The following is a 72,089-nucleotide window of genomic DNA, read 5'->3' as shown; positions in this document are numbered from 1 at the left end:
ATACACACACACTAGTTTTCTGTCCTCTACAACATTCACTTATAGCTATGTCTTCATTGTTGAATCTTTTGAACTAAGTGAATATGATCGGACCCTAATCTTTCTATGCTTTCTATCTCAAACTCTATCTGTCCAAATCATATGCATTCTATTGAAACTGTCAAATGTCTTCTCTGCATCCTTGTCAGCAGAAGACACAGAGACAAACATCAATTCCTTTTAAATGATTCATCTTTATTGTTGAAATCCAGAGAAGCCGGAACGACCATCCGATAAACTTGGCGGGCGTGGGAACGTGGGACAACCCTGAGTATGTTGCATGCTTGCCATGTGTCCCTCAGATGTGAACAGACAGGGGAACCTGCGTAATTGCGCTGTGTTGCACACCTTCTTATAAATACGTGCCCCCTGCGGTCAAGAAAACCTTCTTCCACCTCTCCACCTCGTCAAAACCCTAGCACCACCGCTAGCTCTCGATGACGCCGGCTATGAAGCGCTTAGCTGCCGCGACTTCTCCGACGCCGTCCTCACGCCGGCCGCGGGCATCGTCCTCTCCGCCGCCACCGTAGGTGTCCTCCGTCGCCAAGTTAGGGCACCGTGGATTGAACTGCTCGGTCTCCTATTCATCCCATCTAGCAGTTCTTCATGTGAATTCTTACAGCAACACATTGAATCTCCCGAAGCCAGTTCCTGTCTGACCAGCAAGAGAAAGCCTTTGAAGCCTTTGAACATATTGAAACCGTTCAGTTTGAAGTTCATGGCTACGGAGAAATCTGTAAGGAAGGGTGTCAGACAGCGTCGAGGGGGAACATCAAAGGATTTGCCTGATGATCTTGCAGAAATCTACAAAACAGATCCTGAAGAGGATTATAATCAGCGCAAGACATGAAACCAATGGATTCGATGCTATTGGGCTGAACAATGGTTCAAGTACAAATTCGTGACCCAGGAGTACACTGAGAAAAATGCTATCAAGAGTCCTTGGGGTGATATTCTCTATTGAGGCCTTCCCCCCAAGAACAAAGCTGAAGCCATTGCGCAAGAATTCTATCCTTGCATGGTCCATGGACCACAGCCTCAGAATGTGCACCCTTCATCATTGCTATGGTGTCGTGATGATAATCTCTTCAAGCGCAACTTCCAATATGCAAAGGCTTCGGCAAAGGAAAACAAGAAGTCATGGGGATTAGACTTCAATCCTGGTCCCTCTGCTCCCCGTGCTGATGGCACATGTGAAGCTGAAGAAAATAGAATTGGCCCCTTTGCAAACCTTGATGGCCTCATCTCATACATCTTGGTGCAAGGTGCCAAAGTGGATCATTCTGACGATGATGCTGATTCTGATGAAGCCCCAGCTCCTCCTCCAAGGCCGCAGAAGCCAAAGAAGATTCATCATCAGTTGCACCTCCAAAAGCTTCTCGTGTGAAGCCACTGGCCACTGCACCTCCTAAAGATAGTGTGCAGTCTGAAGATCTTTCACGCATCTCCAAGAAACGGAGAAGAAAAAGAAAATCATCAAGAGTACTAATCAGACTTTGACTCCTGCTGCTATTCTGCGTGAAGAGCACATTGATCTGTCCAGCGATGATGATATTGCAGATGATGCTCTTGAGCAACTGATCAAGAGCAAGGAAGAAGCAGAGATCTTCAACAACTTGCCTCTTTTTGATGTGGCAATCATCCATAACTTCATTGATGAGTGGTTTGACACACCAAATCTCAGCTTTGATGATTTGCAACTTCCAATTGGCCTCAGCGTCGCCTTCAACGGTGCCATTGCTTCTGAGCTAGCTATTGCTCAGCGCATCATCGAACTGAAGCACAAGATTGACTATGAAAAGGCTCAGTTCAAGAAGCATGTGGCCACGCTCAACGTGCAAGATGTCAAGAACTTCAAGATCATGCTGCACGAGCTCAAAGAAGCCTTTCAAAAGAAGCGTGAAGAAGCTCGAGGCTCCAGAGAGCGCATGAAAAATTTGACTGACAAGTGTGTGCTTGCCTACAATGAGGCTGAGAAGCGCAAGGCTCTTGGTCGTCCTGGCATCGACCCCAGGATGGCTGCAAAGAAGAAGAAATCGACTGTCCAATCTGCACCTTCAAGGCAAGATGAACCTCGCATTGTCTTCTCAAGCAGCATGACTGGCTCGAAGCCAAAGGTCAGGTCAACCGCTTCAGAACAGAAGAAGACAAGGGCTGCAGAGGCTGAAGCCAGAAAAAGGAAAACCTCAGAAGCCTCTGATCCTGCTCCCTCCAAGAAGAAGCGCAAGACCAAGAAAAGTCGGGCTGCTCCCATAGAGCCCCTTGTTATTGAACCCATCTTAGTGGTTTGTCCTGCATCCGCTACCCAAGAACTACGAATGACTGTTCATGAGTCTGCTTCCACAAAGGCTCCTAAAGCTGAAGAGATTCCAACAGTTGATCCCATCACTGCTGAAGACATTGGTCACCATGACAATGTTGAAGATGATGAAGTTCTTCCTCAAATTGAATACAATGTGGTATCATCGCCTGTTTTCACGAACAACGAAATCATCAGCATTGGTCGTCCTTTGACGCCAATTGCTCAGGATGCTTCATGGGCTGATCGCCCGCAACAACCAGACTCCCCCAGTACTCCCTAACAACAAGTCACACCATCCGTGCAAGTTGAAGAGGATGAGGACCTGCCTACTCCATCTCCAAAGGCGTCGCCTGTATTACAAAGGCTTCGCAAAGGACCAAGGCCTCAAGTCCCTCTTCCGAGCGTTTCAGAAGGAGAAGTGCACCATCAACCTGTTGCACGTCAAGTGTTTTCAGAAGCCACTCCAACTGTGAATGTCTCCGTGTCTGAAGCCCCAGCTGCTGAAGACAATCCGGCTGCATGAGCCGTTGACGAACTTCGAGAAGAACGTGTCCCTACTCCCCCCATTCCTGAAGAAGCTGTTCATGATGTGAACGTGTCTGTGCCTGACCCTCCAGCTCATCAAGTGGAGGTTGAAAACCTTGAGGCTGCCACCACCAACACCAATGAAGCCAATGACATAGTCATGGCTGAAGCTAATGTGGAGCCTGTTCCAAGCACTATACGAGAAGTCAATGCTGACAATGCTCCTGAAGCTTCTGTTGTGCAGCCCGAAGCCACCGTTGCTACCGCTGCTCCTGTTCCACCACCAAGGCCCTATACAATCGAGCAAGCATACAACCATGGCGAGCTAATCACAGTACGATGGCCCGTTCTGGTCCCTCCGCCTACTGTCTCTGGTCCTCAGTTTGACTATCACATTGAGCATAGGCCTCAGGTCCAGAAGCCAAAGCCAAGACTGCCAAGGTTTCCAAGTACTGCCACATCTGTCGGGTCCTTCAATGCAAATGGTTTCAAAAGCCACAACACATTCTTTGACAGTTCAAAGAACCCCTACACAAAGCCAAGAATATCATCAGATCGTTTCTGGAGTCATCAGCAGCGAAGCTATTACTCCTTTGTTCTGTATGATCAAGGGCGCATTTTCCCTCATATGCGCCTCGACACTGAAGCCATTGCTGGACTGCCCTGCTTAGAAGAAGCACTTGACTATTTTCGTGATGCTGGTCTGCTCAGCTTTGTCACAAACAACGAACATTGGAATGAAGAGCTATTGCTTCAATTCTATGCTACGCTCCACATTCGCGGTTATAACAGAGATACGAAGACATGGGTTCTCGAGTGGATGACAGGAAATGTTCAACATGAAGCCAAAGCTCTTGACATCATTGAGCTCACAGGCCTATCCACTCCCGGAGAGCTATATGAACCTGGTTGTCAAAACCACCGCAATGCACTGGAGAGCATCTTCCATAAGCCTGAACCCAATATGAGCCAGATGTTGAGCATGATGAAGCCATTGCCTCATGACGCTGAATACCCAAAGGAGTTCTTTGTTGATGACCTTGAGTATCTGCCGCGCACCATATATCACATCATCAGGCGGACTCTATGGCCTATCAAAGGACATTCATCAGCTGCAAAACTTGAAGGAGCCATGAAGACATTGGTCTTTTACATCCTCAATGGCATCAGCTTCAGTGCGCAAGATTTCTTCATCAGGCAACTGGCTGCATCTGGATCTGACCTTTTTGGCCTGAAATTCTATGCTCCATGGGTCATGTGCCTCATTAAGCAACATTCTGCTGTCAACTATCAACCCTCTGCTCGCAATCATGTGATCTTTCTACCAGAGGTTGATATGTCAGTTGAAGCCATATACCCTGAACCTGCCAAGAAGCCTCTTTTTCTTCAAAATGCTGAACATCAAAGCTTCACTCAGCCTATGGAAGGAGTCCAAGCTGTCACGCGTGTCTATCCGATGGCTGGAAATACTCGTCTGCCTCATCATGCGCCAACTGAAGCTACTGAGAGCACAATTGCTCAAAGGCCAAAGAAGTGCTCTCGGGTCCTCAATGGCCGAGAACTTCTTGTGGCTCTGCATCAGAAACAGGATAAGCATCATTTTTGGCTCAAGCGTCAGATGCAAAGCCTCTTGGTGGATGTAAATCGCATTCGAAACCTTGCCACCAAGAATGCATTTGTCACTCACAAAACTTGTCGACGATCATGGAAGAGTTTGACCCTGCTCAGTGCTGAAGCAGATCTTCAAGACGATGGCTTCACTGAAAGATTCAAGTTTGACTCCACTCCTCCACGGAATGCTGTCCTACATAGAACTCCATCTCTTGAAGACTCTGACTATTCTTCCTCCGCGGCAACTGTAAATGCCAATGTGATCGATGATGAAGATGATGCTACTTCACCACCCCCTACTTCTGCACGCATCGACACTGCACCAAGTTCGTCTGCACCGCATAACGACAACGACAACCCTGCTGCTTCAACTACTCCTCATGAGGACGAGTAGATGCTCTATGTCTTCAAACCTTTTTGGTCATTACTGACAAAAGGGGGAGAAGCGTATGAGTTTGATAGTCTTCAAACGGGTTCAAATGGGCAGTTGCTTTATATTTTGCCTAGTGTTTACAACTCTTGCTTTTGATACATTTCGTTCTTTGAGTTGTAACACTTAAACTCGATGGTCGTCTGCTACTTATTTGCTCTTTCATGTGCGATGATAACTTCCGCACTTAGATCAATCCGCACTTAGATCATTTTGCAGACGTCCATTTTTCATTATGCATGTCATTCTCTTAGTTATATCATTTCGTGCATGATGAATTATCTTCATAAGTTAAAGTGGATCTCCACAAGTACAACCTGCCATGTGCATTTGCATTCCAAAAGAAAATTATTTATATGCCCATCTTCAGGGGGAGCCCTTACCACTTATGAAGACAATACACTATCCTTTACAATTTCACATACTTCTTTCCCGTTGAAAACTTCAACTAGTTTGTCATCAATCACCAAAAAGGGGGAGATTGTAAGTGCATCTAGTGCCATCCCTAGTTGGTTTTGGAGTATTGATGACAAAGTTGGTTGAGGGACTAATGCGTTTGTGAGAATTTCAGGATAACGCAGGTAGTGTCCCTCATTGATTCGGTTTACCTACCGGAGATGACCCCTAAAAATGTATGAAGACATTGAAGACAATGGTGGTGTGTGAAGATATTCACACTGAAGACTATGACATGAGAAGACATTGAGTGAAGACTATGGAGCGCGAAGACTGAGTTGTTTCGTTGTTTCCTTTTCTTCTTTGTTGAGTCGTAGGAACCACCGTACTGTTAAGTGGGGTCCAAGTGAACAAAGTCAGAGTGACTGAAGTGATGCTCAACCCAAATCCTATGTCTTCGAGCGAAGACAATGAGAGCAAATCTTATCCAGAGCTGGATGAGTCAGCTTTGCTTGTAGCCCAAGTAAAGTTGCCGTGTGTGTTTGAAATCTGACCGTTGGAACACGTGTCAGTTCCTTAGTGACCCAGGGTCATTTCGGACATATCAGGTAGGGTTGCCTTGTGGCTATAAATAGCCCACCCCCTACACCATAAATTGGTGGCTACTCAGAGTTAGTTTACGACTTTTGTCATTTTGAGAGCAACCCACCTCGAAGCCTTTGAGAGAGAAATCCTTGCGAGGACAAAGCCCAAACACCGAGAGCCAAAGAGTGTTAGGCATCACTGAAGTCTTTCTGTCTGTGTGACCTGAAAACTTATTAACTTGAGGACTGTGTATCCTCCAGCCGGTTAGGCATCGCGTTCTGAGCATCCAAGAGTCATTGTGGATTGCCGGTAAATGAAGTCTGTGAAGGTTCGGAAGTCTACCTTGAAGACTTACCAGAGTGATTGGGCGAGGACTATGTGTCCTTAGCTCAAGGGGAATAAGGTGAAGACGCGGTCTTCTGAGTTGAATCTCAGCCTCCCTAACTAGACGTACAGTTGTCACAGCAACTAGAACTGGTCCAACAAATCCTGTGTCTTCAACAAGTGACTGGTTCTATCTCTTCCCTCCTTTACTTTGAGTTTGTCTTCATGAAGTCATTGCTTATTTGTCTTATCTGTTTGACTTCATTGCTTGACTACTATCGTTGATTGGCTTCATACTACCTTCCATCCTGATCCTTACTACCTAGCTGCTATTAGTCTTCGTACATTAATACTATTGCATACTTGACTATGGCTTGCTTGTTGTAGTTTATCTTCCGCTGCATATCAATTAGGTCATTTCTATTGTTTGTCTTCGAAATTTCCACGTTTTGAAGACTTTGATAAAAATCGCCTATTCACCCCCCCTAGTCGGTAACTAGCACTTTCTGATACGTACGCTTCGACCAGGTGAGTCCCGACTGTCAGGCACTTCCTTGCGTGCGAAGATGTAGCTGGTTGGTCCCAGCAGTCAGGGGGAGAATCGTTTTTTGGTCGTAATATGATAGCACTTCCTTGTGTGCGAAGATGTAGCTGGTCGGTCCCAACTGTCAGGGGGAGAAAACATTATTTTTTGGGTAAAAAGGAAGCAGTTGCATGCATGCGTCCATGGGCGTGGTGCGTCCCCACTGTCAGCCTCTCATGTACAGTCATCTTCCGATGACTCTTGTTTTTTGACCATGTTGACCACATCGTGCCGAGCGCACCAAGGCCGGTGGACGACGGCGAGGCCCCAGAATGGAATGACCCGGAGATGGAGAAGACGCGGCAGTGGAGTCCCAGATGGAGAGGAGTTGGAAACTTAATTGGTTCGGGTGCGTGGCAGCACTGCCGCCCACGGGAGACAGGACTAAGAATAGAGGTTGAAGAAGGAGCATGGCTGTTGGATTAACATCCAACGGTCCAGCTGCTAGAATCATTTGTTGATTATGTTGACAAAGCCCTGCGTACATGTCTGCTTAGTAGGCCCACAAGTCAGCCACCAAATCTTTCGGGTCCCAGCTATAATCGGGAGGAATAGTTTTTTTTGCCTAACAAGGAGGCACTTCCTTTTGTGCGAAGATACAACCGGTGGGTCCTAGCTGTCAGGGGGAGGAAACAGCTTAATAAGGAGGAACTTTCCTTGCGTGCGACCATGGACCTCGTGGGTCCCAGCTGTCTGGCTCTCACGTACATTCCTCTTCTGATGACTCTCGTTTGTTGACCACGCCGCGCCGAGCGCAGCAAGGCGGTGGACGACGGCGAGGCCCCAGACTGGAACGACCCGGAGATGTGAAAGACGTGGCAGTGGAGTCGCAGACGGAGAGGAGTGGGAAACTTGACTGTTTCGGGTGCGGGGTGGGCCTACACTCAGTAGAGAATAACAGGAGGTGCGGAGTGGAGGGATGGCCTGGCCATCGGCAGGGTAGCATTTTGCTGTGAGGTGCGCAAAACAACGCTCCTGGACGCCGGAGGCTGGAGCAGGCGGTCCCGGCAACACTGGGGGAAGAAGACGAGAGATTGAAGAAGAATGTCGGCTGTTGGATGTAAATCCAACGCCTTGCTCAGGCTTCGACCTAGTGGCCCACATGTCAGCCAGTCCATTTGGTTTTTTAGTCCATTTGGTGGGCCGGGTGAAACAATGATGAAGCATCTATGCAGCCCGCTTATATATATGGTAGAATTTGAAGCCCATTTGCATTTTTCTCAAAATCCACGGACTTGCTGGGCTGGGTGAAAATATCATGTTGGGCTGGACGGAGAAATGTTATAAAAACATAAACACATGATTTCACGTCTATTACTGCATTGGTCAGTAAAAACTTTGCAAGCTTATGTACACAATCACTAGGAGTTAACTTGCCATGTTATATATAAACAATTATTATTATTATTTTGTAAGAACTTTCAACTTACGAAACAAGTTATATATATATATGTGTGTGTGTGTGTGTGTAGAAAAATAGAACTGAGTTGTGCATCGTCTTGAAAAAACAAACATAACTTGGGCTGCTGATGTTATAGACAAGCTAGGTTGGGAGGCCCAGAAGCCACTTGATCCAAAAAACATTGAAACATGTCATGGGCTGCCCATGTTAAACAACAAAACCTAGGACATGGACCTGGTGGGCCCGGGACTGTCAGCCTCTCGACGACCAGTTGTCTCCCGATTCCTCTTGTTTTGCTAACCATGTTGGGAACGACAGACGGCGGCGGCGCGGCGAGAGCACCAAGGCGGAGGACGACATCGAGACCGCGGACCGAACGAACCGGAGCGAGGGAAGACGCGGGCGGAGGGGAATACAAGGGTTGACTTGTTCGGGTGCAGGGTGGCCGGTGGAGATCCTTGGTATCATTGTCTTCTTTCATGTTGGTGTAGCAGGGGTTGATGATGGTCTCGGCGAGGTTAACCATGGAGTCCTTCTCCTGCCCATTGTCGGTGATCTAGTATTGCTTCTGGATGTCGACAAGCTTGTTGCACCAGATGGAAGAATCATCGCGTTCTTCCTTCTCTCCACCGTAGCGAAGGTGCAGTCGGCGTTGCCGATGAAACGGGCGAATGCTCCAGAACCTCTGATGGCCCTACAACAGTGGTAGATGAGAACCTCATCCCGCAGGCATACCTGGGCGACCGCGATCTGCTGGTCCCTGTCAGGAGACGAATGGATGAGCACAATGTCCCTGCAACCTTGTGCTTTCTCATCCTATAGGTACTGCTTGAACTCGGCGAGGCAGAGCTTCACCGAGTCCGGATCGTTGGTGTACATCACATTCAACTTGGTGCTGCCATGGAATGAACGGAGAACTCAAAGGTGAACTCCTTGCTGAAGTCCATATCCAGCAGGCTCACCCCTCAGATCGCCATTGGAGTCTCTTCAAGTGAACGAGTGAGTAGGCGGCGACAGCAGTTCGTTTTTCAGCTCTTGGGGAACTGGATTCAACAGTAAACTGAGTGTGTATAGGCGACTACAATGACTACCCCTCCCTCGCCCGCTGCATGCCCGGCAGAATATGCACCCTCAGCGCACTCAAATGCCTCCATTAAGAAACCTATTCCGGCCACACACATCGGTTCACGAGCGGGTCTGTATTGGTACTGTAATAACAAGTGTTAGTGGTCACTTTAGTTAAATTTAATTAGCTTTAATTAAAATGTATTCTTAAAAAAAGCAATGCATTGGCTCGTTCTATCAGTGCCACAGGATCAACATGCACAACAATTAGAATTATTATTCTCAGGACACACATGATCAGCACATTTGCTGCACTTTCACACAGACAATACTACCAAGTTTGAACAGTTTTTTATGGTTGCCGTCCTCTACATCATCATGTCGTGTTTCCCAGCTTGCAAGATATAGAACCAACAAATAAGATTCAAATGATAAGTACAACAAAGACGCCTACACATCTCATTGATTCCCAGCTTCCAAGATTCAGGACCAACAAATAAGATTCAAACAATAAATACAACAAAGATGCCTACACATCTCATTGATTCCCAGCTTGAAGGATTCAGAACCGACCCATTAGAACCTTTTGATAAAGTGAATATCAGGATTAAATCCATCTTGGGTAGCTGTGTCATACAACCCAAGAACTTGGCGAATGCTCTTGACCATCACAACATCTGTAGTAGAGTATTCCTATTTGCACAGATAAGAAAGAGCATGGATTTAGGACTCTAGCAGCCGTAGAGATGGTTATACAAACATTGGCCTTTTCGTTTGGCCACCAATTCTATCTATGTTCCTCATGCGTCAATCTTTGACACATCCCTTGAAATTACTATGATAGTGGCATTAGTTGAAGCAAACTTTATTTCCAAAACGAGAAAATATTGCGATAGAATAGCTTTATTTAAAAAATACAACGTTGGCACAGCATGACAAAGCACAATCATGTTGATGAAGGACAGTACCGACCGGTGTGAGGGGCCCTATGCCGCCACGACTAGATCTGGTGAACCTGCAACTCTACTTGGATGAGGTCAACCTGCAGCTCCATGATTCAATTCATGCACCTTTTTCTGCAGTTCACCTGAAATGAAGCAAAGATTGAATCGGTCAGCTAGCAAGAAGTACTTGCTCTTGTGAGCTGGCAGGTTCTTCTTTAATAGTTGCACTAAAATTGAGCAACATTAAGGCTGGCTGTCTTGCTCATCTAAGGTGCAACTATAATTTTCTTATCCTTTTGTGAAGTGCCACTAAAATAAAGTGCCATTGTGGTGACAGTGACGACTCATCTTGCAAACGGTAATAAAATGTTGCACGAGATTACCAACAGAATTTGACGGAGATTTTGGGAACTCCAGTCACCATTTTGTGCAGTTCCACCAAAATTGAGACATGTTGCCCACGTGACATTTTAGTTGAACTGCACAAGACACTCATTCCAAAAAAGTGTTTTGTGCGTTCACCAAAAGGTCACAATAGCAACAAGGTGAAATGGATATCCCTATCTGCACAAAAAGATAGAAGTAAACAGTTGTTGGTCAATAAGAATATACGAAACATACATGAAATGAAAAGAAGCATCTTAATTATGTTCATGGCAATCACGCAAGGACAATAGAAATTTTAAAACGTCAGCAATGCTTCATGTTACCGGAAGCATTACGATCAACTATGACATTCGTCAAATATGGGATTACTTTAATGGTGGCATTGCTTGTTTACCAGATACAGTAAATCAACAACACCCAAAGAGTTGGTTTAAGGGCATGGGACCGTGGGGACACCAGGTCACTCAGCAGCGTAAAGAAGCAACTTAATTATCATACTTGGGAAAACAGCAGGAGTACCATTTGTTAACATAGTTTAATTGCATCATATCACTGGAGGCATTAGATTAACAATAACACTGGTTGGACATGTCCTTAAGGTAACACTGTGATTGCTTCATTTTACATGCTCCCTTACATTAACAACAGAAAAATGTTGGTATAAGGACATGCGATAGTGGACGCGTCAGCACAATGTACCTACAAGGAGGCATAAAGTGGTGATGCCGAGTTTGTTCATGCTATGTGAGGGCAGCAAATCTAATCCTGGAGAACTTTTACTATGTGAGGGTAGCAAATCTAATCCTGGAGACCTTTTACTATGTGAGATCAGCAAATCTAATCCTGGAGACCTTTTACTATGCGAGGGCAGCTAATCTAATCCTGGACATACTCTGTTGACTTTTCCACCAGCCGCTACTTTCTATCCTTTTTTCAAACTTTCTATCCTTTTTTCAACCAATACTAGATATGTTCCTTATCCAGTTTGTATTGAGTTTTCCCAGTATTTCCCTTTTCAACCAAGAGATCGGTTGGGTATCCGGTCTCTACTACTTTCCCCCTGTTATTTCCTCTTTGAATCAAGTCCTAGATTCATTCTACGATTTTTTTCCTTTCTTCGTTGTTTGAACCAAGTCCTAGATTCGAATGCATGAAGTAGCTTTAACTCTAATAATACTAAAAATTTAGGTGGATTTGGAAGAGCTGATGGAAGTAGAAAAAGATGCACATGCAAACATGTGGGGAGCTGGGGCAGTAGAGCAAGGCCGCTTTCAAAGAACTTGTACCTGAGGTTCATCGGGTTGTCGGCAGCGGCAGGTCCGATCTGCGCACAATACGGCAGGGCGGAAGAAGGGTCGGAGGACCTCCCGAGCCAGCGCTGTGTCGGAGAGAATGGCACGGGCAGAGGATAGGGCCCCGCCGACAACTGTGGGTTTCCTCCCTCAGCGGCGATGACCGCGTGAACGATGCACCTTTTAGTCCTCTACACACACCAGCCGAAGGGATCTGGCCGGATCTGTGACCAGCGGTGAGCAGAGAGAAAATGTCGCTACCGATGTCTTGTTTAGATCTGGAGAGGATGAGAGAATAAACAGAGCAACCCTTGTAAAGCAAGCGCTCAGGACCTTGCGTACATATATAGTGGAGTGGTTATCTTTTTCTCTCCACCACAAGTGTTTCAATTTGTGCATGTGGCATTAAAGAAAAGAAACTCTCTATTTAAGGTGACTAACTGTATGACTCCTACTTACTACTAGTATTACTAGTATTGTTCACTTGTGCTCCCCGGCCCTCCATTCATTGAACAACACCACGGGTGAATAAACATACAGTACTAGTATTTATATAGAATGAACAAGCTCGAACAATTTTCGTGTAGTTAAAATTTGAGGGCAGGGCTTTTCCCGGGCAGTATGCGCGACAGTTTTCGGGTAGGTGGTTTGACAAAGAGGCGAGGAGGGTGAAGGAGTGGCGGATTCAAACTTACTGCTGGAATGGTCAGGCTGTGCGATTTGACAGCGTGTTACTACTGGAAATACTTGTGATATGACTACTCACTATAGTTATGAATTACTGGCGCTACGACCGGGGTGATGCCCCCCTTCCGTTCCGCACTCTAATCTGGTGAATGACACGTCGACCCGGATGTTGGCTCTCCCACATGTCGGCTAAGTACGTAGTAAGAAGGAGCAAAGAATGATGCGGTATATACTACTACTACTCACGTCAGAGGAGTGTGAACCACGGCAGCCCAGTGAGCCAGCAGTGCGAACCATGGCAGCCCAGTGAACTAGTAGTAGGAAACAATGTGGAGATATGGCCATAAAAAACAACGTGCTACGGTCCAGACTGTAGCATGTACAGTACTACTCCTCTTTGTTTGGATCCCTGAGTTAGAGATAGTTTGGGTTAAAATAGCCTCAAATTATCGAAACAGGAGCGGTTAGTTTGAGCTAGTTTGCTCTAACCCAGCTAAAAAAACTAGCCCAGTGGAGAGGTTCTAAGTGGGTTATTTATCCTCGGGCCCACTAAAAGAGAAGTAAAAAAATCTCCCCTGCCAACACCAGATCGCTCCCTTCGCCCCCACCCTTGCACAACTCCTCTCTGTTCCCCATCGGGCCGCCATCCCAAGCGCTGCTCTACCGCTCGCCCTCTCTCTCCTCTGGCCGCCTCTCCCTCCGGCCTCCGCCGCCCTACTCCGACCGCTCTCTCGCTCCGGCCTTGGAAGGTCGCCCCGCTCCCCCTTCACCGGTACTTTTTCTCCCTCTGTCATGTGCGGCGGCGGTGCATCTACCAGGGAGGTCGCGAGAGTGGTGAGTTCGGTCGTTCCTTCTCTGTCTCACAGCCATATCATTGATCTTGCTCGCTCTAGTGCTAATTCTGATTTGGAAAAGTAGATCCTGATCAAACTTGGTATAGATTTGTGGTGCACGCTTGGAATTGTTTGAGGAGGTAATAAATTAGGCTTGCATTATTTCTAGAGGCCCAAAGATTCATTTCACCTTTCTAGGTATTTCAGTTTCAGGCTTGCATTATTTCTAGAGGCCTAGAGATTTAGTTCACCTTTCTAGGTATTTTAGTTTCAGGCTTGCATTATTTCTAGAGGCCAAAGATTAGGTTCGGAGTCGGCGGCAAGCGGTCCTACTACCCATGCCGGTGTCGACCTCAACTCGCAAGCACCGGCATCGGAGGGGTTCCTAGGGCTTGGGCTCTACAGAGGGTGCATGAGGGGCTCCGGGCTCCCTCCCTATCGTGAATGACTTCCGTGATGAGTTAGCTCATGCGTTGTTTCATGGAGTGTATTTTTTTGTGAAGCTTGATTGATGACTTGTATGTTTAAGTGGGATATCTCATTTGTATGGACAAAGTAAAATTTATCATGTTTTGCATGCTTGATTTTTAAAGATGGTTCGTTTATGTCAATTGTGAGCGGGAGGGGGCCACATAAGAGTTGGCCACACCAAATCCGGCGGGAAATAGGGTCGAAAGTAGTCAAATGATCGAGAAAGAGCATTTATTGTCAGTCTAACCCTGCCATCCATACACCTCTTTGGTTTAGAGTTAGTTCAGGGTTAGAATCTAACTCTAACCTCTAACTGAGTTAGGGTTCTTCTCGTCTCGGTTCATCGCCATCATACTTTCCCCATTGCTGTGTTTTCAGTATCCTGCGAATCAAAGAGGCCCTTTTTTGGCGGGAAAAATCAAAGAGGCCCTTAGACTGGTTTAGGTCCGGTCATTTTTTTAAACGTGTTATGTCCAAAATTTAATGAACGTGCTCCGGTTTCTACGAAAATAATCCGTTGTCATGTAATAATTTATTTATTTATTTATTCTTCTGCGGGGGGTTTGCATGTAATTCGTGAGGTCTGAAATATAAAGTACCCCGGCATATGCTCCGAGTCGTGCAAGCACTACGACCCAGATGCTCTATGTCCCGCATGTCGGCAAAATGGAGCACGTGGAAATAACCTAGGAGTACATATAGGTGGATAAATGCGTGAAAAAATATGTACTGTGAAGCTTAGTTGCGGTTCGAAAAGGAGGCCTAAGTGATGACAGCTATAGGTCACACGCACCCAACTAGTGGTGCTAGACATATGACTATTTTTTCCCTAAAAAAAGAGGTATGAGTGCTTAGTACTCGTATTCTATCAACACGGGTCCCATCTAACAATAGCGTCCGTGCTACAGCTAGCTCTTCTCCATCGTTTCACTCTTCTAATTCTAAACTCGGTCGACGCCCGGTGGGCGGGGTGGGTTTGCTCAACAGCGGCCCCACCTCACAATGAAAACGTTACGACTGGAATAAAAATGCCATATACTCCCTCCGTTCCTAAATATAAGCCTTTTTAGATACTATTTCAAATGGAATACAACATACGGATGTATGTAGACATATTTTAGACTGTAGATTCACTCATTTTGCTCCGTATGTAGTCAGTTGATAGAATCTCTAGAAAGACCTATATTTGGGAACGGAGGGAGTACTATACTAATAAAACATTAAGGCCACGAGGCAACGCAGTGCTGGTTACAAGAGGCCAGAAGAAGAGATGCATCCATCAATGACGTCCACCTCCTCGACTCAGGGCGTCGGCCCACCAAACGGCGGCTAAGTAGCAGCGGCTTTCGTGGCCAAGTCGACGTGCTTCTGAACAATGGCATCCAAAGATTCCAGCCGCTAGAAGAAGGCTAACGTCTTTCTATCCGTGCTTGCCTTGTAGTGTCCTATGTAGACGATTTCCTCATAGACATGGACGTGCAGGTCGACGGTTTCTTGCATGGTGAGACGCTGCACGGTGAGCGCGGCCTCGAGGTGCACATTCTTCGTCGCAACCTTCGGCACCTATAGGGCTTGAAAGAGTTCGTCACCATGGAGGCCGATGAGGGTGGCAGGCAATGAGGAGCCTGGGCACGTGGGTTGGAGCAGTACAACAAGGTCGTCCGCGCGCTTCTTGATGGCGGTGAACATGCAGATGGAGTTGACCATCATGTCGTCCATGCGAGAGGCGAATCCGGCGTCGGCGAGGGCTATGATGTCGGCGGTCGCCAGCACCATCTGGAAACACTGCGCGGTGCAGGGCCACAGGTCGGCGCCTTAGATGATTTGGCACAGCCGGGTGTTGGATTGGAGTGAGCAGTGTTGCGTAGAGACTAGGAGTAGATGGATTGGAGTGGTGGGGCGCCTTTATATGAGAGTCCAAACTCTGTTGCATTCACATCGTGCTGGCTTTATTCTGCTTCTCCAATTAATTCCCTCTGCATGTAATTGAGAATGCATCATTGACCGTTCAACGTCTCGGGAACTGCTACCCTATCCCTCCTTGGCATTCAAGCACCTATGGAGGCAACTGCCGCTCGCGTCTATCGCGTGTCAAGAGACGTTTCTGTCAACGACGAGGTGCCTATGGTTACTTCGTAAATTTCAAGATGATAGTGCCGGCTTAGTCTTTCGGAGGTTCTCATACGGGTAGGGTGTGCGTGTGTGCATTCATAAGGGTGAGTGTACGCGAGTGTATATGAGCGATTGTGTCTGTACTGCGTTAAAAAACGTAAATGCGTGTCAAAAAGAGACTAGTCAGTATACTCAATATTGTGCACCGTGACCAAGGCGGAGAGGAAAACGAGAGAACTACGTATTTATATACGGTGCAGATTCACTCATTTTGCTCCATATGTACTCCGTCTCGGTGTAGTCTAGTCACTTGTTGAAATCTCTAGAAAGGCATAGTCTTTTCTGGTTTACAGGGCAATACTAGCAAGTACGTACTACAATAATGGGCTCACATAGCAATTTTTTCTCATGCAAGAGCCTGGCTATATGCGTGCTCCAAGGTTCGCAACTGCCACATTCAGGTTCCGCTTGGCTCTTCGCCTCTTCAAGAAGACAAACAATGATATTACTACTACTGCTTCTACAGTATCGAGTCCACTGTTGCATGTCCGTCCACCGCGAGCGGGAGGGATAACTTGTTGTAGTACTATAAGCAAAAGCCTGTCCTCGTCGGCGAGCCACCGCACGCATGGGCGAGAGAGAAGGCGTGTAGTACTACAATCAAGCTTCTCCTCATTGTACGAGTTGATGCAACACATCATAGCACTGGCCCCACATGCTTGCCTCTAAACTTGGCTGAAAGACCCGCAGTGTACAATATATTTGCTGCAACCTCTAACTTTTACCCACCACAAATTAAAATATATATTCCTGTCTTGACCAGATGAGCGTGCAAACTACAATCACCAGGATGACAGGTAGGGCCAGAAGATTATTTTAATCAAACAAAAAAATCTTCGAGATGGCCACATAGCATGGAGCCGACCCCAACAATTTTAAGCTTACAGGCACGGTACACGCTATCCTAGACTACTCTACACATGAAACTGCCACACGAGCGTTCGGGCTGCTTTGGCTCTTCGCCTCTTCGGGAAGTTTAACAATGATGGAGTACTACTGCAGTGGAGGAGTACTACAGTATGCTTCTGGCCATCTAACACCGATTGAACTGATGCATGTCCACTGCATGCGGGAGGGAGAGCGTGTAGCGAAAGCTTCTCCTAGTCCTGCCAGCCACTACGCTCATGGGCGAGGGAGGGACGCAGCTGCATTGACTTAATGCTCTTGCCTTTGCGTGTATGATAGGTAGGCCCAATAGGTGGGTGGCCCACCTTTCATACAGCCAAAGGCAGGTGCAGTTAAGGCACCAGAGCTCAATCTGCGAGGGAGAGGATAATCGAACTTCTCGTTGTTGTATGAGTTGACGCGACACATCGAAGCACTGCACTCAATATATTTCAATAATTTGCGATTGCGGATTTATTAATTACAATGCATGCATGCATGCCATGACTCTCCTTTTGATACTTGCATGTGTTGATTTAATGGACCTTGAAGTAGTTTGAATATGTGATAGTAAAGCTTTTTAATGCCCCAGTCCTAAAGCGAGAGATGGTTGTGCACGAGGAGGGCGAGATCATGCAGACGGAACAGGACCCGACGATGGAACTCTCTATGGTCTCGATGGATCTCACCTTGCTACACGGCCCCTTGTGCCTCTGCCCCTTGAAGCCTCCAGTGTATAAGGTTCGAATACACCTCGTCTGTTCGGCTGATCGAGCAAGGTGCAGGTTTCTTGATTGATGTGTTGTTCGATTGATTTGTGCAGTGTAAGGGAGGGAACCTGGCCTGCGCGGACTGCCGCATCGAGCGCCCCGGGAACCAGTGGTAATGCCAGAAGTGCGAGCGCGACAGTGGCTTCAACATGTGGAACACGATGGTGGATGTCGTCCTTTCGTCGGTGAGAGTGGAGTGCCCGCATGAAGGCTGTGGGCTCTACGTCACTTACCACAATCTCGCCAATCACCAGAGCGTGTGTCCGCTCGCGCCCTCCAAATGCCCTGTGCCCATTTGCAGCTACGAAGGCCCGCCACCGGCGCTCTCCCACCACATTAGCACCGTGCATGCCATGCCCGTGCATAGGATCCAGTACGACAAGGTGCTCCAACGGCAAGTGCCACCATCGGAGCCACGACTCTTGCTGTTCACGGAGGAGGACAACCGCACATTTTTCTTGGTCGGTGGCATGCTCGACATCAGCGCGCCTATCACCGTGTCGGTCATCTGCATCAGAGAGGGGGCGTCCCCACTACCGCACTACATGGCCAAGCTGTGGGCGAACGCCCCCCTGGGGGAGCCCAAAGGCACGACCAACGCCGTCAAGGTGGAAATGGAGGTGACAAGTAGCAAGGATCCCGGTGACATCACCGTGTAGGAGCTGACCTTCTTCGGTTCCGCCCAAGCTGTTGGCCGGGGCTAAGCTGGTGTCCTTCCACATTCAGATTGACAAGCTCATGTCCTAAATGTTTCTATAGTGCCTTCTGTTTATCTTAGTATATGCTAATATAGGTATTAGCTCGGTCTACTTTAGCTTAAGAGATGGTGGGTTTTGGTGGCGATGCAGCAATTACTTCAACATCAGATCAGTAATTTCCAACAGTTGAACGGATATGTTGTGTCTGTTGGATATAAAGTTCCTTTGGGTAAGAAGTACTACTTGTCATCAAAATGGATAAAAGGAGATGTATCTAGACGTATTTTAGTTCTAGATACGTCCCTTTTTATCCATTTTGATGACAAGTATTTTCGGACGGAGCGAGCTTATATACTTGTTTGTTCACAAAGTGTTTCATACTTGTGCGAGTTGACGCGACACATCAAAGTAGTACTCCCTCCGACCCTATTTTCTCTGCGTGTAAGTCGAGGCACAGAAACCAAGCAGGGCCTAGTTGTGTTGGACAACTCACCCGACTGCGCACCAGCCAGACGAAGCTCGTGTCGTGTTGGTGCTGTGTGCGGCCCGCACATTAACCAAACCTCGCGCCTCTAGCTTAGCCTCCGTGTTTTAAACTTATCAATCTCAAGGCCAAGGAGCAACGTGAAACCTCTGATAGCGCCAATCGGATGGTTGAGAACACTACAATTCGTAGCTACAAATGTGTGTGTGAGAGACGACGAGTGCCTGCGTGCACCTCTTCTCTTCCTGTATAACATACTAAACTCAGAGTACCAAGTGTATGTGGGTCGAATCAACCTAGGGAGCTAGAGATGGTGCGTGCGAGAAGTCCCGAGAGATAGGTGTAATGCGTCTGAAAAAAAGACTAGTCTATAGCCCGCGACGAGGCTATTCTTGTAGAACGCCCCAATAAACATAAGATATGTATCCGACGGTGCCAGTTATTGCACGTACACAACAATAGAAAAAGAACTACCATGGAATATGCTACACCATGGCTGAGAACACGTGCCCACGTTACACCATCCGAGAATAGTGCCGCACTTCGAAACTAGAACCGTCAATAAATTTTGAGCTTGCGTCTCGTCACATTCCAAATTACTACTACTACCACGCTATATTTAATTGCAAACTTGTTCACACCGATCACAACCTAAACGGTTTCCCACTTAGGAGTGTATTAGTACTTGGTTATAAATACTACTATGCCAAGATGACTGCACATTCCTCCTCAACTACTCATCCACAAAAACAAACAAGTCATTCAGCATCCTTCCCTTGCGTCTGCCATGGCCAGCGTGAGTTCTGGGTCGAGATATTACCACCAGGGAGTAGCGAGCATGGAAGTGGAAGCACGAGAGATGTCCCGCCTCCCCGCGAAAGCAGCCGTCATGTCCCACCACGCGGAAGTAGCAGCACGAAGGTCCTACCGCAGCGCCGAAGCAGCACAGAGGTCCGGCCGCACCGTCGGTGCAGCAGACTGGTCCAGCCATGCCGTGGAAGTAGCAGAGAAGTCCCGTCACGCCGCAAATGCGGCAGAGATGTCCCGCCGCACCGCGGCAGCCTTGGAAAATGTCTCGCGGGCAGGCGACAACTCTTACAGGCGCATGCATGCGATCGTCCATAGCCAGAGGGATCAGATCTCTGGCTGGGCAAGATTGCAGGACGACATGAAAGCCTCATTTGAACAGGATACCGGCGTCATCCGGCAACTAAGGGAGGGAAATGAGAGGCTCCGGGCCGAGCGCGACCTGCTGAGGGCAAAGATCGTCTGAATTGCAGACCAGCAGGAGGAGACCAGTGCCTTCTTGAAGAGGATCACCGTCATCGTCAACAAATTTATGGACGAGAATGACATCCTCCGCATCGAGCGCTAAAGTTTGGTGGAGGAATCCGTGGATGCTCTCAAGCAGCGTCTTGAGGACACAAAAGAGCTCATCGCCGCTCATCGCGGATGTGTTCCCATGGCCTGTAGCAACGCATCAAGAAAGTAGAGATCAGCGAGCCAGATCGTTGTCGTCCTTCTTATTTTGCCCTTGTGTATTTTGGGCGTAGCCGCATGTGTCTTTTTTAATTATCTTCCTAATTATGTAAGAAAATTATTATCGACTGTTGTCGTCCTTATATATTCATCAGCCTTGCTATAAGTCGCAGTAGATGCTATATAGTTCCGTCCGATCTTACATCAAGATCCATGCAGAGTTTTCTTTTCAGATTTTGTTGTTTCTCTCTTAAATCTTAGTCGTGTGAGACATAGCCACACCATTAAACAGAGGCTCGGACGCCATTAATGGAGACCTTGGGAGAGAGGTGGACGGCATATGGAGGTCAAAAAGCTCTCCTCCCGATAAGCACGCATAGGGGTCTGGTCGCACACCTCTCGTACTCAAATAGCTACCCTACACGGCGCCTCCTAGCTAATAAAAAAAGGGGATGCGTGGCGGCACGTAAATGGTAAATAGAACACCCACGGTTTCAATAATACTTGTGTTTCCGATTGTAACGTGACAGAACTTGTTCCAAAATGACTTTGTTGATTGTTAATGTGTGTGCCTTCGCAAATTGATACCAAATTTACCACAGCATGTTGGTTCCATGTCATGGCACCAAGCCAGGTTTCATGATTTTCATGCGTGTTTTGGATTTACAGGAGTTAAAAAACCAAGTTTCTCAATGTTTCTAGCTGAGCCACGAAGCCCAGAATTTTGAATTTCATTTCCATTTCTTGCATGGGACCTAGAAATTTCCCCGAGGACACACATGTGATTTTTCAACCAACTTTAGTGCACTGGAGCATGTGCTTGTATTTCAAATTTGAATTATGCACACAAAGGTGACACGTTCCCTCTCAGAACCACGACCTTCTTGAGAGAAGCTCCGGTTTGCAAGAAGCTTATACAAAAATTTGTTCCTATTCGGCCGATTTTTTTAGCACAGCATGGTAGTACCATGACATGACACCATGCCAAGTTTCATGATTTTCAGGCGTGTTCTGGATTTACAAGAATTTTAAAACCAAGTTTCTCAATGTTCTCGGCTGAGCCATGATGCCCAGATGTTTGAATTTCATTCCCATTTCTTGCATGGGCCCTAGAAATTCACCCGAGGACACAGATGTGATTTTTCAACCAACTTTGGTGCACGGGAGCATGTGCTTGTAGTTCAAATTTGAATTATGCACATTAAATGACCAGAAACTCAATTAATGTATAAAAAGGCCAAAAGAACCTGGAATAAGTCCCTTTTCAAATTAATATGCATGAAGAACAGAACTAATTGCATTACTGGTATAATAAGATTCTTATTTTTTTTCATTTTCATGTGGTTTGACTTCAATTTGACCATATTTCTCCATTCCTGTGTTCTTCCAATTCATGTGAACCAAACACCCAAGTTGACAGAAATCCTATGTTTCCAAATGCTCTGTTTTGCATGTGCATTCCTATCCTATTCCTGTGTTTTTCCTGTCCTAGCGTTTATAGAATCCTCCAATTCTAGGCAGCCCTTACATATTTACATCATTTTTAGATAGGCGTCAAAGAAAACTCTGTGTGTTATGTCCTGCTCCTGCCGTGCCATCATCCACCCCACCTGAGGTGCACCATCGACAGAAGCATTCACTGTAGCAGACATTCCCCCTGCATACTTTCTTTCGCGGCCTCAAATCATCTTCCCTGTTACCGGCAGCCACGCCAACTCCATTACCATCATCGATTGAGTAGATGAACCTGAGGACTACACAGTTCCGGAAGAGAGGTCGTAGTCTTTCGTGTTTTCTTACGTTATACATCGATTATTATTACCTTCTACTTTATCGTTCAAACTTGAGTCTTAAAATGCCCGTGGGTCTCATATCAAGGCAGCAATGAATAGTATCTATCTACTATCTGGTTCATCTGGGGTCTTCTATGTGGTTCATGTTGGGTGGGCAACAAACAGTAGATGATCCATTGTCTATCTTTTTAAACTAAATCTATAATCTACCTACTATCATTAGTTTTGGATCTATCCACTCGTTTGCTACCATCAGTCTTGATTTCTGCATGCACCCCTTAGGCCTTACAAAATTTAACTATTTTTTTATTATGCATGTCAGTTATTGTACACAATCGTACTGAACATGTAGAGAAAAAGAGAAGACCGTTGCGTGGGAGTATAATGTCATGTAGACGCCGCTCCTTGGTGGGCGAAGTGCCCCCTCCCGCCATTCTAGATTGTATTCCAGAGGAAGATAACTGTTCAGATGGGGATTCAGAGGGAGCCGACCACTCCTGTTTACCACTTGAGGTGTTTGCTCTAACCTAGCATGCTGATGTTGGTCATATCATGCATATGGCACCTCGCAGTGCTTACATTATACATCTTATATGTCATCAGCTTAGTTCAGATTTGCTATGTGTGAATGCCACCTATTTGGTTTCTATACCATACTCCCACCGTTCCTAAATATTTGTCTTTTTAGATATTTCAACAAGTGACTACATACGGAGCAAAATGAGTGAATCTACACTCTAAAATATGTCTATATACATCCGTATGTGTTAGTCCATTTGAAATATCTAAAAAGACAAATATTAGGAACTGAGGGAGTATATGGGAATTATACAATGCCATCTTCTTTAGGCAGGCATCAAATACGTGAATCATGCAATGCCATCCTGTTTAGCCAGTCATCGTATATGTGAATTGTATCGTGCCATTTTTTTCATAATGTATTTCATTTGTCAGAAATGTTTATACATTCATCTACTCTTCCAGTGCATCAGCCATTTGAGTCGGACATGGGAAAATCCGGAGTGAGAACAAGGTCTTCTGAGCAGTCAGTGCTACCTATCGATGCAGATTTCTTGCTGGTTACAGATAACTCCTCAGAGGAGGATTCAAAGATAGATGACCAGTCGTATCCCCCCCCCCCCCGAGGTGCATGCTCTAACTTGGCAGGGTTATATTGCTCATATCATGCATATGTTGTCTTGCATTACCATGCCATCTGTTTAGATTAGACATGCTTTGTGTCAATGCCTTCTGTTTGCTTTCTATATCAGATAAGTGAATTATGCAATGCCATGTTTTTCAGCCAGTTATCATATATGTGAATTATGCACCGCCATGTAGCCAGTCATCATATATGTGAATTATCTCATGCCATCGTTTTTTTCATTACGCATTCCATTTGTCTAGAATCTGTGTATATTGAACTACTCTTCATGTGTATCAGCCATTTGAGCCAGTTATGGGAAAATCTAGAGTGAAAACAAGGTCTTCAGAGCAGGCAATGGTACCTATTGAAGCATATATCTCGATGGTTACAGGGAGCTCCTCAGAGGAGGATTCAGAGACATATGACCAGTCCTATATCCCACCTGAGGTGTATGCTCTAAGTTGCAATGTTTATATTTCTCATATCATGCATATGGTGTCTTGCATTGCTTATTTTAGACATCATATGCATAATATTGAATTCCATCTGCTTAGTTTAGACATCATACATGCGAGTGCCAGCTGCTTAGTATATGAATCGATTATGTCAATTATATCATGCCATCCTGTATACTTGGACAACATGTATGTGAATTATTTCATCGCAACCTATTTTAGAAAGACATCATATGGTTTTGTCATGTCATCTTGTTTAGATACTCACCATATGTTGAATTATGCCATTATATCTTGTTAAGTTATCCATCATATATCTAAAACTGTGTCATGCTATCCTGTTTAGTTAGGCATCATATATGTGAAATTGTGTCATGTTGTCCTGTTTGGTTAGACAACATATATGTAAATTACCACATCTTTCTATCATACAATGTATGTACGTTCAATTTCTTTTCTTTTTTTAGCCATTTGAATTGGAGGGGGTGATGGCAGTATCTAAGGGAGCAAAAACCCGTTGTTCACAAAAGACAGTGCTACCCGTCGATGCAGATAGAACCATGGTTGTACTGGCCCACAAAAGCCCCACCACACATAATCGAGACTCTTCCAGATTGCACACTTACACCATTGGGTAGAGAACCAGCTACAACCCACCTATCCGCAACCCCAGCGGATAGTAACCCACTTCTAGTTAACAAAGCACCATGTCCACCACAGAGTACCCCCACACGAGCAGTTTGTAAAGCAACTGCAGTGACCAAATCACGAAGGCCACCACAGCTAACCCAAACTCCACGTTTAAAGCAGAAGAGCAACTGTTCTCAGGTCAGATTCCGTAGCTATGGTCCATACTCCTTTGCTGTTGCATCACTATATTTACTCATACCAACTACTTTCAAATTTGAAGGATCCAATAGAAACTCCAATGGCGCAACATGTATGTTTTAAACCTACTTCTTTAACTGGATTTTTGTTCTAACTTCTTGCTCTATGTTGATTTCAGTTTCAGTTGTATAAATAGTTATGTTCTCATGTGATGCACATTACAAGTGTTGCCAACGTTGTGTAGTTTCTCACACTTATATTCTGTCTATGCTGTTGTGCCTTAAAAATATATGAGTTGAAGTGTGTCTCTATCTTGATTAGGCAACATAAACTAGAATGATATGGAAAATATAGTGACCATAGTACATAGATATATGCTTGTTTCATGATGTTATCCTGTCCACCTTACTACTAAACCGGTTTACCAAAATGATTTTTGTATACTACATGCGAAACCTGTGATGTGTCTGCTTGTTTCTCTTGTAGTATGCAAACAGAATATTGGATAAGAACATCCCACTATGCAATGGTAGAGAAAGTAATGTAGATAAGGTTCAAGATAGTGAGACAACCCTGCTGGTCTCCAAGAAAGGTGATAAAAATGATCTTGTAGACAGTGAGGAAACCCCACAGTCCTGTGTTGATGTAGTGTTAGAGTTACTGGCCAGTACTGTTGGCACAAGCTCTCCAAACTCGCTGCCTGAATCACTTCGGCTTCTTCAGTCTCAGCTACAAGCTGAGACGCATCAGTCGACTGTGCTGCGGCAAGAAACTGAAGGACTGAGGAAGTCCCTGCAGAATTCAGATGCATACTTTCTTGTGCAATAGCAAGCGCTGGATGATTTAAGCACCAAACAAGAGAAAGTTAATAAGCTTTCTAAGCATCTTTCCAGCATTATGGGTACCCAGGATATTGTTTCTTGAGCTCTTCTGAAGTGTTTTCAATTCTGGACTTGTTTTGCTGCGGCGTTTATATGCTGCTTTGTTCCCTATATTTGCACTGGTGGCGAACTTTGTTCCCTATAAGTTGCTTGCTTATTTATTTCCTTGTTGTATTGTTTATTTGTTTGCTTGTAGTTAGTGCAGTTCTTTTTCCGCGGTTTGCTAGTGGCCGCAATAACCTATTTTTTAAAATTAGGCCACAATAACCATGGGCTACATATTTACTGTAGTGACATTGGGCCTCCTAAGGGTCGTAGAAACAATGGGCCTTCTACGGGCCATACAAACAATGGGCCTTCTACGGGCCATAGACACAATGGGCCTTCTATGGGCTGTATCATCAATGGGCCTTATACGGGCCGTATGATCGATTGGCCAAACATGGGCCAATAACAGACCACATAATGGCCGTAAACAGGCTAGAGTTGGAATCGTCTATTCATGGGCCGACCATAATGGGCCGTCGTTAATAGGCCATATTTGATGACGCTATGAAAACGACCCAACGTATTAACGGGCCACAAACGGGTCGACTGTAACAACGGACTGAATTTGGCCCACAAGCAGAAAATGACAGTAACGGGCCGTAAGTAACCGAATGCTGGAAGTGAGCCCAAGAACAAATGGGCCCTAAGAATTCCAAAAGATAACATGGGCTAGAAACGGCCTAATGGAATAATCGGTTGTTAATGAGTATAAATTGATACACTGTTCATTACGGGCCAGTTTCACCATGGGTCGCTAATGGGCCAAGAGTTACAAAGGGCCTCATATGGGCTGAAAGACATCATGGGCCATACATGGGCTAGAAGTTAAAACATGCTGGAATCATATTGGATGGCCCATATGATGCTACTGGGCCTAATTTGGATAGGTCGTAACGGGCCCTGGGTTAGGGGCTATAAATGGGCTATGTGCGAAAAGGCCGTTAACAGGCTTACCGTGGGCTAGCCCGCTACCTTTTGACCAAGTCAAATGGGCCGACCTTTTCACAGGAATGGGCCTCTGTTGGGCCGTGCCACGTGTCGACGTGTCATAGGCGCCTTCAGTCCAATGAGTGGATGACATCTATCCCAACGGTGAGCCGACACATGTTTCCTCCAGCCAATGATGAATTTACACGTGGAAAATCCCCATAGGACCGGGCTGTTAACGGGTTATCGGATCCAAAACCGGACCCAATAGCTTAACGGTGTTCTGTTACAGTGGATGCCACGTGTCCGTCACCCTTGACGAAAGCACTTCTGTGACGTGCGATTTATTTTCATGGAAGTGGACACTTCCGTGATGATAATTTTGGTAATGTCATGGAACACTTCTACGACAACACAGGTATGACTATCTCGATTATGTGATAAAATTGTCAAGGATGTACATGCATGACAGAAAACCTGACCTGCTATGACAAACACATATGATCACGGAAGTGTATTTTTTTGTAGTGCTTGTTATAATTAATCATGTGAATTTGGTATTCGTTCGATTTTTGGTGAGATGTATGTTGAATTTCCTCTAGTGGTGTTATGTGAACATCGAATACATGACAATTCTGGTGCAGAGCGCAGGTTTCCTCTTCAGTGCAAAGGAGGCAAGATAGAAGCGCGGAGTCCCGAGGAATCAGCCAAAGGTTTCCATTCTGGTGCAACAAGACCAAAACCGCCAGGACGGGAGGACGGAGGTCATCGACGAGCCCACCGCAGCGTCACGACTAGAGGATTTTCGCAGGCGAAGATTACTTTTGTAAGGATAAGCTGTACTACTTGTCCCCTTTAAAATCCGGCTGTTGTGGGATCCCTTCCCGCCAACATTTGGGAACAGGACCAAGGCCACTATAAATAGGACTTAGCCACCACCATTGAAGGGGCCCGGATTGATTCTCACCCGACCACCTTACCAACTCCCTCGAGCTCAAGAACACCTCACCTCCTAAGGCTAGTTCATCCACTATACTATTTCATCCTCAGCACTCTGAGGCAATCCACCAAAACGCAGGGGTAGGGTATTACACCGCAAGGTGGCCCGAACCAGGATAAACTGATGTGTCTCCTTGTCTCATCGATCTCGTCGCGCTAGGCTTAGGAGGATCACGAGTAGGCAGGTTAGGTAGGTTGAGATCTCCGCACGCACCCCAGAGTTAGAACCTCTCAAGGGTTTGCGGAACCCGTAATCCAACATTTGGCGTGCCAGGTAGGGGTACGTCGGATCTTCTCTTCGGTCGATTGATCCACCGCCACTCCGACACCTCCATGGCCGATGCACGCTGAGCTCACGCCGAGCGTCGAGCCGTAGTCGCCACTCGCGTCGCTCGGACGGCTCCGGTGAGCGACGGTTGTGCTCATCATGCTCCGTCTCCGGTGGCCAACGCCGCCACGGGCCCTGTCGGCCACGAGCAGCAAGCTTCATCGCTACACCTGTCAGTGCGCCATGACGGGTGCACCGCTACTTCGTCACTGACTATGGCAGCTTCGTCCTCCCATGCGTGTCACTGCTAGGTGAACGCGCGGGCCGCTCTGCTCATGGTGCGGGAGCTCCTTCGCTACCGCCCGGTCGGTGACCTCTACGAGGAGTGGCTCGAGCGGATCACTGAGCTCGTCAGCGTGGCCGGGGGCTCTGCTGCCCCGGCTCACTCACTGCCTCAGCAACCACCTGCGGCGGGTGACGTGGTTCACAGGGCTCCTCCACCACCTCCTGCCCAGGGCGTCATCATCGAGCCAAGGCGTGTGGAACCACGGCGCGACCCGCCGTGCCCTGCACCGGCTCGGGAGGATGTGAGCTGCCAGGTGGTGCAGCGACCTCAAGGAGAAGCGCGCGTACTTCCAGCACCCCCACAGCAGGCCCACGTACCATAGCAGGAGGTGGCAGTGCGCGTGCACCAGGACCAGTTTCCACCCCCTCGACGACCACCAATGGCCACGGCAGGACGTCGCGCGTTCACCCTGGAGCTCTGCAACGTTGTCTAGCCGAGCAAGTTCAAGCCTGACATGCCTCCACGCTACAACGGCACCGCCGACCTCACCGAGTTCCTGCAGCTCTACAAGCTGAGCATCGAGGCGGCCAGCGGCAACGAGAAGATCATGGCAAACTGGTTCCCGATGGCCCTCAAGAATGGTGTCCGTTCTTGGCTCTTGAACCTACCCGAGGGGTCGGTCTCTTCCTGAGGAGATGCGCGGCCTCTTCATCGCCAACTTCCAGGGCACTTGCGACCGTCCGCCGGCCGCGGGTGACCTCCGTCGCATCAAGCAGCAACCTGGAGAGACCCTGTAGAGGTATATCGAGTGCTTCAACAACGTTATCCTCCAGATTCCCAAGGTGTCTGGCGAGGCCATCATTTCAGCATTCACTGATGGCGTCTGGGATGTCAGGATGAAGGAGGAGCTCGCTATCCATGAGGATCTCTGCATAGTTCTGGAGATGTCCAACATGGCGAACAAGTGCGCAAGGGCTGAGGAGGGGCGCCTTTCCCTCCTCAAGCTCCCCGACACAGACCCAGAAGACAAGAAGGCCAAGGCCAAGGACGTGAAGTCCAAGGGGCCAGTCGTGCTTGCGGCTGAGCCGGAGGTGAAGCGCGGCTGCGACCACCCCGAGTCATCCAAGAGCAACTGACCATTCTCCGTCTTCCACAATGTTCACAGCCATGAGACCAACGACTATCAAGAGCTCAGGGCCCTCCGCGATGGGCGCCTCGGTCGACGCCCTAAGCACAATGATCGAGGCTACGATCGTCGAGGTGGCCGAGTATGAGGATGCTGGGACGGACGCGACCATCGTCAGTAGTGGCGCGACGAGCCTCTGAGGACCGCTGGCAGGGCCAGCCTCGCGAGGGCGCCTGGAGGGAGCAGCCTCATGACGAGCGCCCTCAGGGCAACACAACTCTGCCTCCTCTGCCTCCACCACGAAGAAGGAACAAAGATCACCACCAGGACGAGGGGGCTGGGGGCTTCCAGGAGCCTCAAGCCATCTCCTGCATCTTGGGCGGCTCACAGGCCCGAGCTCCCCACCGCATCTTCAAGCAGTTCACACGCAAGGTCAATGCAGCGCTCCCCAAGCCCGAAGGAACTCACCCTCTCAGGTGGTCCAAGTGCGCCATCACCTTCAGCTCCTCAGACCAGCTCAAGTGCGCGGCCACTGCTGGCGCGCTCCCCATGCTCTGCTCTCCCGTCATCAGCAACATGGTCGTCACCAAGACTCTCATCGGTGGAGGAGCGGGGCTCAATGTCCTATTTGTCTAGACGTTCGACAGACTCCAAGTGCCGTACTACCAGCTTCACCCAACCAAGCCCTTTTAAGGAGTGACTGACGGTTCCACACACCCGACCGGGCAGGTCCGCCTCCCTGTCACCTTCGGCGAGCGCAACAACTACATCACCGAGTTCATCGACTTCAACGTCGCCGACGTCTGTCTGCCCTACAATGCCATCCTGGGGTACCTAGCACTGTCAAGTTCATGGCAGCTATGCACTACAGCTACAACATCCTCTAGATGCCAGGAAGCGGCGGCGTCATCACGGTCGCATGTCAAGAAAAGGATGCGGTGTGCTCCCTCGAGCGGGCCTTCCAGGCTGCAGCGGTTGAAAACCCTGAAGACGAGGGCGGTTCCCTCCCTCCTGAGGTCACCCCCAAGATGAAGTAGTTGCAACTGGGACAGGGGTCTCGTGAAGGAGCATCGTCCGAGGAGGCCACACTGAGCCTTGCGTCCCCGGACGCGACACCTTCACCCATCACATAGGAAGGCATGCCCGGCGCCCCCCTCAGGCTGGGCTCGGGGGCTCTCCTCTAGAGGGCTTCAGACCTAGCCAGGGTCATGAGGGAGGCGCTCGAGCACCATGTGGAGGCGCTCTTCAGAGCACGCTTCCCAGGAGAAGGCATCAGGCGGGAGGCGCCAGGCGTTCAGGCGTTCATCAGCAATGCAATCAAGGAGATTCAAGAAGCAAGGGTTATGCAAGGCGATCGCCGCCTGCCATGAGGAGCGGCTCACTGCCCCAGCGAGGGCAAGGAGTTCCGCATCTGCATCGACATCCCCGGGCTCAACAGGGCCGCATCTTGGCAGCTCGTCTGATCGTATCGTGTCGGCCGATGTGAGGGTCCACCCCACTGCTACGTCTGCATGCCCTTCAGCCTGCCTAGCGCGGTTGTGGTGTTCCAGCGCTACATGAGGGACGCCCTGGCGGCTCGCGATGCCTGGCATCAGGCGATCCTGGCGGAGATGGAGGAGCACGTCCAGGAGCCTCCCAGGCCCTCTGAGCCTCCCGAGGCTCGGCACCAGAGCGGCTCGCGAGGAACAACTCCGGCAGCACGCGTTTTTTGGCTACTTCAACACCTCTTCAGCGACGGTACCAGGTGACATCTCTCTAGTTCGTTCAGTTGGGGGCGCCCCTCGGGCAGCATCATCCCCAGGACGCATGGATCCGTCCCTGCGGCGTGTATCTTTTTTTGCATCTATCAGAGCTAGTTTACCCTTCTTTGCAAGGTACCTTTAAGTTATCAATTGCCTGACCGGCGCTTCGTCACTAAGAACGTCTCAGGCCCTTGCAAGCCCTCCCATGACCGCCTCATGATAAAGGACTGGCACGACGTCTGTGCTCGGGTCCATCCCTGCAGCGTCGCTAAATCCAAGAGGTTGAGCTCTAGCTCACGGGCTAGTCCCCGTGTACGTCAACCCCCATGGCCCTTGGTGCCTTGTTCTTGCATGAGCTAATCGCGGGTGGGTAAGTAAGGGCGCGTGACCTGGTGCCCCCGTGGCCACGGGAACTATGCACGGGTTGTTTTTCTTCAGAATCTTTGCATGAGAAGACTGGCCACGGCGTCTGTGCTTGGGTCCATCCCTGCAGTGTCGCTAAACCCAACGGCTAAGCTCTGTCTGGTGGGTCGGCCCCGTTCACATCACCTCTTGGGGTCGTTGGTGTCTGGCCTTCTCATGTAATAACCTCAGAAGACTCATTCGGCGGAGGCAGCCTAACCATCTTGCAGGATTAACACAAGCATCCCCAATCAAGACCAGGCGCAACCCGCCTTGAGGTAGGGCCTCGTGAGTCTTGCGCTGGCTCATGGGTGCCCATATACACCTCCTCCAGCCCTGTCGTTCAAGCCACGTGTCAAGGCGGGGTTGTACATGCCCCGGGGGCTCTCCTCAGAGGGAGCCCCCTCCCACGCACCAGTGGAAGCACCATGCTCCGTGTTGGCCGTCGACACTGCCGAGGAGCGTCTATGCCCATGTAAGAGCGAAAGCGCTATGCTCCGCGCTGGTGATAAACAATTGGGGGTGGCCTCGCAGCCGCTAGGGAGCCTCCGGACACGGTGACCAGCCTCACCGTGCTGCTCTCCCTCGGGAGGGTAGCGCGAGGGGTCTGGGCACGGGGGCTACGCTCAGGTCACGCCTGGCGTACCCCACCTCGCCAAGACTCACGGGCCTAGTCTTCGCGCACCCCTCCCAAGTGAGAGCTCGGCGAGGAAAAGGTATGATGGTCAGTTAGTACATCAAGGGGGACTCCTGAGCATCGCGTCTCGAGAGCCTAACTGGTCATGTAGCCCCTCACCCCTTGGGTTCGTCTTGGCAATCTGGATGACCCAACGGCGGCTGAGGCATGCGCGGGGCTGGGCCCAGCCGATGCAGAACATCAAGGCTTACCCCTACACCTTTTCCTAAGTTGCTCGCACGTCAAGGAGGACTCCTGAGCATCACGTCTCAGGAGCTTAACTGGTCATGTAGCCCCTCACCCCTTCGGCTCGTCCTAGCGATCCAGACGACCCAATGGCGGCTGAGGTATGCGCGGGGCCGGGCTCTGCTGACGCAGAACAACAAAGCGAATGGAAAAGTCGAGGGACCATAATCTAATTATTGCAAAACATATTGTTCCAAGCAAATAGTTTTAAACGCATCCCCGAGGCATGCTACATGATACAGGATGAACAGGGAAGAGCAGAGTCACCAAGCCACCTCTTCAGACCTGGGTGCCACCGTCACCTGCCAGCGGAGCCTCGTCGCTAGGCGCGTCGCCCGTTTCCTCGGCCCCGGTCGGAGGACCGACAACCAGGAACTTACTCAGCATGGCAACCACATAGCTCTTCATGACGGCAGCAGCGTCCCTGGAGCCAGAGTCCACCGGAGCAAGGAAGGAGGAGAAGTCGAAGCCGACGTCCTAGAGATAGAGATGGCTGAAGACACACGTAAGGGCTGAGGAAGAAAGTGAGCGCGCCTCACCTTCCACCAAAAAGCCAAACTCGTCGACAGCATCCTCGAGCACGGCCAAGACTTCAGGGAGCAGAGCAGCAGGGCTCTCCCTCGTAGTCGTCGTCGTCGCCTTCTTCAAGGGATCGTCCCCGAAGAGCGACTGTTGACCCTTGTGGAACCTCGCCTCGAGGGAGGTGAGGGTACTATGCTCCATGGAGGCCACCTTCTTGGCCTCGGCAAGGGCCGTCTGGGCCGCCTCCGCCTCCTTCTTCAACCTCGTCAGGTGGTCACGCTACGTAGCCTGCTCCAAGGCCGCCTTCTTCACCTCGGCATCTCGATCGGCCAAGGCAGCCTCCTGGGCCTTCAGCTTCTCCTCACGCTCCTGGAGCTGGCTGGCCTGGAGCCAACCAGAAATCAGCTCAAGGCGTCCCAATGTCGAGCGCTGGTGTGGGCCCCAAAGTTCACCCAGGAGGAGGTCCAGCACCGCCCTCACCTCCTCTAGGGCCCCGGAGGTAGCAGTAGCGCCATTGGCCGGCTGCACGTCTGGCAGGGGAGAAGATGTCCTAGCCACCAAGACAGAAGAAGCCTCAGCATCAGGAAGGACCGGGGGCTCCGGAGGCTGGGAAACCTCAACAGCCGCAGCGAGGATGGGCGCCGGTGGGGTCTGCCCCGTCGAAGGCGTCGGCATCTCCTGAGGACGGGCTCCCACGCCCTGGGGAGAGGGCATCACCACCAGAGCTCCATGGGCCGTGGCACTCTCCTTCGCCAAGGCCACGGCGGCTTCTTCGACGCCCTCGACCACGGCGTCTTCCGCACCCTCCTTCTTCTTCTTCTTCGATGACTGCTGCCTAATGACAGACGAAGATGCTAAGCATCGCTTCAAGAATCAACAAACAAGGCCAAGGAGAAGACTTACTGGTCGGCAAAGACATAGCTCCTCTTCAGGCCCAGCAGCGGGTCCCGAGACGGGGCGGCTGGAGCTGAACTCTTGGGAGCAAGAGAACTCGCGGTTGGTGCCGCGTGGTCCTACCCTTCTTCGCGGCCGTCCAATTGGGCAGCTTCAAGGAGGCCACCCCGGATCGCATGATGACCCCAGTGGGGCAAGCCACCTCCACCACTGGAGGCACATCGTCAGGGAGGTCGCGGAGGAGCTCCCTCCGCCGCGGGGCAGAGGATTCCTCCATAACCTGGTCCACGGTGGCCTCGGAGGGTTGATCGCCAGAAGACAGGTCTACCAAGGCCAATGTACTATGATTTGAATTCAACATGAAATGGATACAACTATTTGAATTGGAGATCATATGGTACATGTAGTTCATAGTGAAATATGATTACTGCTATATGCATGTTTTTTGTTATCAAGATAATATTTAAATGATTGTATAACTTGACAACAATCATATTCAAATAAGGAAAATTGATTCAAATTTAGTCCATATGGTAGACGGCAATATATATGTTCGTAGGGTGGAGTAAAATGTTCATATATGATGGAAGATCAAAATGTACGACTACATCAATTATAAACGGCAAGGTCACCTAACGATATATTCGAATTCAACATAACATGGAGTCAAAAATTGAAATTCGAGATCCTGGCATTTGTAATCATATAAAAAGGGACATTACTCTTTCTTTTGGTGGGAACTGATTTGCTTTTTGTTGTTGTGGAGGGAAGTGTGAATCGATTTGGTACTGTAGGTGGTAATCCTGTTCTCCCGATTTTTTTACATTTTTCTTGTAGTTTTTTCAATGGCATTTATAGCAATATAGTAAAAGGGGACATGACTCTCTTGTGTCTTGCATGAATTGTTTTTTTGTACATGTTAAGTTTGTTCTGCCGAACAAGGAATCCGCACCTTGTTATCCCGAAATTTTCAAGCTCGTGTATCTTTTGTCTCACCTGCTTTGAAACTCCCACCTCTTCAACCCGCGCCGCGCCTTGTTATCCCGAAATTTCAATGCGTGCGAAAACTCCCGCCTCATCCGAAATCGGTCCCGCAGCCCAGACACGCGAAATCCCCCGTCTACCCCTCAACCAGAAATGTCGGCTCGACGTTGCGGTGTCAAAATAGGTTGGGGTATGCTGGTAACTTACCCTACATTTCGGACAAGCACGTCCCTAAGCCATGGCTACCCCCTACCTTTCCCTTCGTTCCCCCCATTCGTACACCAAGGCCACCAAAACCCGCGAAACCCCACGCTCCTCCGTTGGCCTCCCAACCGCCGCCCAGCCGGAGACTCTTCCCCGACGACATCGTCCACCACAACACCTTGTCGTCCCTCATCCACCATACCGGATGAGGATCCGTCATCAATCTCGTCGTCCCGCCGGATTAGCCGCCCCGTCCTCCACCTCCAAGGAGTTGCCCCGACATTCGCCTCGTCTATCACGCCACCTCCATCCCCACAACGCCATCTTGACCTTCCCCATTGGAACCGCAGCACCCTCACCAATTCCTCCGATGAAGCCGAGGCCAACTTTGTCACAGCCCTAGCCTTGGCCTTTGCTTGTCATTGCATATGCATCCATGCATCATCTTAAATTCAAGGAAATTGAATTGAGGGAATTCTCAAGCCTTAGAAATCTTTTAAAAATGATCAACATTAAAATATTTTCAAATGAGCCCAAGAAAATGTTCCTGCTAATCTCTGAAAATATTGGCAAGAGCTAAAACTCAAACCAATATTTTTGGAATCTCAGAAATGATTATTTTGGGACTTTGAATTAAATCAATAATTATTTGAACTGGATTTATATTTTCTATGTATACAATATATATCCAATAACCCTGAGAACCTATGAATGGCTTTGAATATTTAGTATCAAGCCACATAAATCTTTTCAGAAGCTACTAAAATGATTTGATATTTTTAATCAAATCAAAACAAACTTCAGATAATAGAAAACAGAAACAAATAAAAGAAGAGAGAGAGAGAGAGAGAGAGAGACCCACCTGACTTACCTAGCAGCCCACCTGGCCCAGCTCCTCCAGCTGGCCCAGCCCACTGGCCGAAGTGGTCATCTTCAACCTCTGCCAGTAGGCAGAGGCGTGTCGACGCGCACGCGCGCCCGAGGCCTCCACCTCCTGCTTGCTTGCTCACTGCTGGAGACGGCCCAGAGCGCCACGACACCCCTGGATCCCCCCCTCTCGATCTCTCCCCGTGCTTCCCCCCTCCTCTGTCTCTCTCCCCCCACTTTCCTCGCTCGCGTCCGAGGCCGCCGCCGAGCACCACTGCAGCCACCGCGCAAGCCTCGCCTCTCCGCTGCGTCCAGTCGCTCAGCCGATGTCCGTGTCCTCTTCTCGCCGACTAAATCAAGCTGAGGAGCACCAGGTTGTCGCCTTCGAGCTCATCACCGCCGCATCTGCTCGGTGGACTTCACCGAGCGATTCGCCATCTCCGACGCGTCCTCGAGCCCCTAAGCTACCCTGCCGCCTACCTGTGAGCGCCCGCTTCGACTCCCCCTCTTCCCTGGCCTCTAAGCGTCCTCTAGGCCGTAGTTGCACGGACGCCGAAGCTCCGCCGCCGCATATGCTCGTCACCGTCGCTGCTACATGCCGCCCCTGGCATCCCCACGGCCACCGTTGGATGCGTGAGTGAGGGCCTCCTCCCGGTACCCTTGGCTCGCCCAGCCGCCCCCTGTTGCGCCGTCCCGAGTGGACTCCGCCGCGCCGGAAGGTCGCCGACGGCGTAACCCTGGCCATGCCGACGTGGCGTCGTCATTAGCGGCTAATGAGGCCACTAACTAACCCACATGCTCACTGACACATGGGCCCACGTCTTAATTAACCCCTGTTTTTTTGTTTAGATTAGTTTTAAATCCAGTGGGACCCACACGCCAGATTTGACCGTGCTGACGTGGCTATTGACTAGGCCGACCTGTCTGTGACACTAGCCAGCTCTGTGCCACTTACGGGTGGACCCCACGCATCAGGTTTGACCTGGACCCGGTCAGCTGACCTGCTGATGTCAGTCTGATGTCATGCTGACGCGGTAAGCATTTTCTGGAATATTTCTAATTCAAAAATGATTTGGAAATTTCAGAAAATGTTGCGAACTTTGAAAAATCATAGAAATTCAACCATAACTCCAAATGAAATAAGTTATATATTAAAAATGATCAGAAAAATCCAAAGAATCTGTTTATAGCATTTTCATGCATGTTTGAACAACCTAAAGCAGCTGTACAAGACAATTTGATTGAATGACATTTAAATAACCATATGTGGAGTTTGAATTTGAATCTTGTATTCAAACCAACTCCATTTAAATCGTTGCTAGCTGCATTAGCTCAAATCACAGCATATTGCCATGTCATGATCATGCATCATATTGTGGCATTGCATTGATTGTGTTCTTTCTCTGTTTGCCGGTATTTATCCCCCCCCCCCCAAGTAGACGTTGTTCCGACAATGTGTTCGATGACACCGGTGAAGACCTATACTATCTTCAGAGGTGTCAGGCAAGCAAAACCCGATATAATCCCACTCTCTCACTCCTTCTCTCTTTTACTGCATTAAGACAACAACGATTCAACTGTTACATGCTAAGGTAGTTGAACCCCTTTCCTCCGCATGACCTGTCATTGCCACAATAAATAGATGAAACCCACTAGCATGAGTAGGAGTTGTTTGAGCCCTGATGTGCCTACTCATTCATGCTTGTTTGTCATGCCTGCTATTGCTTAGAGTTAAGTCAGGTCTGATTCATCAGGGATGAATTGGAATGTGGCGAGCTAAGTGTGTGAACACGATTTGGTAAAGGTAGCGGTGAGAGGCCATGTAGGAGTACATGGTGGGTTGTCTCATTGCAGCCGTCCTCAGGAACTGAGTTCTATGTTTGTGATCCGTGAACAGTTACGACCACGCATTGGAATGCTTAAGTGCCCCTCTCGACTTATTAATCAACCTGATCTCTGTCCCGGAGTTGCAACTAGTTTCTGGTGTTTGTAGGTTGTGTTAGTAGTCTACCAGGTCGCACCCGGTACAAGTGGGCTTGGGACAGACTAAGCACCATGGCACGGTGTACCAAGCATAGATCCATCCGTCGAGGCGGGTTTGGGAACTCGGCACACATTGTTTGGGGCCGTGAGTGACACCCTGGCCGGATCTCCTTGCGGATGGAACCTGAATAGGCGATAAACCTGGACTAGAGACTTGTGTGGTCAGTCAGGTCATGGCCGACTCCCTCGCCAGGCTTCCGCTTGAAGGTTGTCGAGATACACGATGTGTACATGGTGGTAAGTGGCGAGATCGTGTGTGAAGAAGTACACCCCTGCAGGGTTAACATCATCTATTCGAATAGCCATGTCCATGGAAAAGGACTTTTGGGTTGCTTGTACAATTCATAGACAAGTGAAAGTGGATACTCTAAAATGCACAAGATAAGCGTGAGTGCTATGGATGGCGTTCTCGAAGGGAGACGGGAGCGGATACAGAGTGGTGTATCGATATGGTGAATATGTGGACTCGTGTGCCACCTCAAGAGAGTTACTTGCAGTCGTAGTTCAGGTTAGCCACTGAGTCAAAGTTGGCTTGCTGTATTTAAACTCCACCACCCCCTTTATTGATACCGATGTATATGTAGATAGTTCTGATGTAAGTCTTGCTGGGTACATTTGTACTCACGTTTGCTTATTTTATGTTTTTGTAGAGAGACTTCAGTCTCGCTATTTGTTCCGCGTGGACTTCGATGTTTAGCTTGTTACCTTAGCTACGATCTTGTGCCCTCAGCAAGATCTGGTAGATAGTCAGGCTTATCAGGCTTTTTCATTTGTAGATGTTTGTACTCAGACATATTAAGCTTCCGCATGTGCTTGACTTGTATGCTCTGAATGTTGGGTCATGAGACCACACTTGTAATATCTGGCTCCTCGAAGCCTAAAGAATAAATACTTTGAGTCGTAGAGTTTTGTTGTGATGCCATGTTGTACTTACACATATCGAGCATATTGTGGCTATGATTGAAATGCTTGGTATGTGTGGGATCCGACAACCTAGTTGTCTATCCTTGGTAGCCTCTCTTATGGGTAAATGTAGTCTAGTGCTTCCACTGAGCCATGGTAGTCTGCTATAGCCCGGTTTACCGGAGTCCTGTTAGCCCAGTTGCTACTGCTCCGGAACACTTAGACTGGCCGGCATGTGTCCTTCTTCAATCCTGTGTCTGTCCCTTCGGGGAAATGTCACGCAGTGTCTTTCGGAGTCCTGTTAGCCTGCTACAGCCTGGATTCCTGGGGTCTTGCTAGCCCAGTTGCTACAGCCTGAATTCACTCGTTGATGACCGACACGTTCGTTGCTGGATCATGTATGCCTGTCCCTGTAAGTTAGTGCCACTTTGGGTTCACGACTAGTCATGTCGGCTCAGGTTCTCTGTCATATGGATGCTAGCGACACTATCATATACGTGAGCCAAAAGGCGCAAATGGTCCCGGGCCAGGGAAGGTGGCACCCGTGGGAATACCGTGCGTGAGGCCGCAAAGTGATATGATGTGTTACATACTAGATCGGTGTGACTTAGGATCGGGGTCCTGAAATCTTTCGTATCAAAGCCTGACTGCCTGTAGGATTACCAAGCCAAACTGGTTGAAGTCGTGTCTAGAAATGCTTTAGTTATATAAGGGAATTGATTTTGGAAGGGAACGTAAGGCTCTTTTTACTCCTTATACCTTATGCCATTCTGATCTGAGTCATCCTATCTTTCCTACGGGGTTAAGGAACTAGGCTTTCTCATCTTTCTATCAGGATCACGTGTTACTAATCTGTAGACTTATAAGACTGATGGATTCAAGTATCAGTTCAGTTCCTACTACTTCTGTATGTTCATAGTTGGTCTCGGAACCTTGATATTGTGATGTTGAGTGGTTATGCCACCATTTTTGCAGGATGTCTCAAATCTTTTGAGCATTTACAATCGTTATGCTGTCTGAGTCATCCCAGGTTTCTAAACTATCTGATGCATTTGCAAATCCCTTCTTTCCGTTCCCGATGTTTCTTTGGGCTAGCTTAACCACACTAATCAATGAGTTGAGGTACTCTTTTGCCTCGACATATATGTTGGAGCTATTATTATGACCCTAGGTGTCTTAGGGGATCATCTAGTAATCTAGCAATGTTTTGTGTTCCCAGTGTGATGATTCTGGCCATCATTCCTGAAAGCATCCTGTGATGCCACTTAGTTAGTAGGCATTCTATTCCTGGGTTCTTGAACCCGAGATTCACCTTACTTACTTCATGTTGATAGTTCTTGCTAGTTCCTTTAAGATATTAGTAACCTTTGCGATAGTCCTCGAGGTCCGTGGTATTTCCTTCTTCCAAATATCATGAACTGCTTATGGCAGAAGTTCTCTGAACCAAAAGATCACAATAGAAGTGCTCTTGATGAGTTCTCCATTCTTATTGTGACTCTGCCAAATCTACCTTCTGCATGGTTTATCCGGAAGAAATATGTTGAACTTTGTTCGATATGCTAATCTATGCATCCACAACTCAGAAAAGCATATGTTCCTTTGAGTTGTCCCTCTTTAGTTGTTTACTGACCTCCATCTTTCATTTTATAGTCAAGATTATGCATGCATTCGTTCATCGATGCCTATTATTCTTGTAGTCCGTCAAGCCATTCTACTTCAGAATGACTAGGAGAAACAAACTCCAGTACCCCATCCAAATCCAGGATTTGGTCAGAGTAGTTGTATTTCGCAGATCAAAATGCCAGTCCAGCTTTTGTTCTGTTCTACCTGGAGTATTACCATCTTATGTCAAGAATTCCATGGGAATTGCACACCATCTTATGAATTCTTGCTACAGTGATACTTCTCGCCATCATTATTCATTCCTCGGTCTCTGTGTTTTTGTGATCGGAATGCCGACAAGTGAACCGTGATGTGTGAAATCAATACTCCTAGCAACTCCGTTGCTTGGTAGTAAATGGACAAAATTATCATTTTTAGCGTGTTGGTTATTGAATCACCATTCTAAGATAGATTGTGCTACCTAGTCCTTATTTCTGGTGCACTCTTCGATCAATGAGTTAGGATTATTCAATCCCTTGCTTATTTGATCATATCGTCTTGCTCTGAAAAGCAAGATTGTTCTCGAGCTTAGTAACATATCGGTGGTTCGTGATGTTCCGAATATCTTCTCGGAAGTATGACCAGGTTGTCACCTGACCGCTATGTTGAGTTCGTGATCATGTTGGTTTTCATCCAAACCACCCATTCTCCAAGATTCTGTGTTGGATACCCTGAACTAGTCGGTTGAGCTAAACAACAACTTGGGGAGTTGGAAGATAAAGCTTTATCTGACTTAGTTCATTCTAAAGGTGTATCTTTTGTGTCTGTGTGTTGAAGAAAGATGATATCTCCATCGATTGGTCCTCGTGATCAGTTGTTGGATCTATTGCCTTGTCAAAACTTTGACTTGAGTATGGGCTATCGTCAAGTCAAATCAGAACCAACGATGTTCGTAATGTTGTCTTACTCGTGGTTGATTCATCGGGCATACACCATTACATCTTATGGTCTGACCAATACTATCACATTGTTCACATAATGGTGGAAGTCCAGTGATATGGAAATTCCGATGAGTTGCTGTTGAGCCCATCAGCAGCATTTTGTCTCCTCCATGATTCATGTTGAACATCAAGCTAGTGTTGGAAATTTTTATAAGCACTTCATGTCCCATTCGTGAAGAATATGTTGGATGAAAGAAGTGACTTTCTCTGATTCACGTGCATTTGGTGCAAGTTGCCGCCGTGAGTTCGAGAAAGATTGTTTTTGTTTCCTCTGGTACTATCCCAAGTCAGTCATGCATGTGCGAAGTATGCTACGGTTTGACAGGCTCGCAACCTTCATTCCACATGTATCCCTAGCACACCAAGCCACTAACTGATTTGTTCAAGAAGAAGAAGTTCCTTCATAAGAGCTAATCATATGACTTATGCAAGGACTTCGTTATCCGCGATGATGGTTCCCAACCAGAACTCGGTAGTGTTTTACTATAAGACTACCATGTGGTCATGCTTGTCTAGGACAGTGTGTTCACAGGGGTGTAGCAGAACCAGCTCATGTTTTGGAGCTTGCTATCATAGTTCATCTCCCGAGAATCTCGCAACACCATCTCATCGATTTGTGTTGTAAACTTTCATTTTTCTCTTTAGACTGGATGAGTCTGGAATATCCTGAGACCAACCAGATCTGAATCTCAGGCAGATATGACAGTTGGAACATTTCCCAAGACCTGTAATATTGGTCTCTCTGTAACCCGGTGAAGTGGATGTCATGGCCAACACACCCAGCCGGAAGACCTATTACTGTAGTATCTTGATTGAGGAAGTTGGCCACCCCCCACAAGGATTTCGTAGAATTTACTTCCGTAGTTGTTCCTTATGGATTCTTGTGCTCCCGAAGTCCAACCTTCTACTTGATGTTCTAGATACCAAACCATATCTATAAATGGGTTACGCTAGCACAACAAGGAGAACATTAGAAGCGGAATGCTAAATGTCTCTCGGTTGATCATCGGGATTTTTTTTCCTTGGTCTCGCTAAGGTGAAATATGAGAAGGTGTTATCTTCCTTTGCATCTGCATCCTCCACCAATATTCATCATGGTAGTACGAGGTGTCACCAACATCTTGGCACAGATGTTGGCAAAACTTGATGGATATGGAAATGCTCAAGTTCTTCAGAGCACGCTCAGGCACTAGGTTATATTATCGGTATCTATTGGAATGTTCCTTCCGTTTGCCAAGTTGTCTTATAACTCTAGTTTCCTTTCCAGTCTGGGTATGTCATTCCTTCAAACTCCTTCAAATGATCGTTGTGAATTTCCTCAGGCTGGTATAGAGAGTTTCAATGATCTTTGTATCAAAAGTAATTCTTTTTGCCACTTAAGAGAATAATTCTACGAGTCACCTTCCCTAAGGTGTCCCGTTATGGAATCATGGCAATTATTTCCTCGCTATCTTGAAACCATGCACCATCTTCTTCAGCGTGTAATTTTTTCCTACCCAATACTTCCTTTCCTTGTTCCAGATGTGTGTCTTGTGTCTCAGCTTGAGAGATATTTCTATGTCTCATTCCGTGAATTGATCGTGAGTTGCTCGATCTTTGAGAAGATCGAATCCCATAGAGTTTTTTTTTCTGTTGTCGTGTTGGATGAAGATCTCGAAAACAAAGATGTCAAGATCAAGATGATAATCGAATCAACATTCCTATGAAGTGCAAGTTGGATCATGAAGATAAAGTTAGCTTTGTGTCCCCTCTGTCTTCTTACCTCACGTCTTGAATCTCGGGACGAGATTCTTGTTTTGTGGGGGTGAGTTGTCACAGCCCTAGCCTTGGCCTTTGCTTGTCATTGCATATGCATCCATGCATCATCTTAAATTCAAGGAAATTGAATTGAGGGAATTCTCAAGCCTCAGAAATCTTTTAAAAATGATCAACATTAAAATATTTTCAAATGAGCCCAAGAAAATGTTCCTGCTAATCTCTGAAAATATTGGCAAGAGCTAAAACTCAAAGCAATATTTTGGGAATCTCATAAATGATTATTTTGGGACTTTGAATTAAATCAATAATTATTTGAACAGGATTTATATTTGCTATGTATACAATATAAATCCAATAACCCTGAGAACCTATCAATGGCTTTGAATATTTAGTATCAAGCCACATAAATCTTTTCAGAAGCTACTAAAATGATTTGATATTTTTAATCAAATCAAAACAAACTTCAGATAATAGAAATAGAAACAAATAAAAGAAGAGAGAGAGAGAGAGACCCACCTGACTTACCTGGCAGCCCACCTGGCCCAGCTCCTCTAGCTGGCCCAGCCCACTGGCCGAAGCGGTCGTCTTCAACTGCTGCCAGTAGGTAGAGGCGTGTCCACGCGGGCGCGCCCGAGGCCTCCACCTCGTGCTTGCTTGCTCGCTGCTGGAGACGGCCCACAGCGCCACGACACCCCTGGATCCCCCCTCGATCTCTCCCGTGCTTCTCCCCCTCCTCTATCTCTCTCCCCGCCACTTTCCTCGCTCGCGTACGAGGCCGCCGACGAGCACCGCCGCAGCCACCGCGCAAGCGTCGACTCTCCGCTGCGTCCAGTCGCTCAGCCGACGTCTGTGTCCTCTCCTCGCCAACTAAATCAAGCCGAGGAGCACCAGGTCGTCGCCTTCGAGCTTGCCACCACCGCATCTGCTCGCTGGAATTCACCGAGCGATTCTCCGTCTCTGACGCATCCTCGAGCCCCTGAGCTACCCTGCTGCCTCCCTATGAGCGCCCGCTTCGACTCCCCTTCTTCCCCGGCCTCTCCGCGTCCTCTAGGCCGTAGTTGCACGGACGCCAAAGCTCCACCGCCACATATGCTCGCCGCCACCGCCGCCTCTACACGCCGTCCCTGGCATCCCCACGGCCACTGTTGGATGCGCGCGAGTGAGGGCCTCCTCCCGGTGCCCTTTTCTCGCCCAGCCGCCCACTATTGCGCCGTCCCGATTGGATTCCGCCGCGCCAGAAGGTCACCGATGGCCTAACCCCGGCCATGCCGACGTGGCGTCGTCATTAGTGGCTAATGATGCCACTAACTAACCCACATGCTCACCGACACATGGGACCACGTCTTAATTAACCCCTATTTTGTTTCTGTTTAGATTAGTTTGAAATCCAGAGGGACTCACATGCCAGAGTTGACCGCGCTGACGTGGCTGTTGACTAGGCCGACCTGTCTGTGACACTAGCCAGCTCTGTGCCACTGACGTGTGGACTCCACATGTCAGGTTTGACCTAGACCCGGTCAACTGACTTGCTGATGTCAGTCTTATTTCATGTTGACGCAGTAAGCATTTTCTAGAATATTTCTAATTCAAAAATGATTTGGAAATTTCAGAAAATGTTGCAAATTTGAAAAATCATAGAAATTCAACCATAACTCCAAATGAAATAAGTTATATATGAAAAATGATCAGAAAAATCCAAAGAATATGTTTATAGCATTTTCATGCATGTTTGAACAACCTAAAGAAGATGTATAAGACAATTTGAATGAATGACATTTAAATAACCACATGTGGAGTTTGAATTTGAATCTTGTATGCAAACCAACTCCATTTAAATCGTTGCTAGATGCATTAGCTCAAATCACAGCATATTGCCATGTCATGATCATGCATCATATTGTGGCATTGCATTTATTGTGTTCTTTCTCTGTTTGCCGGTATTTGTCCCCCAGTAGACGTTGTTCCGACGATGTGTTCGATGACACCGGTGAAGAGCTATACTATCTTCGAATGTGTCAAGCAAGCAAAACCCCCTTGTTCATTCTGATATAATCCCACTCTCTCGCTCCTGCTATCTTTTACTGCATTAAGACAACAGGATTCAACTGTTACATGTTGTGGTAGTTGAACCCCTTTCCTCTGCATGACCTGCCATTGCCACAGTAAATAGATGAAACCCACTAGCATGAGTAGGAGTTGTTTGAGCCCTGATGTGCCTACTCATTCATGCTTGTTTGTCATGCCTGCTATTGCTTAGAGTTGAGTCAGATCTAATTCATCGGGGATGAATTGGAATGTGGTGAACATGTCCTACTGTTGAGACCTAAGTGTGTGAACACGATTTGGTAAAGGTAGCGGTGAGAGGCCATGTAGGAGTACATGGTGGGTTGTCTCATTGCAGCTGTCCTTAGGAACTGAGTTCTGTGTTTGTGATCCATGAACAGTTACTACCACGCGTTGGAATGCTTAAGTGCCCCTCTCGACTTATTAATCAACCTGATCTCTGTCCAGGAGTTGCAACTAGATTCTGGTGTTTGTAGGTTGTGTTAGTAGTCTACCAGGTGGCACCCGGTACAGGTGGGCTTGGGACAGACTAGGCACCATGGCACGGTGTACCAAGCATAGATCCATCCGTCGAGGTGGGCTTGGGAACCCTGCACACATCGTTTGGGGCCATGAGCGACACCCCGGCCGAATCGCCTTGCGGATGGAACCCGAATAGGCGATAAACCTGGACTAGAGACTTGTGTGGTTAGTCAGGTCGTGGCCGACTCCCTCGCCAGGCTTCCCCTTGAAGGTTGCCAAGATACACGATGTGTACATGGTGGTAAGTGGCGAGAGCGTGTGTGAAGAAGTACACCCCTGCAGGGTTAACATCATCTATTCGAATAGCCGTGTCCGCGGAAAAGGACTTCTGGGTTGCCTGTACAGTTCATAGACAAGTGAAAGTGGATACTCTAAAATGCGCAAGATAAGTGTGAGTGCTATGGATGGCGTTCTCGTAGGGAGACGGGAGTGGATCCATAGTGGTGTATTGATATGGTGAATATGTGGACTCGTGTGCGCCACCTCAAAAGAGTTACTTGCAGTCTTAGATCAGGTTAGCCACTGAGTCAAAGCTGGCTTGCTGTAGTTAAACTCCACCACCCCCTTTATTGATACCAATGCATATGTAGATAGTTCTGATGTAAGTCTTGCTGGGTACATTTGTACTCACATTTGCCTATTTTATGTCTTTGCAGAGAGACTTCAGTCTCGCTATTAGTTCCGCGTGGACTTCAACATTTAGCTTGTTACCTCAGTTATGATCTTGTGCCCTCGGTAGGATCTGGTAGATAGTCAGGCTTATCAGCCTTTTTCATTTGTAGATATTTGTACTCAGACATGTTAAGATTCCGCATGTGCTTGACTTGTATGCTCTGAATGTTGGGTCATGAGACCACGTTTGTAATATCTGGCTCCTCGGAGCCTAATGAATAAATACTTTGAGTCGTAAAGTTTTGTTGTGATGCCATGTTGTATTTACACATATCGAGAATATTGTGGATATGATTGAAATGCTTGGTATGTGTGGGATCCGACAACCTAGTTGTCTATCCTTGGTAGCCTCTCTTATGGGTAAATGTAGTCTAGTGCTTCTACTGAGCCATGGTAGTCTGCTACAGCCCGGTTTACCGGAGTCCTGTTAGCCCAGTTGCTACTACTCCGGAACACTTAGACTGGCCGGCATGTGTCCTTCTTCGATCCTGTGTCTGTCCCTTGGGGAAATGTCATGCAGTGTCTTTCGGAGTGCTATTAGCCTGCTACATCCCGGATTCCCGGAGTCCTGCTAGCCTAGTTGCTACAGCCCGAATTTACTCGCTGATGACCGACACGTTCGTTGTTGGGTCATGTATGCATGTCCCTGTAAGTTAGTGCCACTTTGGGTTCACGACTAGTCATGTCGGCCCGGGTTCTCTGTCATACGGATGCTAGCAACACTATCATATACGTGAGCCAAAAGGCGCAAACGGTCCCAGGATAGGTAAGGTGGCACCCGTGGGAATACCGTGCGTGACGCCGCAAAGTGATATGATGTGTTACATGCTAGATCGGTGTGACTTAGGATCGGGGTCCTGACAAACTCGGCGCCACCAAGGAGGTTCTGCACTCACCGCTGCATTTTATCTTTTATTCGATCTCATGAGGCTGCCGATGCTCGATACGAGCAGCCATGGTGGGAATCCATCGACGGGACCGTCGCCTGCTACTTCATCCATGGCGTCTCTCCCCCATGTCGTTGCTTCCTTGGCGGCAACTTCCTCACCGGCACTAGCTGCAGCTGCTCCAGCTCTCGCTCGTGTTGCTGCTGCTGTTGCTCTGGCTCTCGCTCGTGCTGTGGCTCTGTTCTTGCTGTCGGTCGTGCGGATGCACTGCGCTTGCTTTCGTTCGTGTTGCTGCTTTGCTCTGCTATTGCTGTCGGTCGCGTTGCTGCTCCGCTCTTGCTCTCGTTCGTGTTGATGCTCTACTCTTGCTCACGCTGCTGCTGCTGCACAACCTCCGGCAGCTACAAGACTTGCTACTTTAGCACTCCCTCGCGGTGCTACTACAGGACTTTCTCTCTGCTAGTGCGTTCCCTGCTCGAGCATCTGCTGATTTAGATCACTGCTTCTCTGCTACTAGTGCTCGAACACCCTAAACTTCTATTGCAATGCTCTGCTACTAGTTCAATCAGTTTCGACAGTAAAATTCAGTTTCGACTATAAAGTTTAGTTTCTTCAGTTAAGTTCAGAGTGAACAGTACTTACAGCATCTATCAGAGCGGTCGTGGTGCGGTTGATGCGTTTTACATCTAGCACTTTTTGGTGATGTATTTTACATCATCTATTGTAGATGATATTATAGTCCCACTTCAGATTAACATCATCTGTCTTGTCCTACTTCAGCCTTGCCACCGTACACCTCATTGGAGCTGCTCCAACGACGGAACCGTCCATCACAGTGGAGCAGTACCCTCGGCGCCGTTTCCAGAGGCCTCAGATCTTCTTCCCCGCCTCCGACAGTCACACCAGCATCACCATCCTCCACGTACAACCCAATGATGCTGAGGTCCACAAGGCTATGCCAAAGAGGTTGTACACTCGTCGCATCACTTTGTTACTCTGCATTGATGTCGATCCCGCAGGGATCCTTTGCTATGGAACTACTATGGAACTACTATGGTACTACTATTTGTGCATTTGGTTAGAAGGAGTGGAGCAAAGCAAAACTGGAGGATTTTTTCCTTTGGTGTCTCTTTCAAAGAAAAAACGTAGGAATTCTAATATTCACTTGGACGTCCTTTTCAAATTAATATGCATGAAGAACAGAACTAAGTGCATTACTGGCATAAAAAGATTCTTATTTTTTTCATTTTCACGTGGTTTGACTTTAATTTGACCATATTTCTCCATTCTTGTGTTCTTCCAATTCATGTGAACCAAACACCCAGGTTGACAGAAATCCTATGTTTCCAAATGTTGTGTTTTGCATGTGCATTCCTATCCTATTCCTGTGTTTTTCCTGTCCCTGCATTTATAGAATCCTCCAATTCTAGTGAGCCCTTACATATTTACTTCATTTTCAAATAGGCGTCAAAGAAAACTCTGTGTGTTATGTCCTGCTCCTGCCGTGCCATCATCCACCCCACCTGAGGTGCACCATCGACAGAAGCGTTCACTATAGTAGAGATTCCCCCTGTAGACTTACTTTCGCCACCTCAGATCATCTTCCCTATTGCCGGCAGCCACTCCAACTGCATTACCATCATTGATTGAGCAGATGAACCTGATGACTACAGAGTTCCGGAAGAGAGGTCGTAGTCTTTCGTGTTTTCTTACGTTAGACATCAGTTATTATTACCTGCTACTTTATCGTTCAAACTTGAGTCTTAAAATGCCCGTGGGTCTCATATCAAGGCAGCAATGAATAGTATCTGTCTACTATCTGGTTCATCTGGGGTCTTCTATGTGGTTCATGTTGGGTGGGCAACAAACAGTAGATGATCCATTGTCTATCTTTTTAAACTGAAGCTATAATCTACCTACTATCATTAGTTTTGGATCTATCCACTCGTTTGCTACCATCAGTCTTGATTTCTGCATGCACCCCTTAGGCCTTACAAAATCTAACTATTTTTTATTATGCATGTCAATTATTGTACACAATCATACTGAACATGTAGAGAAAAAGAGAAGACCGTTTCGTGGGAATATAATGTCATGTAGACGCCGCTCCATGGTGGGCGAAGTGCCTCCCTCCAGCCATTCCAGATTGTATTCCATAGGAAGATAACTGTTCAGATGGGGATTCAGAGGGAGCCGACCACTCCTATTTACCACTTGAGGTGTTTGCTCTAACCTAGCATGCTGATGTTGGTCATATCATGCATATGGCACCTCGCATTGCTTACATTATACATCTTATATGTCATCAGCTTAGTTTAGATTTGCTTTATGTGAATGCCACATGTTTAGTTTCTATATCATACTCCCACCGTTCCTAAATATTTGTCTTTTTAGATATTTCAACAAGTGACTATAGCAAAATGAGTGAATGAACACTCTAAAATATGTCTATATAGATCCGTATGTGTTAGTCCATTTCAAATCTCTAAAAAGACAAATATTTAGGAACGGAGGGAGTATATGGGAATTATGCAATGCCATCTTCTTTAGCCAAGCATCATATACATGAATCATGCAATGCCATCCTGTTTAGCCAATCATCGTATATGTGAATTGTATCGTGCCATTTTTTTCATAATGTATTCCATTTGTCAACAATGTTTATACATTCATCTACTCTTCCTGTGCATCAGCCATTTGAGTCGGTCCTGGGAAAATCTGGAGTGAAAACAAGGTCTTCTGAGTAGTCAGTGCGACCTGTCGATGCAGATTTCTTGCTGGTTACACATAACTCCTCAGAGGAGGATTCAAAGACGGATGACCAATCATATCCCCCCCCCAAGGTGCATGCTCTAACTTGGCAGGGTTATATTGCTCATATCACGCATATGGTTTCTTGCATTACCATGCCATCTGCTTAGATTAGACATGCTTTGTGTGAATGCCTTCTGTTTGCTTTCTATATCAGATATGTGAATTATGAAATGCCATGTTTTTCAGCCAGTTATCATATATGTGAATTATGCACCGCCATGTAGCCAGGCATCATATAAGTGAATTATCTCATGCCATCTTTTTTTCATTACGCATTCCATTTGTCTAGAATCTGTGTATATTGAACTACTCTTCATGTGTATCAGCCATTTGAGCCAGTTATGGAAAAATCTGGAGTGAAAACAAGGTCTTTGGAGCAGGCAATGGTACCTGTTGAAGCATATATCTCGATGGTTACATGGAGTTCCTTAGAGGAGGATTCAGAGACATATGACCAGTCCTATATCCCACCTGAGGTGTATGCTCTAAGTTGCAATGTATATATTTCTCATATCATGCATATGGTGTCTTGCATTGCTTAGTTTAGACTCATATGCATAATATTGAATTCCATCTGCTTAGTTTAGAGATCATACATGCGAGTGCCAGCTGCTTAGTATATGAATCGATTATGTCAATTATATCATGCCATCCTGTATACTTAAACAACATGTATGTGAATTATTTCATCCCATCCTATTTTAGAAAGACATCATATAGTTTCGTCATGTCATCATGTTTAGATACTCATCATATGTTGTATTATGCCATTATATCCTATTAAGTTATCCATCATATATCTGAAACTGTGTCATGCTATCCTGTTTAGTTAGGCATCATATATGTGAAATTGTGGCATGTTGTCCTGTTTGGTTAGACAACATATATGTGAATTACCACATCTGTCTATCATACAATGTCTGTACATTCAATTTCTTTTCTTGTTTACCATCCATTTGAATTGGAGGGTTGATGGCAGTATCTAAGGTAGCAAAAACCCGTTGTTCACAAAAGACAGTGCTACCCATCGATGCAGATAGAACCATGGTTGTACTGGCCCACAAAAGCCCCACCACACATAATCGAATCTCTTCCAGATTGCGCACTTACACCATTGGGTAGAGAACCAGCTACAACTCATCTAACCGCAACCCCAGCGGATAGTAACCCACTTCTAGTTGACAAAGCACCGTGTCCACCACAGAGTACCCCCACACGAGCAGTTTGTAAAGCAAATGCAGTGCCCAAAGCAGGAAGGCCACCACAACTAACCCAAACTCCATGTTTAAGGCAGAAGAGCAACTGTTCTCAGGTCAGATTCCGTAGCTATGGTCCATACTCCTTTGCTGTTGCATCACTATATTTACTCATACCAACTAATTTCAAATTTGAAGGATCCAATTGAAACTCCAATGGCGCAACAGGTATGTTTTAAACCTATTTCTTCAACTGGATTTTTTTCTAACTTCTTGCTCTATGTTGATTTCAGTTTCAGTTGTATAAACAGTTATGTTCTCATGTGATGCACATTACAAGTGTTGCCAACGTTGTGTAGTTTCTCACACTTATATTCTGTCTATGTTGTTGTGTCTTAAAAATATATGAGTTGAACTGTGCCTCTATCTTGATTAGGCAACATAAACTAGAATGATATGGAAAATACAGTGACCATAGTACATAGATATATGTTTGTTTCATGATGTTATCCTGTCCACCTTACTACTGAACCGGTTTACCAAAATATTTTTTTTATACTACATGCGAAACCTGTGATGTGTTTGCTTGTTTCTCTTGTAGTATGCAAACAGAATATTGGAGAAGAGCACCCCACTATGCAATGGTAGAGAAAGTAATTCAGATAAGGTTCAAGATAGTGACACAACCCTGTTGGTCTCCAAGAAAGGTGATAAAAACGATCTTGTAGACAGTGAGAAAACCCCACAGTGCTGCGCTGATGTAGTGTTAGAGTTACTGGCCAGTACCATTGGCACAAGCTCTTCGAACTCGCTGCCTGAATCACTTTGGCTTCTTCAGTCTCAGCTATAAGATGAAAGGCATCAGGCAACTGTGCTGCGGCAAGAAGCCGAAGGACTGAGGAAGTCCCTGCAGAATTCAGATGCATACTTTCTTGTGCAACAGCAAGCGCTGGATGATTTAAGCACCAAACAAGAGAAAGTTAATAAGCTTGCTAAGCATATTTCCAGCATTATGGGTACCCAGGATATTGTTTCTTGAGCTCTTCTGAAGTGTTTTCAGTTCTGAACTTGTTTTGCTACGGCGTTTATATGCTGCTTTGTTCCCTATATTTACACTGGTGGCGAACTTTGATGCCCAGTGGATGTACTATGTGTAATAGCCATGATAGCCTAGCGTAAGTTGCTTGCTTAATTATTTCCTTGTTGTATTGTTTATTTGTTTGCTTGTAGTTAGTGCAGTTCTTTTTCCGCAGTTTGCCAGTGGCCGCAATAACCTATTTTTTAAAATTAGGCCACAATAACCATGGGCTACATATTTACTGTAGTGACACTGGGCCTCCTATGGGCCGTAGAAACAATGGGCCTTCTATGGGCCATACAAACTTTGGGCCTTCTACGGGCCATAGACACAATGGGCCTTCTACGGGTTGTATCATCAATGGGCCTTATACGTACGTATGATCGATTGGCCAAACATGGGCCAATAACAAACCACATTATGGCCGTAAACAGGCTAGAGTTGGAATCGTTTGTTCATGGGCCGACCATAACGGGCCGTCGTTAATAGGCCGTATTTGATGATGCTACGAAAACGGCCCAACGTATTAACGGGCCACAAACAGGCCGACTATAACAACGGGCTGAATTTGGCCCACAAGCTGAAAATGACAGTAACGGACTGTAAGTAACCGAATGCTAGAAATGAGCCCAAGAATAAATGGGCCCTGAGAAGTCCGAAAGATAACATGGGCTGGAAACGGCCCAATGGAATAATGGGTCGTTAATGGGTATAAAGTGATACACTGTTCATTACGGGCCAGTTTCACCACGGGCCGTTAATGGGCCAAGAGTTACAAAGGGCCTCATATGGGCTGAAAGACATCATGGCACATACATGGGCTGGAAGTTAAAACAGGCTGGAATCATATTGTACGGCCCAGATGATGCTACTGGGCCTAATTTGGATATGTCGTAACAGGCCCTGTGTTAGGGGTTGTAAATGGGCTATATGCGGAAAGGCCGTTAGCAGGCTTTCCGTGGGCCGGCCCGCTACCTTTTGACCAAGTCAAACGGGTCGGCCTTTTCACAGGAATGGGCCTCTGTTGGGTCGTGCCACGTGTCGATGTGTCATAGGCGCCTTCGGTCCAATGAGTGGATGACATCTGTCCCAACGGTGAGCCAACACGTGTTTCCTCCAACCAATGATGAATTTACATGTGGAAAATCCCCATTGGACCGGGCTGTTAACGGGTTATCGGATCCAAAACCGGACCCGATAGCTTAACGACGTTCTTTTACAGTGGATGCCACGTGTCGGTCACCCTTGATGAAAGCACTTTTGTGACGCGCGATTTATCATCATGGAAGTGGACACTTCCGTTATGATAATTTTGGTAATGTCATGGAACACTTCTACGACAGCACAGGTATGACTATCTTGATTCTGTGATAAAATCGTCATGGATGTACATGCATGACAGAAAACGTGACCTACTATGACAAACACATATCATCACGGAAGTGTATTTTTTTGTAGTGCTTGTTATAAGTAATCATGTGAATTTGGTATTCGTTCGATATTTTGATGAGATGTATGTTGTCTTTCCTCTAGTGGTGTTATGTGAACGTCGAATACATGACAATTCACCATGATTTGGTCCGAGGGGAAGGCATTGAGAAGTAATAAGTAGATGATGGGTTGCTAGAGTGACATAAGCTTAAACCCTAGTTTATGCGTTGCTTCGTAAGGGGCTGATTTGGATCCATATGTTTCATGCTATGGTTAGATTTATCTTAATTCTTTATTCGTAGTTGCGGATGCTTGCGAGAGGGGTTAATCATAAGTGGGAGACTTGTCCAAGGAAGGGCAGCACCCAAGCACCGGTCCATCCACATATCAAATTATCAAAATAACGAACGTGAATCATATGAGCATGATGAAAACTAACTTGACAATAATTCCCATGTGTCATTGGGAGCGCTTTGCTTTATATAAGAGTTCGTCCAGGCTTGTCCTTTGCAACAAAAAGGATTGGTACACCTTGCTGCACCTTGTTTACTTTTGTTACTTGTTACCCGTTACGAATTATCTCATCATCCAACTATCTATCACCGATAATTTCAGTGCTTACACAGAATACCTTGCTGAAAACTGCTTGTCATTTCCTTCTGCTCCTCATTGGGTTCAACACTATCGGTGTTCTGGATATGGAGGTATCCAGCCCTGCCTGCTTGCGGCCCACCACGTGGCTCCATCGACGGCTTGGTACAGCCCAGCTACATCATCAACTGCACAAGACCCTCGTGAAGGGCCAAGCCTCGCGAGGCGGACGATGCCAAGACCCCCGAGGGGATCACCCTCTTCAGGCTGGCTCCCAAGGGGTGGAGAGTTCTATGAAAGGTCTACCTCACGAGGCCCTACTCACGTGAGCCATGACGACCAAGGCCAGGCAAGCGCAGAGCACAGCTTTCCTCTTCGGTGCAAAGGAGGCAAGACAGAGGCGCGGAGCCCCGAGGAATCAGCCAAAGGTTTCCATTCTGGTGCAAAAAGACCAAAACTGCCACGATGGAAGGACACAGGTCATCAACGGGCCCACCGCAGCGTCACGACTAGAGGCTTTTCGCAGGCGAAGATTACTTTTGTCAGGATAAGCTGTACTACTTGTCCCCTTTCAAATCCGGCCGTTGTGGGATCCCTTCCCGCCAACATTTGGGAAGAGGACCAAGGCCACTATAAATAGGACTTAGCCACCACCATAGAAGGGGATCAGATTCATTCTCACCCGACCACCTCACCAACTCCCTCGAGCTCAAGAACACCTCACCTCCTGAGGCCAGTTCATCCACTATACTAGTTCATCCTTAGCCCTCCGAGGCAATCCACCAAAGTGCTGGTGTAGGGTATTACACTGCAAGGTGGCCCGAACCAGGATAAACTGATGTGTCTCTTTGTCTCATCGAGCTCATCGTGCTAGGATGAGGAGGATCGCGAGTAGGCAGGCTGGGTAGGTTGAGATCTCCCACGCACCCAAGAGTTCGAACCTCTCAAGGGTTTGCAAAACCCGTAATCCAACATTTGGCGCGCTAGGTAGGGGTGCGTCGGATCTTCTCTTCGATCGATTGATCCACCGCCACTCCGACACCTCCATGGCCGATGCACGCCGAGGTCGCGCTGAGCGTTGAGCTGCAGTCGCCGCTCGCATCGCTCAGACAGCTCCGACAGACGACGGCTTTGCTCGTCGTTCTCCGTCTCCGGTGGCCAACGCCGCCACGGGCCCTGCCGGCCATGAGCGGCAAGCTTCATCGCTACACCCGTTAGTGCGCCATGACGGGCGCACCGCTACTCCGTCACTGAATCCGGTAGCTTCGTCCTCCCATGTGCGTCACGACCAGGTGAACACGTAGGCCGCTCTGCTCATGGCGCGGGAGCTCCTTCTCTACCGCCCGGTCGGCGACCTCTACGAGGAGTAGCTCGAGCGGATCGCTGAGCTCGTCAGTGTGGCCGGGGGCTCCGCCGCCCCGGCTCGCTTAGTGCCTCAGCAACCACCTGCAGTGGGTGACGTAGCTCACAAGGCTCCTCCACCACCTCCGGCCCAGGGCGTCATCATCGAGCCAAGGCATGTGGCACCATGGCGCGATCCGCCGTGCCCTGCACCGGCTCGAGAGGATGTGAGCTTCCAGGTGGTGCAGCGACCTCAAGGATAAGCGCGCGTACTTCCAATATCCCTGCACCAAGCCTGCATACCACCGCAGGAGGTGGCAGTGTGCGTGCACCAAGACCAGTTTCCACCCCCTCGACGACCTCCAATGGCCACGATAGGATGCCGCGCGTTCACCCTGGAGCTCCGCAACGTCGTCTGGCCGAGCAAGTTCAAGCCTGACATGCCTCCACGCTACGACGGCACCACCGACCCCGCCGAGTTCCTGCACCTCGACGAGCTGAGCATCGAGGCGGCCAGCAGCGACGAGAAGATCATAGCAAACTGGTTCTCGATGGCCCTCAAGGATGGTGCGCGTTCTTGGCTCCTGAACCTACCCAAGGGGTCGGTCTCTTCCTGAGGAGATGCGCGGCCGCTTCATCGCCAACTTCCAGGGCACTCGCAACCGTCCGCCGGGCGCGGGTGACCTGTGTCGCATCAAGCAGCAACCTGGAGAGACCCTGTAGAGGTATCTCCAGCGCTTCAACAACATTCACCTCAAGATTCCCAAGGTGTCGGACAAGGCCATCATTTCAGCATTCACTGATGGCGTCCGCGATGTCAGGATGAAGGAGGAGCTCACTATCCATGAGGATCTCTGCATAGCTCTGGAGATGTTCAACATGGCGAACAAGTGCGCAAGGGCTGAGGAGGGGCGCCTCTCCCTCCTCGAGCTCCCCAACGCAGACCCAGAAGACAAGAAGGCCAAGGCCAAGGATGTGAAGTGCAAGGGGCCAGCCGTGCTTGCGGCCGAGCTGGAGACGAAGCGCGGCTGCGACCACCCCGAGTCATCCAAGAGCAACCGACCATTCTGCGTCTTCCACAATGTTCAGAGCCACAACACCAATGACTGTCAGGAGCTCAAGGCCCTCCGCGATGGGCGCCTCGGTCGACGCCCTGAGCGCAACGATCGAGGCTATGGTCGTGGAGGTGGCCGAGGTGGAGGACGCTGGGATGAACGCGACCATCGTCAGGAGTGGTGCAACGAGCCTCGTGAGGGCCGCTGGCAGGGCCAGCCTCGTGAGGGCGCCTGGAGGGAGCAGCCTCGTGAGGAACGCCCTCAGGGCAACGCAGATCTGCCTCCTCTGCCACCACCACCAAGAAGGAATGAAGATCACCACCAGGACGAGGGGGCTGGGGGCTTCCAGGAGCCTCGAGCCATCGCCTGCATCTTGGGCGGCTCACAGGCCTGAGCTCCCCACCGCGTCTTCAAGCAGTTCGTACACAAGGTGAATGCAGCGCTCCCCAAGCCCGAAGCAACTCGCTCTCTCAGGTGGTCCAAGTGCGCCATCACCTTCAGCACCTCAGACCAGCTCAAGTGCGCAGCCACTGCTGGCGCCCTCCCCATGCTCTGCTCTCCTGTCATCAGCAACATGGTCGTTACCAAGACTCTCATCGATGGAAGAGCGGGGCTCAATGTCCTACCTGTCTAGACGTTCGACAGACTCCAAGTTTTGTACTACCAACTTCACCCAACCAAGCCCTTTTTAGGAGTGACCGATGGTTCCACACACTCGATCGGGCAGGTCCGCCTCCCTGTCACCTTGGGCGAGTGCAACAACTACTGCACCGAGCTCATTGACTTCAGCATCGCCGACATCCGTATGCCCTACAACGCCATCCTGGGGTACCCAGCACTGGCAAAGTTCATGGCAGCTACGCACCACGGCTACAATGTCCTCTAGATGCCAGGAAGCGGCAGCGTCATCACGGTCGGATGTCAAGAGAAGGATGCGGTGTGCTCCATCGAGCGTGCCTTCCAGGCTACAATGGTCGAAAACCCTGAAGACGAGGGTGGTTCCCTCCCTCCTAAGGTCACCCCCAAGACGAAGTAGCTGCAGCTGGGACAGGTGTCTCGTGAAGGAGCATAGTCCGAGGATGCCACACTGAGCCTCAAGTCCCCGGACGCGACACCTTCACCCATCGCACAGGAAGGCGCGCCCAGCGCCCCCCTCAGGCTGTGCTCGGGTGCTCTCCTCGGGAGGGCCTCAGACCTAGCCAGGGTCATGAGGGAGGCGCTCAGGCACCATGTGGAGGCGTTCTTTAGAGCACGCTTCCCAGGAGAAGGCATCAGGTGGGAGGCGCCAGGCATTCAGGAGTTCATCAGCAAGGCAATCGAGGAGATTCAAGAAGAAAGGGTTCTGCAAGGCGATCGCCGCCTACCATGAGGCGCGACTAACTACCTTAGCGAGGGCAAGGAGTTCCGCATCTGCATCGACATCCCCGGGCTCAACAGGGCCGCATCTCGGCAGCTCGTCTGATCATATCGTGTCGGCCGATGTGAGGGTCCACCCGACAATTACGTCTGCATGCCCTTCGGCCTGCCTGGCGCGGTTGTGGTGTTCCAACGCTACGTGAGGGACGCCCTTGCGGCTCTTGAGGCCTGGCATCAGGCGATCCTAGCGGAGATGGAGGAGCTCCTCCAGGAGCCTCTCGGGCCCTCTGAGCCTCCCGAGGCTCGGCACCAGAGCGGCTCGTGAGGAACAACTCCGGTAGCACGCGTTTTTTTGCTACTTAAACACCTCTTCAGCGATGGTACCAGGTGACATCTCTCTAGTTCGTTCAGTTGGGGGCTCCCCTTGGGCAGCATCATCCCCACGCCACATGGATCCGTCTCGGTGGCGTGTATCCCTTTTTGCATCTATCAGAGCTAGTTTACCCTTCTTCGCAAGTTACCTTTAAGTTATCAATTGCCTGACCGGCGCTTCATCGCTAAGAATGTCTCGCGCCCTTGCAAGCCCTCCCCCGACCGCCTCATGATTAAGGACTGGCACGACGTTTGTGCTCGAGCTCGTCCCTGCAGCGTCGCTAAATCCAAGAGGTTGAGCTCTGGCTCACGGGCTAGTCCCCGTGTACGTCACCTCCCATGGCCCTTGGTGCCTTGTTCTCGCATGAGCTAATCGCAGGTGGGTAAGTAAGGGCGGGCGACTTGGTGCCCCCGTGGCCACGGGAACCGCGCGCCGGTTGTTTTTCTTCAGGATCTTTGCATGAGAAGACTGGCCACGGCGTTTGTGCTCGGGTCCATCCCTGCAGTGTCGATAAACCCAACAACTAAGCTCTGTCTGGTGGGCCGGCCCCGTTCACATCGCCTCCTGGGGTTGTTGGTGTCTGTCCTTCTCATGCAATAACCTCAGGAGACTCATTCGGTGGAGGCAGCCTAACCATCTCGCAGGATTAACATAAGCATCCCCAATCAAGACCAGGCGCAACCCGCCTTGAGGTAGGGCCTCGTGAGTCTCACGCTGGCTCACGGGTGCCCATATACACGTCCTCCAGCCCTATCGTGCAAGCCACGTGTCAGGGCGGGGTTGTACACGCCTCAGGGGCTCTCCTTAGAGGGATTCCCTTCTACGTCTTGAGCTTGCGTTGGTTTTCCTCGAATAGGAGAGGGTAATGCAGCCATAGTAGCGTAAGTATTTCCCTCAGTTTTTGAGAACCAAGGTATCAATCTAGTAGGAGGCTCCTCAAAAGTCCCACGCACCTACACGAACAAACTGAGAACCCGCAACCAATGCAATAAAGGGGTTGTCAATCCCTTCACGGCCACTTGTGAAAGTGAGATCTAATAAAGATAGTATGATAAGATAAATATATTTTTGTTATTTTATAATATAGATGCAAAAAGTAAAGATGCAAATAAAAGTAGATTGAAAGCAAATATGATAAGAGATAGACCCGGGGGCCATAGGTTTCACTAGAGGCTTCTCTCAAGATAGCATAAGTATTACGGTGGGTGAACAAATTACTGTCGAGCAATTGATAGAAAAGCGCATAGTTATGAGATTATCTAGGCATGATCATGTATATAGGCATCACGTACATAACAAGTAGACCGACTCCTGCCTGCATCTACTACTATTACTCCACACATCGACCGACTCCTGCCTGCATCTAGAGTATTGAGTTCATAAGAATAGAGTAACGCATTAAGCAAGATGACATGATGTAGAGGGATAAACTCAAGAAATATGATATAAACCCCATCTTGTTATCCTCGATGGCAACAATACAATACGTGCCTTGCAACCCTTTCTGTCATTGGGTAAGGACACCGCAAGATTGAACCCAAAGCTAAGCACTTCTCCCATGGCAAGAAAGATCAATCTAGTAGGCCAAACCAAACTGATAATTCGAAGAGACTTGCAAAGATAACTCAATCATACATAAAAGAATTTAGAGAAGATTCAAATATTATTCATAGATAAACTTGATCATAAACCCACAATTCATCGGATCTTGACAAACACACTGCAAAAAGAGTTTACATCGAATAGATCTCCACAAGAGAGGGGGAGAACATTGTATTGAGATCCAAAAAGAGAGAATAAGCCATCTAGCTAATAACTATGGACCCGTCGGTCTGTGGTAAACTACTCACAACTCATCGGAGGGGCAAGGATGTTGATGTAGAGGCCCTCCGTGGTTGATTCCCCCTCCGGCAGAGTGCCGGCAAAGGCTCCAAGATGAGATCTCACGGATACAGAAGGTTAGGGCGGTGGAAATTGTGTTTCGTGGTGCTCCTAGATGTTTTCAGGGTACGTAGGTATATATAGGAGGAAGAAGTACGTCAGTGGCCGCCCGAGGGGCCCACGAGACAGGGGGCGCGCCCTACAGGGGGGGGGTGCGGACTCCTATCTCGTGGGGGCCTCGACTGCTTCTTGACTTGCACTCCAAGTCCTCTGGATCAAGTTCATTCCAAAAATCACGCTCCCGAAGGTTTCATTCCGTTTGGACTCCGTTTGATATTCCTTTTCTTCGAAATACTGAAATAGGCAAAAAACAGCAATATGGGCTGGGCCTCCGGTTAGTAGGTTAGTCCCAAAAATGATATAAATGTGTAAAATAAAGCCCATAAACATCCAAAAGGGGTTATATAATAGCATGGAACAATAAAAAATTATAGATACGTTGGAGACGTATCAAGCATCCCCAAGCTTAACTCCTGCTCGTCCTCGAGTAGGTAAATGATAAAAAGAGAATTTGTGATGTGGAATGCTACCTAGCATAATTCATAATGTAATTTTCTTTATTGTGGCATGAATGTTCAGATCCAAATGATTCAAAATAAAAGTTCATATTGATAAAAGAAATAGTAACACTTCAAGCATACTAATCAAAGTAATCATGTCTTCTCAAAATAACATGGCAAAAGAAAGTTCATCCCTACAAAATCATATAGTTAGGCTATGCTTCATTTTCGTCACACAAAGATGTTCCCAACTTCTATACCCCCGATGACAAGCCAAGAAATTGTTTCCTACTTAAATAATCTCAAACTTTTTCAACCTTCACGCAATACATGAGCGTGAGCCATGGATATAGCACTATGGGTGGAATAGAATATGATGATGGGGATTGTGTGGAGAAGACAAAAAATGAGAAAGTCTCACATTGACGAGGATAATCAACGGGCTATGGAGATGCCCATCAATTGATGTTAACATGAGGAGTAGGGATTGCCATGCAACAGATGCACTAGAGCTATAAATGAATGCTGAACAAAAGAAAACTAGTGGGTGTGCATCCAACTTGCTTGCTCACGAAGACCTAGGGCATTTGAGGAAGCCCATCGTAGGAATATACAAGCCAAGTTCTATAATGAAAAATTCCCACTAGTATGAAAAAGACAACTTATGAGACACACAATATGAAAGACATGGTGCTTGTTTGAAGCACAATATATGAGACTCACTACATGAAGAACAAGGTGCTACTTTGAAGCACAAGTGTGGAAAAAGAGATAGTAACATTGCCCTTTTTATTTATTTTCTTTTATTTTCTTTTTTTTCTTTTGGGCCTTTTTTTGCCTTTATTTTTTTTATTTTTTTTATTTGGGCAATGTTCTAATAATGATGATCATCACACTTCTATTGATTACAACATAAGGATTACAGCTCGAAACTAGAATAAGATATGACTCTATATGAATGCCTCCGGCGGTGTACCGGGATGGTGCAATGAATCAAGAGTTACATGTATGAAAAATAATGCATGGTGTCTTTGCCACAAATACGATGTCAACTACATGATCATGCAATCGTAATATGACAAAAGTAAAGTATGTCATGATGATGATAAACGGAATGGTGGAAAGTTGCATGGCAATATATCTCGGAATGGCTATGGAAATGCCATAATAGGTAGGTATGGTGGCTGTTTTGAGGAAGATATAGGGAGGTTTCGTCTCACGGGGTTTGGATGCACCGGCGAAGTTTGCACCAACTCCCAAGGTGAGAAAGGGCAATGCACGGTACCGAAGAGGCTAGCAAAGGCGGAAAGGTAAAAGTGCGTATAATCCATGGACTCAACATTAGTCAAAAGAACTCATATACTTATTGCAAAAATTTAGAAGTCATCAAAAACCAAGTACTACGCGCATGCTCCTAGGGGGATAGATTGGTAGGAAAAGACCATCGCTCGTCCCTAACCGCCACTCATAAGGATGCACAAGCCAGGTACACTTCATGTTTCAAATTTGTTACACAACTTTAACCATACGTGCATGCTACGGGACTTGCTAACTTCAACAGAATCATTCTTTAAATTCATAATCACCCAACTAGCATGACTTTAATATCACTACCTCCATATCTCAAAACAATTATCAAGTATCAAATTGATCATAGCATCCAATTCACTTTCTATGATAGTTTTTATTATACCCAACTTGGATGCCTACCATTCTAGGACCAACTTTATCACCATAGAAAATACCATGCTGTTCTAAAAGACTCTCAAAATAATATAAGTGAAGCATGAGAGACTAGTAATTTCTTCAAAATTAAGACACCACCGTGCTATAAAAGATATAAGTGAAGCACTAGAGCAAAAACTATCAAGCTCAAAAGATATAAGTGAAGCACATAGAGTATTCTAGCAAATTCTAATCAAATAGGCTTCTCCCAAAAGGTGTGTACATCAAGGATGATTGTGGTAAACTAAAAAGCAAGGACTAATATAATACACGACGCTCCAAGCAAAACACATATCATGTGGCGAATAAAAATATAGCTCCAAGTAAAGTTACCAATGAACGAAGACGAAAGAGGGGATGCCTTCCCGGGGCATCCCCAAGCTTACGCTTTTGGCTATTCTTGAATATCTTGGGGTGCAATGGGTATCCCCAAGCTTAGGCTCTTGCCACCCTTTATTCCATAGTCCATAAAAGCTTTACCCAAAACTTGAAAACTTCACAACACAAAACTCAAGAGGAAATCTTATAAGCTCCGTTAGTGAAAGAAAACAAAACCACCACATAAGGTACTGCAATGAACTCATTCTTTATTTATATTGGTGTTAAACATACTGTATCACAACTTCTTTATGGTTTATAAACTAATTTACTAGCCATAGATGCATTGAAATAAGCAAACAACACACGAAAAACAGAATCTGTCAAAAACAGAACAGTCTGTAGCAATATGTAACTAACGCAAACTTCTGGAACTCTAAAAAATACTACCAAAATAGGAAGTCCTGGACAATTTTTTTATTGAACAGAAGCAAAACGAATCAACACAAAATCACGTTCTTGTGATTTAACAAAATTATATTCGTGCGTGCAAAGTTTCTGTTTTTCAGCAGAATCAAATCAACTATCATCGTAGGTTATCATATAGGTTCTACTTGGCACAAACACTACTTAAAAGATAAAAACACATCTAAACAGAAGGTAGATGCAAGATTTATTACTAAACAGGAGAAAAAACAAAAAACATAAAGAAAATTGGGTTGCCTCCCAACTAGGGCTATCGTTTAACGCCCCTAGCTAGGCATAAAAGCGAAGATAGATCTAACGAGTGCCCTCTTTGGCACTAAATTCATAAGTTGCACGCATGAAAGATTCATAAGGTAATTTGACTTTATTTCTTGGAAAGTGCTCCATGCCTTTCTTTAATGGAAATTGGAATATAATATTCCCTTCCTTCATATCAATAATCGCACCAATCGTTCTAAGGAAAGGTCTACCAAGAATAATATGGCAAGAAAGATTGCAACCTATATCAAGAACGATAAAATCTATGGGCACCAAATTTCTATTTGCAACAATAAGAACATCATTGATCCTCCCCATAGTCTTTTTAATGGTGTAATCCGCAAGGTGCAAATTTAAAGAGCAATCATTAAGATCATGGAAACCTATAATATCACATAAAGTTTTCGGAATCGTGGAAACACTAGCACCCAAATCACACAAAGCAAAACACTCATAATCTTTAATTCTAATCTTTATAGTAGGTTCCCACTCATCATTAAGTTTTCTAGGTATAGAAACTTCCAAATTAAGTTTTCCATCAGAAGATTGCATCAAGGCATCAACAATATGTTTGGTAAAAGCTTTGTTTTGACAATAAGCATGAGGAGAATTAACAACGGATTGCAACAAGGAAATACAACTTTTAAGGAGCAATTATCATAATCAAATTCCTTGAAATCCGAGATAGTAGGTTCAATATTATTAGAAGTTGAGGATTCTCCAATCTCACTTTTACCAAATTTAGCATCAAGATCTAAAGATTCCAAATTCTTGGGACGCCTTCTAGGCAAAGTTGATTCATCATTAGTCCCATAATCATAAAAATTCATATTGCAAAACATAGATCTAATCGGAGATGCATCAATAACTTTAAGATCCTCATCATTATTTTCATGGGAACTAGAAGAACACGCTTTTATAAAGCTATCTTTTTTAGCACGCAATCTAGCGGTTCTTTCCTTACACTCATCAATGGAAATTCTCATTACTTTGAGAGACTCATTGATATCATGCTTGGGAGAAGAAGATCTAAGTTTAAGAGAATCAACATCAAGCAAAAGTCTATCAATGTTCCTAGCCAAATCATCAACTTTGAGCAATTTTTCTTCAAGCAAAGCATTAAAATTCTTTTGAGAAATCATAAATTCTTTCAAACTATTCTAAAAATCAGAGGACATCTTATTAAAATTACCATAAGAATTATTGTAGGAATTTCCATAATTATTAGAGGAATTACTAGGGAATAGTCTAGCATTGAAGTTTCCTCTATAAGCATTGTTTTCAAAACTATTCCTACCAACAAAATTCACATCCATAGATTCATTATTATTCTCAATCAAAGAAGACAAAGGCATATCATTGGGATCAAGAGGAGTATTTTTAGTAGCAAACATCTTCATAAGTTCATCCATCTTTCCACTCAAAACATTAAATTCTTCTATATCATGCACTTTTTTACTAGAAGATCTTTCGGTGTGCCATTGAGAATAATTAGCCATAATATTATCAAGAAGTTTTGTAGCATCTCCTAACGTGATTTCCATAAACGTGCCTCCCGCGGCCGAATCTAAAAGATTTCTAGAAGCAAAGTTCAAAACGGCATAAAAATTTTGTATGATCATCCATAAATTCAAACCATGAGTAGGGAAATTGCGAAGCATCAATTTCATTCTTTCCCAAGATTGGGCAAAATGCTCATGATCAAGTTGTTTAAAATTCATGATATCGTTCCTTAGAGTGATAATCTTAGCGGGAGGAAAATACTTAGAGATAAAAGCATCTTTGCACTTGTTCCAAGAATCAATACTATTTTTAGGCAAAGACGAAAACCAAACTTTAGCACGATCTCTAAGTGAAAATAGAAATAACTTCAATTTGACAATATTGTTATCCGTATCTTTCTTCTTTTGCATATCACACAAATCAACAAAATTGTTTAGATGAGTAGCGGCATCTTCACTAGGAAGGCCAGCGAATTGATCTTTCATAACAAGATTCAGCAAAGCAGTATTGATTTCACAAGACTCAACATCATTAAGAGGAGCAATCGGAGTACTAAGGAAATCATTATTATTGGTATTCGAGAAATCATACAATTTGGTATTATCTTGCGCCATGGTAACAAGTAATCCAACACACAAGCAAGCAGAAAAAGGCAAGCAGAAAAGAGAGGAGGAGATTGGGAAAGAGAGGGCGAATAAAACGGCAAGGGTGAAGTGGGGGAGAGGAAAACGAGAGGCAGATGGCAAATAATGTAAATGCGAGGGAGATGGGTTTGTGATGGGTACTTGGTATGTCTTGACTTGAGCGAAGACCTCCCTGGCAACGGCGCCAGAAATCCTTCTTGCTATGTCTTGAGCTTGCGTTGGTTTTCCTCGAAGATGAGAGGGTAATGCAGCGATAGTAGCGTAAGTATTTCCCTCAGTTTTTGAGAACCAAGGTATCAATCCAGTAGGAGGCTCCTCAAAAGTCCCATGCACCTACACAAACAAACTGAGAACTCACAACCAACGCAATAAAGGGGTTGTCAATCCCTTCACGGCCACTTGCAAAAGTGAGATCTAATAAAGATAGTATGATAAGATAAATATATTTTTGGTATTTTATAATATAGATGCAAAAAGTAAAGATGCAAATAAAAGTATATTGAAAGCAAATATGATAAGAGATAGACCCGGGGGCCATATGTTTCACTAGAGGCTTCTCTCAAGATAGCATAAGTATTACGGTGGGTGAACAAATTACTGTCGAGCAATTGATAGAAAAGTGCATAGTTATGAGATTATCTAGGCATGATCATGTATATAGGCATCACATCCATAACAAGTAGACCGACTCCTGCCTGCATCTACCACTATTACTCCACACATTGACCGACTCCTGCCTGCATCTAGAGTATTAAGTTCATAAGAACAGAGTAACGCATTAAGCAAGATGACATGATGTAGAGGGATAAACTCAAGCAATATGATATAAACCCCATCTTGTTATCCTCGATGTCAACAATACAATACATGCCTTGCAACCCTTTCTGTCACTGGGTAAGGACACCGCAAGATTGAACCCAAAGCTAAGCACTTCTCCCATGGCAAGAAAGATCTATCTAGTAGGCCAAACCAAACTGATAATTCGAAGAGACTTGCAAAGATAACTCAATCATACATAAAAGAATTTAGAGAAGATTCAAATATTATTCATAGATAAACTTGATCATAAACCCACAATTCATTGGATCTCGACAAACACACCACAAAAAGAGTTTACATCGAATAGATCTCCACAAGAGAGGTGGAGAACATTGTATTGAGATCCGAAAAGAGAGAAGAAGCCATCTAACTAATAACTATGGACCCGTAGGTCTGTGGTAAACTACTCACAACTAATCGGAGGGCAAGGATGTTGATGTAGAGGCCCTCCATGGTCGATTCCCCCTCCGATAGAGTGCCGGCGAAGGCTCCAAGATGAGATCTCGCGGATACAAATGGTTACGGCGGTGGAAATTGTGTTTCGTGGTGCTCCTAGAAGTTTTCGGGGTACGTAGGTATATATAGGAGGAAGAAGTACGTCGGTGGCCGCCCGAGGGGCCCATGAGACAGGGGGGCGCGCCCTACAAGGGGGATCCTATCTCGTGGGGGCCTCGGCTGCTTCTTGCCTTGCACTCCAAGTCCTCTGGATCACGTTTTTTCCAAAAATCACACTCCCGAAGGTTTCATTCCATTTGGACTCCGTTTGATATTCCTTTTCTTTGAAATACTGAAATAGACAAAAAAACAGCAATATGGCTTGGGCCTCCGGTTAGTAGGTTAGTCCCAAAAGTGATATAAATGTGTAAAATAAAGCCCATAAACATCCAAAAGGGGTAATATAATAGCATGGAACAATCAAAAACTATAGATACGTTGGAGACGTATCATCCCCCTCCCACGCACCAGTGGAAGCACCATGCTCCGCGTTCGCCGTTGACACTGCCGAGCAGAGGCTATGCCCATGCAAGAGCGGAAGCGCTATGCTCCGCACTGGTGATAAACAACTGGGGGTGGCCTCGCGGCCGCATTAACCTCAGGGAGCCTCCGGGCACGGTGAGCAGCCTCACCGCGCTGCTCTCCCTCAGGAGGGTAGCGCGAGGGGGCTCAGCACGGGGGCTATGCTCAGGTCACGCCTGGCGTACCCCACCTCGCCAAGCCTCATGGGCCTAGTCTTCGCGCACCCCTCACAAGCGAGAGCTCGGCGAGGAAAAGGTATGATGGTCGGTTCGTACATCAAGGGGGACTCCTGAGCATCGCGTCTCAGGAGCCTAACTGGTCACGTAGCCCCTCACCCCTTGGGCTCTTCCTGGCAATTTGGATGACCCAACGGCGGCTGAGGCATGCGCGGGGCTGGGCCCTGCCGACGCAGAACATCAAGGCTTACCCCTACACCTTTTCCTAAGCTGTTCGCACGTCAAGCAGGACTCCTGAGCATCACATCTCAGGAGCTTAACTGGTCACGTAGCCCCTCACCCCTTGGGCTCGTCCTAGCGATCCGGACAACCCAACAGCGGCTGAGGTATGCGCGGCGCCGGGCTCTGCCGACGCAGAACAACAAAGCGAACAGAAAAGACGAGGGACCATAATCTAATTATTGCAGAACATATTCAAACAGTTTTAAACGCGTCCCCAAGCCATGCTACATGATACAGGACGAACAGGGAAGAGCAGAGTCACCAAGCCACCTCTTTAGACCTGGGTGCCACCGTCACCCGCCAGCGGAGCCTCGTCGCTAGGCGCATCGCCCGTCCCCTCGGCTTCAGTCGGAGGACCGACAACCAGGAACTTACTCAACATGGCAACCACGGAGGTCTTCACGGCGGCAACAGCAGCGTCCCAGGAGCCAAAGTCCACTAGAGCAAGGAAGGAGGAGAAGTGGAAGCCGGTGTCCTGGAGATAGAGATGGCTTAAGACGATCGTAAGGGCTGAGGAAGAAAGTGAGTGCGCCTCACTTTCTACCAAAAAGCCAAACCCGTCGATAGCATCCTCGAGGACGGCCAAGACTTCAGGGAGCAGAGCAGCAAGGCTCTCCCTTGTAGTCGTTGTCGTCGCCTTCTTAAAGGTATCGTCCCCAAAGAGCGACTACTGACCCTTGTGGAACCTCACCTCGAGGGAGGTGAGGGTGCTATGCTCTATGGAGGCCACCTTCTTGGCCTCGGCAAGGGCCGCCTGGGCCGCCTCCACCTCCTCCTTCAGCCTCGTCAGGTGGTAGCGCTCCGCAGCCTACTCCAAGGTCGCCTTATTCACCTCGGCATCTCGATCGACCAAGGCAGCCTTCTGGGCCTTCAGCTTCTCCTCACGCTCCCGGAGCTGGCTGGCCTAGGCAGCCTGCTGATCCTGAAGAGCCTTCAGCTCGGCCTCCACCACGCGGCACTGATCCTCGGCTTCCGTGGCCTCGTTCCGCGCCAGGTTGTGCTCGGTGGCAACCATCCCAAGCACCTTCCGGGTTCCTCTGCAGAGCCCCAGGCTGCACGGACAGACGCGTCGGCCTGGAGCCAACCAGAAATCAGCTCCAGGCGTCCCAATGTCGAGCGCTGGTGTGGGCCCTGAAGTTCACCCTGGAGGACGTCCAGCGCCGCCCTCGCCTCCTCCAGGGCCCCGGAGGTAGGAGGAGCACCATGGCCCGACTGCACGTCGGGCAGGGGAGAAGATGTCCTTGGCGCCAAGACAGAAGAAGCCTCAGCATCAGGAAGGACCGGGGGCTCCGGAGGCTAGGAAACCTCAACAGCCGCAGCGAGGATGGGCGCCAGTGGGGTCAGCCCCGCCGAAGGCATCGGCACCTCCTGAGGACGGGCTCCCACGCCCTGGGGAGAGGGCATCACTACCGGAGCTGCATGGGCCGCGGCACTCTCCTTCGCCTGGGCCACGGCGGCCTCTTCGACGCCCTCGACCATGGCGACTTCTGCGCCCTCCTTCTGCTTCTTCGACGACTGCTGCCTAATGACAAACGAAGATGCTAAGCATCGCTTCAAGAATCAACAAACAAGGCCAAGGAGAAGACTTACTGGTCGGCAAAGACATAGCTCCTCGTCAGGCCCAGCAGCGGGCGCCGAGACGGGGCAGCTGGAGCTGAACTCTTGGGAGCATGCAAGAGAACTTGCGGTTGGCGCCGCGCGGGACGCCGCTGGCGAAGGCAGAATGCTGCCTGGAGGAATCAGCGCGGTCCTACCCTTCTTTGCGGCCGTCCAATTGGGCTACTTCAAGGAGGCCACCTCGGATCTCGTGATGACCCCAGCAGGGCGAGCCACCTCCACCATTGGAGGCGCATCGTCATCATCATCGTCAAGGAGGTCGCGGAGGAGCTCGCTCCGCAGCGGGGCAGAGGATTCCTCCACCACCTCATCCACAGTGTCCTCGGAGGATTGATCGCCGGAAGATAGGTCTACCAAGGATGTAGGCGGTGGGGGAGGCCCCACCTGCAAGAGCCCAAACTCATCGAAGACCGACATGGCAGCAGGAACCTCCTCCCCGTCAGCTCGGCAGTACAACGGGAGCTAGTTCTCCGGAGGATCGCTCGGGTCCTTCCCGGTCAAGTAAAGCAACACCTTGCTTAGCTCCTCCTCGGGAAGGGCGCGCTGGCGTAGGCGGATCTTGTCGTCGGTGCCCCCAAGCTTCCACAGGGGGCGGGAGCGATCTTGGAGCGGCGCTATGCGCTGCGTGAAGAACTCCTTGATAAACATGGCCCCTGTCAGCTTCTCGCTCTTCAGGTCCTCCTCCATCATCTTCACCAACGGCGTCAGGGAAGGGTTGGTGATCTTCTCAGAATACCACCCCTTCCCAGAGGAGGGGAGCTCGGTCGGCAACTCCAGCAAGTCCTAGGAGCACTTGGCATCCATCAAAACCCACCTCTTCAAGGCATCCTCCACCTTCTTCCTAACACGGGAGATCGCGTTGCCACCCCATGCCGCGACAAAGCCGTTGCACCCGACGGGATGGTCGCCAGTCATGCGGAGGAAGAAGAAGTGGCGGAGCATGGCGACAGAGGGCATCACCCCCACGAACGCCTCACAGTAGAAGGCGAAGATGGACAGGAGGAGGATGGAGTTGGGATGAATGTGGAGCACGTGGAGGCCATATTGGTGAAGAACGGCATAGAAGAAGCGGGAGAATGGGGGCACCAACCCCGAGTAGACGCTGTGCAGGAAGAAAGGGAAGAAAGTATTGTTCGCGGGCTCCAGTGCAGCGGTGGCAACCCGGAGCACCGTCCCCTTCCATTTGTTGTCCTCGCTCGCTATCAGGAGGAGCGCGGTCTGGAGCTTCAACCCGGCCACGGAGGGCGCAAGCAGCGCCGGCTCGGACCAGGCAGAGCCGGTAGCCGAGGCTGAGGCCGTGGTTTTCTCAGCGGCCATTGAGCGAATGATTGGAGGGGAAAATTGGTAGATCTGGTGAGTTCTTCCGCTCCTGGGAGAAGGGGATCTATAGCAAGACAAAGAAGAGGCAATGAAAGCCTGGCGGCAGATGGCAACCCTTTTGTCAGATGGGAGAAGTTACCGAGGCGACGTGGGGAAGCAGAGTCACGCACGTCCCATTAATCGCCACACGTCATCAAGGCCGCAGGCAGTTAGGGCCCGCGGTGCTCTGCACTTGCCCTTTGGCTTCGCCTGGAAGCCAAGTCCGAGCGCGCCTTGGTCCCGGGGGCTACTGTCGGTGTTCTGGATATGGGGGTATCCAGCCCTGCCTGCCTACGGCCCATCACATGGCTCCATGGACGGCTTGGTACGGCCTGTCTACAACATCAACTGCACAAGACCCTCGCGAGGCGGACGCCACCAAGACCCCCGAGGGGATCGGCCTCTTCAGGCTGGCTCCTGAGGGGCGGAGAGTTCTATGCAAGGTCTACCTCACGAGGCTCAGCTAACGTGAGCCATGAAGACCAAGGCCAGGCGGGCGCGAGGCGGGCACAGAGCGCAGGTTTCCTCTTCGGTGCAAAGGAGGCAAGCCAAAGGCACGGAGTCCTGAGGAATCAGCCAAAGGTTTCCATTCTGGTGCAACAAGACCAAAACCACCAGGACGGTAGGATGGAGGTCATCGACGAGCCCACCGCAGCGTCACGACCAAAGGCTTTTCGCAGGTGAAGACTACTTTTGTCATGATAAGCGGTACTACTGGTCCCCTTTCAAATCCAACCGTTGTGGGATCCCTCCCCGCCAACAATTGGGAAGAGGACCAAGGCCACTATAAATAGGACTTAGCCACCACCATAGAAGGGGATCGGATTCATTCTCACACGACCACCTCACCACCTCCCTCGAGCTCAAGAACACCTCACCTCCTGAGGCCAGTTCATCCACTGTACTAGTTCATCCTCAGCCCTCTGAGGCAATCCACCAAAATGCTGGAGTAGGGTATTACACCGCAAGGTGGCCCAAACCAGGATAAATTGTTGTGTCTCTTTGTCTCTTCGAGCACGACGCGCTAGGCTTAGGAGGATCGCGAGTAGGCAAGCTGGGTTGGTTGAGATCCCCGCACGCACCCCAGAGTTCGAACCT

Source organism: Triticum aestivum, chromosome 4B (assembly GCF_018294505.1).
Source record: "Triticum aestivum cultivar Chinese Spring chromosome 4B, IWGSC CS RefSeq v2.1, whole genome shotgun sequence".
In the NCBI taxonomy this organism is placed as follows: domain Eukaryota; kingdom Viridiplantae; phylum Streptophyta; class Magnoliopsida; order Poales; family Poaceae; genus Triticum; species Triticum aestivum.
Note: the sequence above shows the minus strand (reverse complement) of the source record.